This window comes from Pristiophorus japonicus, chromosome 11, assembly GCF_044704955.1.
Source record: "Pristiophorus japonicus isolate sPriJap1 chromosome 11, sPriJap1.hap1, whole genome shotgun sequence".
Lineage (NCBI taxonomy): Eukaryota > Metazoa > Chordata > Chondrichthyes > Pristiophoridae > Pristiophorus > Pristiophorus japonicus.
Genome location: NC_091987.1, coordinates 15,026,364 through 15,098,452, shown reverse-complemented (window position 1 = coordinate 15,098,452; position 72,089 = coordinate 15,026,364). Strand labels below are relative to the sequence as shown.

General features: G+C 46.1%; 1 protein-coding gene and 1 pseudogene across 1 annotated transcript; one reads left to right on the top strand and one right to left on the bottom strand.

The window, feature by feature from the left end:
• Positions 1–24,583: 24,583 nt before the first annotated feature.
• On the top strand, positions 24,584–24,702 carry LOC139276527 (5S ribosomal RNA; annotated as a pseudogene).
• A 19,703-nt stretch (positions 24,703–44,405) lies between these two features.
• LOC139275973 (lysozyme C, milk isozyme-like) lies at positions 44,406–56,085 on the bottom strand. The gene is made up of 4 exons (XM_070893248.1): positions 55,956–56,085; positions 54,215–54,391; positions 51,669–51,750; positions 44,406–44,610 (listed from the first exon to the last, which is right to left on the bottom strand). Exons 1-4 carry the CDS (start codon positions 56,083–56,085, stop codon positions 44,547–44,549), a joined length of 453 nt encoding a protein of 150 aa, XP_070749349.1. The 3' UTR covers positions 44,406–44,546.
• Positions 56,086–72,089: the final 16,004 nt, after the last annotated feature.

The following is a 72,089-nucleotide window of genomic DNA, read 5'->3' as shown; positions in this document are numbered from 1 at the left end:
TGCCCACTCACCTAACCTATCCAAGTCGCTCTGCAGCCTCATAGCATCCTCCTCACAGCTCACACTGCCACCCAACTTAGTGTCATCTGCAAATTTGCAAAATACTACATTTAATCCCCTCGTCCAAATCATTAATATACAATGTAAACAGCTGGGGCACCAGCCCAGAACATTGCGGTACCACACTAGTCACTGCCTGCCATTCTGAAAAGTACCCATTTACTCCTGCTCTTTGCTTCCTGTCTGACAACCAGTTCTCAATCTATGTCAGCACACTACCCCCAATCCCATCTGCTTTAACTTTGCACATTAATCTCTTGTGTGGGACCTTGTCGAAAGCCTTCTGAAAGTCCAAATATACCACATCAACTGGTTCTCCCTTGTCCACTCTCCTGGAAACATCCTCAAAAAATTCCAGAAGATTTGTCAGGCATGATTTCCCTTTCACAAATCCATGCTGACTTGGACCTATCATGTCACCTCTTTCCAAATGCGCTGCTGTGACATCCTTAATAATTGATTCCATCATTTTACCCACGACCGATGTCAGGCTGACCGGTCTATAATTCCCTGTTTTCTCTCCCTCCTTTTTTAAAAAGTGGGGTTACATGGCTACCCTCCACTCCATAGGAAATGATCCAGAGTCAATGGAATGTTGGAAAATGATTGTCAATGCATCCGCTATTTCCAAGGCCACCTCCTTAAGTACTCTGGGATGCAGTCCATCAGGCCTTCAATCCCATCAATTTCCCCAACACAATTTCCCGACTAATAAGGATTTCCCTCAGTTCCTCCCCTTACTAGACCCTCTGACCCCTTTTATATCCGGAAGGTTGTTAGTGTCCTCCTTAGTGAATACCGAACCAAAGTACTTGTTCAATTGGTCCGTCATTTCTTTGTTCCACATTATGACTTCCCCTGATTCTGACTGCAGGGGACCTACGTTTGTCTTTCCTAACCTTTTTCTCTTTACATATCTATAGAAACTTTTGCAATCCATCTTAATATTCCCTGCAAGCTTCTTCTCGTACTCCATTTTCCCTGCCCTGATCAAACCCTTTATCCTCCTCTGCTGAGTTCTAAATTTCTCCCAGTCTCCAGGTTCGCTGCTATTTCTGGCCAATTTGTATGCCACTACCTTGGCTTTAATACTATCCCTGATTTCCCTTGATAGCCATGGTTGAGCCACCTTCCCTTTTTTATTTTTACGCCAGACAGGAATGTACAATTGTTGTCGTTCATCCATGCAGTCTCTAAATGTCTGCCATTTCCCATCTACAGTCAACCTCTTAAGTATCATTCGCCAATCTATCCTAGCCAATTCACGCCTCATACCTTCAAAGTTAGCCTTCTTTAAGTTCTGGACCATGGTCTCTGAATTAATGGTTTCATTCTCCATCCTCATGCAGAATTCCACCATATTATGGTCACTCTTCCCCAAGGGGCCTCGCACAACGAGATTGCTAATTAATCCTCTCTCATTACACAACACCCAGTCTAAGATGGCCTCCCTCCTAGTTAGTTCCTCGACATATTGATCTAGAAAACCATCCCTTATGCACTCCAGGAAATCCTCCTCCACCGTATTGCTTCCAGTTTGGTTAGCCCAATCTATGTGCATATTAAAGTCACCCATTATAACTGCTACACCCTTATTGCATGCACCCCTAATTTCCTGTTTGATGCCCTCCCCAACATCACTGCGACTGTTTGGAGGTCTGTACACAACTCCCACTAACGTTTTTTGCCCTTTGGTGTTCTGCAGCTCTACCCATATAGATTCCACATCATCCAAGCTAATGTCCTTCCTAACTATTGCATTAATCTTCTCTTTAACCAGCAATGCTACCCCACCTCCTTTTCCTTTTATTCTATCCTTCCTGAATGTTGAATACCCCTGGATGTTGAGTTCCGAGCCCTGATCATCCTGGAGCCACGTCTCCGTAATCCCAATCACATCATATTTGTTAGCATCTATTTGCACAGTTAATTCATCCACCTTATTACGGATACTCCTTGCATTAAGACACAAAGCCTTCAGGCTTGTTTTTTTTAACACCCTTTGTCCTTTTAGAATTTTGCTGTACAGTGGCCCTTTTTCTTCTTTGCCTTGGGTTTCTCTGCCCTCCACTTTTCCTCATCACCTTTCTGCCTTTTGCTTTTGTCTCCTTTTTGTTTCCCTCTGTCTCCCTGCATTGGTTCCCGTCCCCCTGCCATATTCGTTTAACTCCTCCCCAACAGCACTAGCAAACACTCCCCCTAGGACATTGGTTCTGGTCCTGCCCAGGTGCAGACCATCTGGTTTGTACTGGTCCCACCTCTCCCAGAACCGGTTCCAATGCCCCAGGAATTTGAATCCCTCCCTGCTGCACCACTGCTGAAACCACGTATTCATCTGCGCTATCCTGCGATTCCTACTCTGACTAGCACGTGGCACTGGTAGCAATTCCGAGATTACTACTTTTGAGGTCCTACTTTTTAATTTAGCTCCTAGCTCCTTAAATTCGTTTTGTAGAAAACATCCCTTTTTTTAACCTATGTCGTTGGTACCAATGTGCACCACGACAACTGGCTGTTTTCCCTCCCTTTTTAGAATGTCCTGCACCCGTTCCGAGACATCTTTGATCCTTGCACCAGGGAGGCAACATACCATCCTGGAGTCTCGGTTGCGGCCGCAGAAACGCCTATCTATTCCCCTTACAATTGAATCCCCTATCACTATCGCTCTCCCACTCTTTTTCCTGCCCTCCTGTGCAACAGAGCCAGCCATGGTGCCATGAACTTGGCTGCTGCTGCCCTCCCCTGATGAGTCATCCCCCTCAACAGTACTCAAAGCAGTGTATCTGTTTTGCAGGGAGATGACCACAGGGGACCCATGCACTACCTTCCTTGCACTGCTCTTCATGCTGGTCTTCCATTCCCTATCTGGCTGTGGACCATTCACCTGCGATAAGACCAACTCGCTACACTTGCTACTCAAGTCATTCTCAGCATCGTGGATGCTCCAGAGTGAATCCACCCTCAGCTCCAACTCCGCAACGCGGTCCGTCAGGAGCTGGAGGCAGATACACTTCCCACACACGTAGTCGTCAGGGACACTGGAGTTCCCACATGGTACAGGAGGAATATAACACGTGACCGAGCTGTCCTGCCATGACTTAACCCTGAGATAGGCAGCAACAATGCTAAAGTTTACACACTGTTTAGAAGAGAAAAAAGAAAAACTACTCACCAATCACCAGCCAATCACTTATCCCCTTAGCTGTGACGTCACCTTTCTGTTTCTTTCTACTTCTTTTTTGCCTTCTCCCTGTAGCTACACAAGTACGCCTCACCAACGAACTCCCGACGCCTCTCGCCGACGCTGGGCCCAGGACTCCCTGCTGTGCCTTTTATAGGCCTCACCAACGAACTCCCGACGCCTCTCCACGCACCTCTCGCCGATGCTGGATCCCGGTACTGTGAGACTGTATTAAATGCCCAATATCCCCATACTGTGAGACTGCACTAAATGCTCAATATCCCCAGTGTGAGACTGTACTAAATGCTCAGTGTGCCCATACAGTGAGACTGTATTAAATGCTCAATATCCCCATACAGTGAGACTGTATTCAATGCTCAATATCCCCATAGTGTGAGACTGTATTAAATGCTCAATATCCCCATACTGTGAGACTGTACTAAATGCTCAATATCCCCATACAGTGAGACTGTATTCAATGCTCAATATCCCCATAGTGTGAGACTGTATTAAATGCTCAATATCCCCATACTGAGACTGTACTAAATGCTCAATATCCCCATACTGTGAGACTGTACTAAATACTCAATATACCTATACAGTGAGACTGTACTAAATGCTCAATATCCCCATAGTGTGAGACTGTACTAAATGCTCAATATCCCTATACAGTGAGACACTACTAAATGCTCAATATCCCCATAGTGTGAGACTGTACTAAATGCTCAATATCCCTATACAGTGAGACTGTACTAAATACTCAATATCCCCATAGTGTGTGACTGTACTAAATGCTCAATATCCCCATAGTGTGAGACTGTACTAAATGCTCAATATCCCCATACTGTGAGACTGTACTAAATGCTCAATATCCCTATACAGTGAGACTGTACTAAATGCTCAATATCCCCATAGTGGGACTGTACTAAATGCTCAATATCCCCATAGTGTGAGACTGTACTAAATGCTCAATATCCCCATACAGTGAGACTGTACTAAATGCCCAATATCCCCATACAGTGAGACTGTACTAAATGCTCAATATCCCCATACAGTGAGACTGTACTAAATGCCCAATATCCCCATAGTGTGTGACAGTATTAAATGCTCAATTACCTGCTGTCCTTACCTGGTCTGGCTTTTATGTGATCAAAATGTGACTCCAGACCGCAGCAATGTGGTCGACTCTCTACTGCCCTCCGAAGCCACTCAGTTGTAACAGACATGCCACAGAAAACAATAACAAGAATAAAACCAGAGAGACCACCCAGCATTGACCTTGGCACTTACTTTGGACACGACAATGGCATACCCAGCCCAGTCGACCCTGCAAAGTCCTGCTCACCTGGGGATTTATTTCAAAATTGGAAGAGCTGTCACACCGACACGTCAAGCAATAGTCTGACATTGTCATACTCACAGAATCATACCTTTCATCCAATGTCCCACACTTCTTATTAACCATCTCTGGGTATGTCCTGTCCCATTGTCAGGACAATCCCTGCAGAGGTGGCAGCACAGTGGTATAGAGTCGGTAGGAATGGCACTGGCCATCCTCAGCATTGCCTCCAGAACCCATGAAGTGTCATGGCTTCCGGTCAAGCAGTCAAGGAAGTCTCCTGCTGATAACATAGAAAATAGGTGCAGGAGTAGGCCATTCGGCCCTTCGAGCCTGCACCACCATTCAGTGAGTTCATGGCTGAACATGCAACTTCAGTACCCCATTCCTGCTTTCTCGCCATACCCCTTGATCCCCCTAGTAGTAAGGACGAAGAAGTAGTAAAAGAGAATATTATTTGAATGGGGAGAAATTACAATATGCTGCGGTGCAGAGGGACCTGGGGATGAATCCCAAAAAGTTAGTTTGCAGGTGCAGCAGGTAATCAGGAAGGCGAATGGAATGTTGGCCTTCATTGTGAGAGGGATGGAGTACAAAAGCAGGGAGGTCTTGTTGCAACTGTACAGGGTATTGGTGAGGCCGCACCCAGAGTACTGTGTGCAGTTTTGGTCACCTTACTTTAGGAAGATATACTCGCATTGGAGGGGGTACAGAGACGATTCACTAGGCTGATTCCGGAGATGAGGGGGTTACCTTATGATGATAGATTGAGTAGACTGGGTCTTTACTCGTTGGAGTTCAGAAGGATGAGGGGTGATCTTATAGAAACATTTAAAATAATAAAAGGGATAGACAAGATAGAGGCAGAGAAGTTGTTTCCACTGGTCGGGGAGACTAGAACGAGGGGGCATAGCCTCAAAATACGGGGGAGCCAATTTAAAACTGAGTTGAGAAGGAATTTCTTCTCCCAGAGGGTTGTGAATCTGTGGAATTCTCTGCCCAAGGAAGCAGTTAAGGCTAGCTCATTGAATGTATTCAAATCACAGATAGATAGATTTTTAACCAATAAGGGAATTAAGGGTTACGGGGAGCGGGCGGGTAAGTGGACCTGAGTCCACGGCCAGATCAGCCATGATCTTGTTGAATGGCGGAGCAGGCTCGAGGGGCTAGATGGCCTACTCCTGTTCCTAATTCTTATGTTCTTATGTATTATGTTCTTATGACTACATTTAACTCCATTTTGAATATATTTAGTGAATTGGCCTCAACAACTTTCTGTGGTAGAGAATTCCACAGGTTCACCACTCTCTGGGTGAAGAAGTTTCTCCTCATCTCGGTCCTAAATGGCTTACCCCTTATCCTTAGATTGTGACCCCTGGTTCTGGACTTCCCCAACATTGGGAACTTTCTTCCTGCATCTAACCTGTCTAAACCCGTCAGAATTTTAAACGTTTCTATGAGATCCCCTCTCATTCTTCTGAAATCCAGTGAATACAAGCCCAATTGATCCAGTCTTTCTTGATATGTCAGTCCCGCCATCCTGGGAATCAGTCTGGTGAACGTTCGCTGCACTCCCTCAATAGCAAGAATGTCCTTCCTCAAGTTAGGAGACCAAAACTGTACACTATACTCCAGGTGTGGCCTCACCAAGGCCCTGTACCAGTGTAGTAACACCTCCCTGCCCCTGTACTCAAATCCCCTCGCTACAAAGGCCAACATGCCATTTGCTTTCTTAACCGCCTGCTGTACCTGCATGCCAACCTTCAATGACTGATGTACCATGACACCCAGGTCTCGTTGCACCACCCTTTTCCTAATCTACCGCCCTCCCTCAGCTGATGAATCAGTACACCTCCATGATGAAAACCACTTGGAAGAAACACTGAGGGTAGCAAGGGCACAGAATGTACTCTGGGTGCGGGACTTCAATGTCCATCACCAACAGTGGCTCAGTATCATCTCTAATGGGAGTCCTGAAGCTACAAGACTGAGAGAACTACCACGAGGGAAAAACCTACCTGACCTCGTCCTCACTAGATGCATCTGTCCATGACAGCATTGGTAGCAGTGACCACCTTGTGGAGAGGAAGTCCCATCTCCACACTGAGAACACCCTCCATTGTATTGTGTGGCACTAATACCGTGCTAGATGATATAGATACAGAACAAATCTAGCAGCTCAAAACTGGGCTTCCATGAGGCGCTGTGGGCCAACAGCAGCACCAGAATTATATTCCACGACAATGTGCAACATAGAAACATAGAAAATAGTTGCAGGAGTGGGCCATTCGGCCCTTCGAGCCTGCACCACCATTCAATAAGATCATGGCTGATCATTCACCTCAGTACCCCTTTCTTGCTTTATTTCCATACCCCTTGATCCCTTTAGCAGTAAGGGCCATATCTAACTCCCTCTTGAACTGGCATCAACAACTCTCTGCGGCAGGGAATTCCACAGGGTTAACAACTCTCTGAGTGAAGAAGTTTCTCCTCATCTCAGTCCTAAATGGCCTACCCCGTATCCTAAGACTGTGTCCCCTGGTTCTGGGCTTCCCCAACATCGGGAACATTCTTCCCGCATCTAACCTGTCCCGTCCCGTCAGAATCTTATTCGTTTCTTTGAGATCCCCTCTCATCCTTCTAAACTCCAGTGTATAAAGTCCCAGTTGATCCAGTCCCTTCTCATATGTCAGTCCAGCCATCCCTGGAATCAGTCTGGTGAACCTTCGTTGCACTCCCTCAATAGCAAGAACATCCTTCCTCAGATTAGGAAACCAAAACTGAACACAATAATCCAGGTGAGGCCTCACCAAGGCCCTGTACCAATGCAACAAGACTCCCCTGCTCCTATACTCAAATCCCCTAGCTTTGAAGGCCAACATACCATTTGCCTTCATCACCACCTGCTGTACCTGCATGCCAACTTTCAATGACTGGTGAACCATGACACCCAGGCCCCGTTGCACCTCCCCTTTTCCTAATCTGCCGCCATTCAGATAATATTTTGCCTTTGTGTTTTTGCCACCAAAATGGATAACCTCACAGTTATCCACATTATACTGCATCTGCCATGCATTTGCCAACTCACTTAACCTGTCCAAATCACCCTGCAGCCTCTTAACAGCCTCCTTACAGCTCACACCGCCACCCAGTTTAGTGTCATCTGCAAACTTGGAGATATTACACTCAGTTCCTTCATCCGAATCATTAATGTATAATGTAAAGAGCTGGGGTCCCAGCACTGAGCCCTGCGGCACTCCACTAGTCACTGGCTCCCATTCCAAAAAGGACCCGTTTATCCCGACTCTCTGCTTCCTGTCTGCCAACCAATTCTCTATCCACGCCAATACATTACCCCCAATACCACGTACTTTGATTTTGCACACCAATCTCTTATGTGGAACCTTGTCAAAGGCCATTTGAAAGTCCAAATACACCACATCCACTGGTTCTCCCTTGTCCAGTCTACTAGTTACATCCTCAAAAAATTCCAGAAGATTTGTCAAGCATGATTTCCCTTTCATAAATCCATGCTGACTTGGACCAATCCTGTCACTGCTTTCCAAATGCGTTGCTATTTCATCCTTAATAATTGATTCCAACATTTTCCCCACCACTGATGTCAGGCTAACCAGTCTACAATTACCCATTTTTTCTCTCATCTCCTTTTTTAAAAAGTGGTGTTACATTAGCTACCCTCCAGTCCATAGAAACTGATCCACAGTCGATAGACTGTTGGAAAATTATCACCAATGCATCCACTATTTCTAGAGCCACTTCCTCAAGTACTCTGGGATGCAGACAATGCCGGGGATTTATCGGCCTTCAATCCCATCAATTTCCCCAACACAATTTGCCGCCTAATCAGGATATCCTTCAGTTCCTCTTCCCACTCGACCCTCGGTCCCTAGTACATCCAGAAGGTTATTTGTGTCCTCCTTCGTGAAGACAGAACCAAAGTATTTGTTCAATTGGTCTGCCATTTCTTTGTTCCCCATTATAAATTCACCTGAGTCTGACTGCAAGGGACCTACGTTTGTCTTCACTAATCTTTTTCTCTTCACATATCTATAGAAGCTTTTGCAGTCAGTTTTTATGATCCCGGCAAGCTTCCTCTCGTACTCCATTTTCCGCCCTCCTAATTAAACCCTTTGTCCTCCTGTGCTGAATTCTAAATTTCTCCCAGTCCTCAGGTTTGCTGCTTTTTCTGGCCAATTTATATACCTCTTCCTTGGATCTAACACTATCCTTAATTGCCTTGTTAGCCACGGTTGAGCCACCTTCCCTGTTTTATTTTTACTCCAGACAGGGATGTACAATTGTTGAAGTTCATCCATGTGATCTTTAAATGTTTGCCATTGTCAGTCCACTGTCAACCCTTTAAGTATCATTTGCCAGTCTATTCTAGCCAATTCACAACTCATGCCGTCAAAGTTAGCTTTCCTTAAGTTCAGGACCCTAGTTTCCGAATTAACTGTGTCACTCTCCATCTTAATAAAGAATTCTACCATATTATGGTCACTCTTCCCCAAGGGGCCTCACGCAACAAGATTGCTAATTAGTCCCTTCTCATTACACATCACCCAGTCTAGGATGGCCAGCTCTCTAGTTGGTTCCTCAACATATTGGTCAAAAAACCATCCCTAATACAGTCCAGGAAATCCTCCTGCACCGCATTGCTACCAGTTTGGTTAGCCCAATCTATATGTAAATGAAAGTCGCCCATGATAACTGCTGTACCTTTATTGCACACATCCCTTATTTCTTATTTAATGCTGTCCCCAACCTCACTACTACTGTTTGTTGGTCTGTACACAACTCCCACCAACTTTTTCTACCCTTTGGTATTCCGTTGCTCCACCCATACCGATTCCACATCATCCAAGCCAATGTCCTTCCTTACTATTGCATTAATTTCCTCTTTAACTAGCAACGCCACCCCGCCTCCTTTTCCTTTCTGTCTATCCTTCCTAAATGTTGAATACCACTGGATGTTGAGTTCCCAGCCTGGGTCACCCGGGAGCTATGTATCTGCGATGCCAATTACATCATATCCATTAACTGCTATCTGCACAGTTAATTTGTCCACCTTATTCCGAACATTGCTCGCATTGAGGCACAGAGCCTTCAGGCTTGTCTTTTTAACACACTTTGCCCCTTTAGAATTTTGCTGTAATGTGGCCCTTTTTGTTTTTTGCCTTGGGTTTATCTGCCCACCACTTTTACTATTCTCCTTTCTATCTTTTGCCTCTGTCTCCCTTTTATTTCCCTCTGTCTCCCTGCATAGGTTCCCATCCTCCTACCATATTAGTTTAACTCCTCCCCAACAGCACAAGCAAACACTCCTCCTGGGACATTGGTTCCGGTCCTGCCCAGGTGCAGACCGTCCAGCTCCCCCAGAACCTGTTCCAATGCCCCAGGAATTTGAATCCCTCCCTTCAGCACCACTCCTCAAGCCACGTATTTATCTGAGCTATCCTGCGATTCCTACTCTGACTCGCACGTGACACTGGTAGCAATCCTGAGATTACTAATTTTGAGATCCTACATTTTAATTTAGTTCCTAACTCCCTAAATTCGTCTCGTAGGACCTCATCCCATTTTTTACCTACATCGTTGGCACCTATATGCACCACGACAACGGGCTGTTCACCCTCCCTTTTCAGAATGTCCTGCACCCGCTCCGAGACATCCTTGACCATTGCACCAGGGAGGCAACATACCATCCTGGAGTCTCGGTTGCGGCCGCAGAAACGCCTATCTATTCCCTTACAATTGAATCCCTTATTACTATCGTTCTCGCACTCTTCGGGATCGACGACAGGCCTACAAAAGGTCGCGAGAGGCGTCGGGAGGTGCGGGGAGAGATGTGAGTCCAGGTTCGGCGAGAGGCCTACAAAAGGCCGCGAGAGGCGTCGGAAGGTGCATGGAGAGACGTGAGTCCGGGGTCGGCGAGAGGCCTACAAAAGGCCGTGAGAGGCGTCGGGAGGTGCGTGGAGAGACGTGAGTCCGGGGTCGGTGAGAGGCCTCCAAAAGGCGTGCCGGTGCAGCTACAGGGAGAGGGCAAAAAAGAAGTAGAAAGAAACAGAAAGGTGACGTCACAGCCAAGCGGGTAAGTGATTGGCTGTTGATTGGTAAGTAGTTTTTCTTTTTTCTCTTCTATAACAGTGAGTAAACTTTAGCATTGTTGTTGCCAATTTAAGTTAATCTAAGGATTAAGTCATGACAGGAGAGCTCGGTCATGTGATATGCTCCTCCTGTACCATGTGGGAACTCAGGGACACTTCCGGTGTCCCTGACGACTATGTGTGCGAGAAGTGTATCCGCCTCCGTCTCCTGACAGACCGCGTTGCGGAGTTGGAGCTGAGGGTGGATTTACTCTGGAGCATCCACGAAGCTGAGAATGACGTGAGTAGCACGTGTAGCGAGTTGGTCTTACCGCAGGTGAAGGGTCCACAGCCAGCTAGGGAATGGAAGACCAGCAGGAAGAGCAATGCAAGGAAGGTAGTGCAGGGGTCCCCTGCAGTCATTCCCCTGCAAAACAGATACACCGCTTTGGGTACTGTTGAGGAGGATGACTCATCAGGGGAGGGCAGCAGCAGCCAAGTTCATGGCACCGTGGCTGGCACTGCTGCACAGAAGGGTGGGAGAAAGAGTGGGAGAGCTATAGTGAGAGGGGACTCTATTGTAAGGGGAATAGATAGGAGTTTCTGCGGCCGCAACCGAGACTCCAGGATGGTATGTTGCCTCCCTCGTGCAAGGGTCAAGGATGTCTCGGAGCGGCTGCAGAGCATTCTGGAGAGGGAGGTTGAACAGCCAGTTGTCATGGTAGATGTAGGTACCAATGCTATAGGTAAGAAGCGGGAAGAGGTCCTACAAGCTGAATTTAGGGAGCTAGGAGTTAAATTAAAAAGTAGGACCTCAAAGGTAGTAATCTCTGGATTGCTACCAGTGCCACATGCTAATCAGAGTAGAGGGAGCAGGATAGTTAGAATAAATACGTGGCTTGAGCAGTGGTGCAAGAGGGAGGAATTCAAATTCCTGGGACATTGGAACCAGTTCTGGGGAAAGTGGGACCTGTACAAAAGGGACGGTCTGCACTTGGGCAGGACTGGAACTGATGTCCGAGGGGTAACATTTGCTAATGCAGTCAGGAGTGTTTAAACTAATATGGCAGGGGGATGGGAACCTATGCAGCGAGATAGGGCGAAGTAATATGGAGTCAGAAACAGATGGTAGAAAGGTAAAAAGCAATAGTAGAAGGCCGAGTAAACGAAGGCAAGAAACAATAAAGGCCACACTACATCATAATTCTAAAAGGACAAAGGGTGTTAAAAAAACAAGCCTAAAGGCTTTGTATCTTAATGCAAGGAGTATCCATAATAAGGTGGATGAATTAACTGTGCAAATAGATGTTAACGGATATGATGTGATTGGGATTACGGAGACGTGGCCCCAGGATGATCAGGGCTGGGAACTCAACATCCATGGGTATTCAACATTCAGGAAGGATAGAATAAAAGGAAAAGGAGGTGGGGTAGCATTGCTGGTTAAAGAGGAGATTAATGCAGTAGTTAGGAAGGACATTAGCTTGGATGATGTGGAATCTATATGGGTAGAGCTGCAGAACACCAAGGGGCAAAAAACATTTGTGGGAGTTGTGTACAGATCTCCAAAACAGTAGTAGTGATGTTGGGGAGGGCATCAAACAGGAAATTAGGGGTGCATGCAATAAAGGTGCAGCAGTTATCATGGGTGACTTTAGTATGCATATAGATTGGGCTAACCAAACTGGAAGCAATACGGTGGACGAGGATTTCCTGGAGTGCATAAGGGATGGTTTTCTAGACCAATATGTCGAGGAACCAACTAGGGGTGAGGCCATCTTAGACTGGGTGTTGTGTAATGAGAGAGGATTAATTAGCAATCTCGTTGTGCGAGGCCCCTTGGGGAAGAGTGACCATAATATGGTGGAATTCTACATTAGGATGAAGAATGAAACAGTTAATTAAGAGACCATGGTCCAGAACTTAAAGAAGGGTAACTTTGAAGGTATGAGGCGTGAATTGGCTAGGATAGATTGGCGAATGATACTTAAGGGGTTGACAGTGGATGGGCAATGGCAGACATTTAGAGACCGCATGGATGAACTGCAACAATTGTACATCCCTGTCTGTCGTAAAAATAAAAAAGGGAAGGTGGCTCAACCATGGCTATCAAGGGAAATCAGGGATAGTATTAAAGCCAAGGAAGTGGCATACAACTTGGCCAGAAATAGCAGTGAACCTGGGGACTGGGAGAAATTTAGAACTCAGCAGAGGAGGACAAAGGATTTGATTAGGGCAGGGAAAATAGAGTACGAGAGGAAGCTTGCAGGGAACATCAAGACGGATTGCAAAAGTTTCTATAGATATGTAAAGAGAAAAAGGTTAGTAAAGACAAACGTAGGTCCCCTGCAGTCAGAATCAGGGGAAGTCATAATGTGGAACAAAGAAATGGCAGACCAATTGAACAAGTACTTTGGTTCGGTATTCACTAAGGAGGACACAAACAACCTTCCGGATATAAAAGGGGTCAGAGGGTCTAGTAAAAAGGAGGAACTGAGGGAAATCCTTATTAGTCGGGAAATTGTGTTGGGGAAATTGATGGGATTGAAGGCCGATAAATCCCCAGGGCCTGATGGACTGCATCCCAGAGTACTTAAGGAGGTAGCCTTGGAAATAGCGGATGCATTGACAGTCATTTTCCAACATTCCATTGACTCTGGATCAGTTCCTATGGAGTGGAGGGTAGCCAATGTAACCCCACTTTTTAAAAAAGGAGGGAGAGAGAAAACAGGGAATTATAGACCGGTCAGCCTGACCTCAGTAGTGGGTAAAATGATGGAATCAATTATTAAGGATGTCACAGCAGCGCATTTGGAAAGAGGTGACATGATAGGTCCAAGTCAGCATGGATTTGTGAAAGGGAAATCATGCTTGACAAATCTTCTGGAATTTTTTGAGGATGTTTCCAGTAGAGTGGACAAGGGAGAACCAGTTGATGTGGTATTTAGACTTTCAGAAGGCTTTCGACAAAGTCCCACACAAGAGATTAATGTGCAAAGTTAAAGCACATGGGATTGGGGGTAGTGTGCTGACATGGATTGAGAACTGGTTGTCAGACAGGAAGCAAAGAGTAGGAGTAAATGGGTACATTTCAGAATGGCAGGCAGTGACTAGTGGGGTATCTCAAGGTTCTGTGCTGGGGCCCCAGCTGTTTACATTGTTCATTAATGATTTGGATGAGGGGATTAAATGAAGTATCTCCAAATTTGTAGGTGACACTAAGTTGGGTGGCAGTGTGAGCTGCGAGGAGGATGCTATGAAGCTGCAGAGTGACTTGGATAGGTTACGTGAATGGGCATATGCATGGCAGATGAAGTATAATGTGGATAAATGTGAGGTTATCCACTTTGGTGGTAAAAACAGAGAGACAGACTATTATCGGAATGGTGACAGATTAGGAAAAGGGGAGGTGCAACGAGACCTGGGTGTCATGGTACATCAGTCATTGATGGTTGGTATGCAGGTACAGCAGGCGGTTAAGAAAGCAAATGGCATGTTGGCCTTCATAGCGAGGGGATTTGAGTACAGGGCCTTGGTGAGGCCACACATGAAGTATTTGTACAGTTTTGGTCTCCTAACTTGAGGAAGGACATTCTTGCTATTGAGGGAGTGCAGCGAAAGTTCACCAGACTGATTCCCGGGATGGCGGGACTGACATATCAAGAAAGACTGGATCAACTGGGCTTGTATTCACTGGAGTTCAGAAGAATGAGAGGAGATCTCATAGACTGGTTTAAAATTCTGATGGGTTTAGACAGGTTAGATGCAGGAAGAATGTTCCCAATGTTGGGGAAGTCCAGAACCAGGGGTCACAGTCTAAGGATAAGGGGTAAGCCTTTTAGGACCGAGATGAGGAGAAACTTCTTCACCCAGAGAGTGGTGAACCTGTGGAATTCTCTATCACAGAAAGTTGTTGAGGCTAATTCACTAAATATATTCAAAAAGGCGTTAGATGTAGTCCTTACTACTAGGTGTATGGCGAGAAAGCAGGAATGGGGTACTCAGGTTGCATGTTCAGCCATGTACTCATTGAATGGCGGTGCAGGCTCGAAGGGCCGAAAGGCCTACTCCTGCACCTATTTTCTATGTTTCTATGTTTCCTGCTGTCGAGGAAATTTCTAAGTTAAAGTAACTCAAGCGGAGATTTCAGAGTCTTGCTTCAAGAGATTCTTTAATAGTATAGGCGAGATATCTCGGAGAGCTGCTTGGTCGTTACCAAGGCAATACTCTGAATTCTACAGAAAACTTGTTCCATCTTTATACAGAAACAAAGGAATTTTATCTCTTACAATTGATAACCTCATTATTCAGGAACATCACTAATTCTAAACAGGGCACAAAGGTCAGTTTACAAAGCCTAACAGTATCTTGTCACATCATTATTCAATCTTTTCGAGGGTCAGCAAGATCATCACTAAAAGCCCCTCTTATCTGTTTTCGCATACCAGAGGAATCAGTTTGTCTCCAGGCACTGGGGGTATCTTAACATATACAAATACCAGATGTACAGCCTTCATGTTATCTGTTCTTTTCTAACAAAGAAGAGACATCAAGTATTTTCTGGCCTTGCAGGATTCTGCAGTCTCAGCATAGAATTAAATTTACTGCAGAAGAGAAATTTAACCCCTTCCTATATCGTGAACTAAAATTTCTTCCACACCTGCCCTCCTGTGCAGCAGAGCCACCCATGGTGCCATGAACTTGACTGCTGCTGCCTTCCCTGATGAGTCATACCCCTCAACAGTACCCAAAGCGGTGTATCTGTTTTGCAGGGGGATAACCGCAGGGGACCCCTGCACTACCTTCCTTGCACTGGTCTTTCTGTTGGTCACACGTTCCCTATCTGGCTGTGTACCCTTTGCCTGCGGTGTGACAAACTCGCTGAACGTGCTATTCATGTCATTCTCAGCATCATGGATGCTCCAGAGTTCATCCACCCACAGCTCCAGTGCCGCAATGCGGTCTGTCAGGATGCACTTCCCACACACATAGTCGTCAGGGACACCGGAAGCGTCCCTGAGCTCCCACATAGTACAGGAGGAGCATAACACATGTCTGAGCTCTCCTGCCATGACCTAACCCTTAGATTAACTTAATTGGGCAACAACAATGTTAAAAGGTTACTGATTGATAAAGAAAGAAAAAGAAAAACTACTTACCAATCACCAGCCAATCGCTTACCCCCTTGGCTGTGACGTCACCTTTCGATTTCTTTCTACTTCTTTTTTGCCTTCTCCCTGTAGCTGCACAAGCTAACCTCTCCGACCACGAACTCCCGACGACTCACGGACGCTGGGCCTTTTTATAGGCCTCTCCACGCACATCCCGAACCTCTCGCCTCTCCGACCAGACCTCATGGCCTGACATATCCCTCACTCTACAATTACCATCAAGCAGGGGACCAACCTTGGTTCAATGAGGAGCACAGAAGAGCATGCCAGAAGCAGCACCAGGCATAAAAATGAGGTGCCAACCTGGGGAAGCTGCAACACGGACTACATGCATGCTAACAGCGACAGCAGCATGATATAGGCAGAGCTAAGTGATCACACAACTGACAGACAGATCAAAGCTCTGTCCCTGGACATCGCTGCAGCAGTTCCTCAGGACAGTGTCCTCGGCCCAACCATCTTCAGCTGCTTCATCAATGACCTTCCCTCCATCATAAAATCAGAAATGGGGATGTTCACTGATGATGGCACTGTGTGCAGTTCCATTCCCAACTCCTCAGATAATGGAGCAGTCCATGCCCGCATGCAGCAAGACCTGGACGACATTCAGGCTTGGGATGATAATTGGCAAGTAACATTCGTGCAACACAAGTGCCAGGGAATGACGATATCAAACAGGACAGGGTGTGGAAATTTGATCGTGCCTCATTTGGGGTGGGAACACCTTGTAAAAGTTTGTGCCCTCCGTCCAGAAATTTTTCAGAATTGGGCAATGAGCTAACATGGTGGCTAAATCAGCCATTGCACACCAGAGCTGGGGGGCCATAAGAAAGTTTGGTCGGTACATTTGGCGGACCCATTGCGCATGTGCAGAACTCCGAGTCAGACCCTGGGAACTGCTGAGTCTTAAAGGCACGGCATAGTAATGCGCCCATTAAAGTTTTCAAAATCACTTATTGTCAAGCTGAACTCTTATTGCTGTCCACCGCTGCAAACTCAAAGGCTCACGGACCGTGCTGTGTGTAAATGTTGCTCATCGAGGGAAACACTTCCTCATCCCGTTAAATAGCAAGCAGTTAACAACTCTGCAAGCATGTACCGACTGTTTTTGGCAGCCGCTAAATAAGATGGCACACACTGCAGCCACGGTGCGCTGTTGGTGGAGGGAGTGAATGTTTAAGGTGGTGGATGCAGTGCAGATCAAGTGGGCTGCTTTGTCCTGGATGGTGTCGAGCTTCTTGAGTGTTGTTGGAACTGCACTCATCCAGGCAAGTGGAGAGTATTCCATCACACTCCTCACTTGTGCATTGTAGACGGTGGAAAGTCTTTTGGGAGTCAGCAAGTGAGACTCTTGCAGCAGAATACGCAACCTCTGGCGTGCTTGAGTAAGCACACTATTTATGTGTCTGGTCCAGTTATGTTTCTGGTCAATGTGACCCCAGGGATGTTGATGGTGGGGGATTCAGTGATGGTACTGCTGTTGAAAGACATTCGGCAGCGGTTAGACTCTCTCTTGGATATAGTTATTGCCTGGCCTGGTCCCTGAATTTGGTCTCTCAGTGCCAGTGGTCTCTGGATTTGGTCTCTCGGTGCCAGTGATCCCTGGATTTGGTCTCTCGGTGTCAGTGATCCCTGGATTTGGTCTCTCGGTGCCAGTGATCCCTAGATTTGGTCTCTCGGTGTCAGTGATCCCTGGATTTGGTCTCTCGGTGCCAGTGATCCCTGGATTTGGTATCTCGGTGTCAGTGGTCTCTGGATTTGGTCTCTCGGTGCCAGTGATCCCTACATTTGGTCTCTCGGTGTCAGTGATCCCTGGATTTGGTCTCTCGGTGCCAGTGATCCCTGGATTTGGTATCTCGGTGTCAGTGGTCTCTGGATTTGGTCTCTCGGTGTCAGTGGTCCCTGGATTTGGTCTCTCGGTGTCAGTGGTCCCTGGATTTGGTCTCTCGGTGCCAGTGGTCTCTGGATTTGGTCTCTCGGTGTCAGTGGTCCCTGGATTTGGTCTCTTGGTGTCAGTGGTCTCTGGATTTGGTCTCTTGGTGTCAGTGGTCTCTGGATTTGGTCTCCTGGTGTCAGTGGTCCATGGATTTGGTCTCTCGGGGGAGCACGGTTGAGTAAAGCGATGATTGGTGGTTTAGCGATCACGAGGGTGAGCGTGAGGGCGGGGAGAGATGCTGGTGATTCAAACCCAACGGGGAAAGCGCGAGCGGCCGGCGAGAGAGCGGGATAAAAGCCAGGCTGTGATTAGAGGTGCAGCGAGCGACGGAAAGAGCGGGATAAAGGCGGAGTGGTGATTGGGTGAGCGGGAGGCGAGCAAGCACGAAGAGCCGGCGGGCCGTCTCGGAGTTTTTTTTTTCCAGACTAGCCTGCGATACTCCCAGGTTGGTGCGCTAGCCCGCTGCGCCACGGGAGCCGCGCACTCCGGGGAGCGGGCCGCCTCAGAGCTCAGACTCAGCCGCCGAGCTTTATGGCGGAGGGGAAATGTCCCGATGGCCAACCCGCCTCTCAGGGGAAGTCAGCGGGGCCGGTTGAAGCTGTGGGACGGCCGGCTTGCGGCCTGTTTTTATTGAAGAGCCGGCGCCCCGCCCCAGGGCAAGATGTGATGCGACGGCACGCTCAGGGTAGTCGGGGGGAAGGGGGAAATCCCCCAAAGGCCGCAACTTGGTGAAGGGTTAAACCGGGCCGCTCGGGGCCGTTGTCTCTCTCACCTGCGGAGACATAAATTATTGATCATCAGCAAAACATGCCTCAAAACTCGAAGCATCTCGGACAACGAAAACACACAGCGCTCCTGAATGTTAATAACCAGAAATAGAAATCAGCCGCATCTGAGACAAAAGACAACTTGATATTTGGCAGTGACCCTCCATCATCAGAAGTGACCACAAGGCACGGATCTCCAGCTGCGATTACAGGGAGGGGAGAGAGAGAGCCTTGATCATAGATGGTTACAGCACGGAAGGCGGCCATTCGGCCCGTCAAGCCCGAACCGGCTCTCTGCAAGCGCACTTCAGCTAATCTCACTCCCCAGCCCCTTCATCGTCGCCCTGTTTTCCTTCAGGTCCTTATCCAATTCCCTGTTGAAAGCCGTTATTGAGTCTGCCTCCACCACACTTTCACCTAGTGCATTCCAAGTTTTGGATTATGTCGCCTTTGGTTCTTTTGCCAGTGACCTTTAAATCTGTGCCCTCTGATTCTCGACCCTTCTGCCGATGGGAACAGTTTCTCTCTACTACTCTGTCCAGACCCCTCATCATTTTGAACACCTCTGTCAAATCTCTCATTCTTCTCTGCTATAAGGAGAAGAACCCCCAACTTCTCTGGTCTATCCACGTAACTGAAGTCCCTCCTCCCTGGAATCCTAAATCTTTTCTGCATGCTCTCAAAGGCCTTCACTTTCCAAGTGCAGAACTGGATACGATACTCCAGTTGAGGCCAAACCAGTATTTTATACCGACCGGTTCAACATAATTTTGCCTTGGTCTCTCTGTTCATGCATCCCCTTTAGGATTGTACCATTTAGTTTATATTTCCTCTCCTCATTCCTCCAATTGTTTGCCCCTTGTTATCAGGAAGGAGATGTACTGGACCCTTCTCCTGTATAGTGCATCTGTGACCTGCCAGATGCACTGATGTATCGTGTATTGTGAGATGCTGCCAATGTCTGCAGTGGCAGACTGGAAAGACCCCATGGCATATAAATTCAAGGTGATAGTGACCTTGGTGTCCCTGGTGAGGGCGGTCCTGAGCTGCCTTTTGAGGCTGCAGATCTTTTGCAGGACCGTGCAGAGCTCCCTGAGTACTCCTTTCTGAAATCGTAGCCTTCGCAGGCATTGCTCATTACTGAATTGAAGTAAGGAGAACTGAAGTCTGTAGACCCTTTGAGGGTATGGCCTCCTTCCCCCAAGTATGCATTGACTACCTCCCCAAGCAGCTGCCATCTCCTTGGTCCTCCTCATTATCGGTATCCTCTGGAGGCTCTTCCTGCAAAGGCTCCTTGCCCAGTATTTGAAGGAGGGTCAACATCCCTCACCCTCCTCCTGATGCCATCTCTCTCCTGGTCCCCCTCCAGCTGCAGGTCTGCATACATCTGCAAGGCCTTCTTTGTTGTGCAGCAATAGCTGCTGCCTCCCTTGCCCGCTGCCCCTCTGCATGGTGCTGATGGTGATACCTTATTCTGTGTGCCGCCCTGCTTCTGACCAGGTGTCGCCCTCCCAACACTCCTCCCATCGTCAGGATGAACCCTGCCAAGCAGGTCTCTGCAGCCCACAATGAGGTCTACAGGCGTCCACTGAAGACTCAACTGAAAGTTGTGCAAACGTCTGTGAAAACCTCTGAGCAGGATTAATGGAGCCAAAACAATTAATAAATATTGCACTTTTAATTAACATTAAAATTTAATAAAACTATTTTCCTATGAAACGGCCCCGATCGTGGCAAAACTCCAGTGGTGTCGCATTCGTGCACCAACTGGAAAGCCTCATGGGGGTACTGCCTGAAGAAGACCTCAGTTTTTGTAGCTGAAAATCGCGGGCATGGCCGTCTCCAGGGGCCCGCCCTCGGATTACCTCACCGTGCCACCAACTCCTTTAGTGTGGCTGCATCCCAATGATTCCGGCAGAAGTGCGCTCAAAGATTGGGGGTAGTGTGCTCACGTGGATTGAGAACTGGTTGTCAGACAGGAAGCAAAGAGTAGGAGTAAACGGGTACTTTTCAGAATGGCAGGCAGTGACTAGTGGGGTGCTGCAAGGTTCTGTGCTGGGGCCCCAGCTGTTTACATTGTACATTAATGATTTAGATGAGGGGATTAAATGCAGTATCTCCAAATTTGCGGATGACACTAAGTTGGGTGGCAGTGTGAGCTGCGAGGAGGATGCTATTAGGCTGCAGAGTGACTTGGATAGGTTAGGTGAGTGGGCAAATGCATGGCAGATGAAGTATAATGTGGATATCCACTTTGGTGGTAAAAACAGAGAGACAGACTATTATCTGAATGGTGACAGATTAGGAAAAGGGAAGGTGCAACGAGACCTGGGTGTCATGGTACATCAGTCATTGAAGGTTAGCATGCAGGTACAGCAGGCGGTTAAGAAAACAAATGGCATGTTGGCCTTCATAGCGAGGGGATTTGAATACAGGGGCAGGGAGGTGTTGCTACAGTTGTACAGGGCCTTGGTGAGGCCACACCTGGAGTATTGTGTACAGTTTTGGTCTCCTAACTTGAGGAAGGACATTCTTGCTATTGAGGGAGTGCAGCGAAGATTCACCAGACTGATTCCCGGGATGGCGGGACTGATCTATCAAGAAAGACTGGATCAACTGGGCTTGTATTCACTGGAGTTCAGAAGAATGAGAGGGGACCTCATAGAAACGTTTAAAATTCTGACGGGTTTAGACAGGTTAGATGCAAGAAGAATGTTCCCAATGTTGGGGAAGTCCAGAACCAGGGGTCACAGTCTGAGAATAAGGGGTAAGCCATTTAGGACCGAGATGAGGAAAAACTTCTTCACCCAGAGAGTGGTGAACCTGTGGAATTCTCTACCACAGAAAGTAGTTGAGGCCAATTCACTAAATATATTCAAAAGGGAGTTAGATGAAGTCCTTACTACTCTGGGGAATCAAGGGTTATGGCGAGAAAGCAGGAAGGGGGTACTGAAGTTTCATGTTCAGCCATGAACTCATTGAATGGCGGTGCAGGCTAGAAGGGCTGAATGGCCTGCTCCTGCACATATTTTCTATGTTTTTAAATTCCGCCCCCCCCCCCCCCACCTGCTGATATGAATATGGCTTAGGCAGGGAAAAACATCCTTACCACGGCGACCGATCGGCCGCGCAAATTCCGCGGTAGCCGTCCCTTCACGGTCGGTGAATTTTGGCTCCTGTTGGCACTGACAACATCCTGGCTATAGTGCTGAAGACTTTGCTCCAGAACTAGCAGCGCCTCTAGCTAGCCAGTACAGCTACAATTCTAGGATTTATCCGGCAATGTGGAAAAATACCCAGATATGCCCAATCGGCGAAAAAAAAGACAAATCCAATCCGGCCAATTACCAGACACCGAGCCACATAAGTAGAAAAAGCTTGGTAAAAGAGGTGTGTTTTCAGGAGTGTCTTGAAGGAGGACAGAGAGGCGGAGAGGTTTAGGCAGGGATATCCAGAGTTTGGGGCACGGCCACACGATTACAACCAGGAGGGCAAAATTAAAGGAGTGCAGATATCTTTGGGGGGGGGTGGTGTGTTGCGGGGTTGGAGGACATGGGGAGGGGAAAAGCCATGGAGGGATTTAAAAATAAGGATGAGAATTTTGAAATCGAGGCTTTGCTTAACCGGAAGCCAATGTAGGTCAGCGAGCACAGGGGTGATGGGTGAGCGAAACTTGATTTGAACTAAGACATGTGCAGCAAGTTTTGGACCACCTCTAATTTTACATAGGGTGGAATGTGGGATGCCAGCCAGGAGTGTTTTGGAATAGTCAAGTCGAGAGGTACAAACCGGACGGTCTGCACCTGGGCAGGACTGGAACCAATGTCCTCGGGGGAGTGTTTGCTAGTGATGTGGGGAAGGAGTTAAACTAATATGGCAGGGGGACGGAAACCTATACAGGGAGGCAGAGGGAAACAAGAGGGAGACAGAGGTAAAAGATAGAAGGGAGAATAGTAACAGTGGAGGACAGAGAATCCCAAGGCAAAAAACAAAAAGGGACATATTACAGCAAAATTCTAAAGGGGTAAGGTGTGTTAAAAAGACAAGCCTGAAGGCTCTGTGCCTCAATGCGAGGAGTATCTGTAATAAGGTGGATGAATTAACTGTGCAAATAGATGTTAACAGATATGATGTAATTGGGATTACAGAGATGTGGCTCCAGGATGATCAGGACTGGGAACTCAACATCCAAGGGTATTCAACATTCAGGAAGGGTAGACGAAAAGGAAAAGGAGGTGGGGTAGCATTGCTGGTTAAAGAGGAGATTAATGCAATAGTTAGGATGGACATTAGCTTGGATGATGTGGAATCTATATGGGTAGAGCTGCAGAACACCAAGGGGCAAAAAACATTCGTGGGAGTTGTGTACAGACCTCCAAACAGTAGTGGTGATGTTGGGGAGGGCATCAAACAGGAAATTAGGGGTGCATGCAATAAAGGTGCAGCAGTTATAATGGGTGACTTTAATATGCATATAGATTGGGCTAACCAAACTGGAAGCAATACGGTGGAGAAGGATTTCCTGGAGTGCATGAGGGATGGTTTTCTAGACCAGTATGTCGAGGAACCAACTAGGGGTGAGGCCATCTTAGACTGGGTGTTGTGTAATGAGAGGATTAATTAGCAATCTCATTGTGCGAGGCTTCGTGGGGAAGAATGACCATAATATGGTGGAATTCTACATTAGGATGGAGAATGAAACCGTTAATTCAGAGACCATGGTCCAGAACTTAAAGAAGGCTAACTTTGAAGGTATGAGGCGTGAATTGGCTAGGATAGATTGGCAAATGATACTTAAGGGGTTGACAGTGGATGGGCAATGGCAGACAATTAGAGATCGCATGGATGAACTACAACAATTGTACATCCTGTCTGGCGTAAAAATAAAAAAGGGAAGGTGCCTCAACCGTGGCTATCAAGGGAAATCAGGGATAGTATTAAAGCCAATGAAGTAGCATACAAATTGCCCAGAAATAGCAATGTACCCGGGGACTGGGAGAAATTTAGACCTCAGCAGAGGAGGACATAGAAACATAGAAAATAGGTGCAGGGGTAGGCCATTCGGCCCTTCGAGCCTGCACCGCCATTCAATGAGTTCATGCCTGAACATGCAACCTCAGTACCCCATTCCTGCTTTCTCGCCATAAACCCCGATTCCCCCCCAGTAGCAAGGACAACATCTAACTTCCCCCCCCCCCACCCCGCCCCCGCCCGAACACATCCAGTGAATTGGCCTCAATAACTTTCTGTGGCAGAGAATTCCACTGGTTCACCACTTTCTCGGCGAAGAAGCTTCTCCTCATCTCGGTCCCAAATGGCCCACCCCCCATCCCCAGACTGTGACTCCTGGTTCTGGACCTCCCCAACATTAATAAGAATAGAAGAACATAGAATTAGGAACAGGAGTAGGCCATCTAGCCCCTCGAGCCTGCTCCGCCACCCAACAAGATCACGGCTGATCTGACCATGGACTCAGCTCCACTATCTATCTGTGATTTGAATATATTCAATGAGCTAGCCTCAACTGCTTCCTTGGGCAGAGAATGCCACAGATTCACAACCCCCTGGGAGAAGAAATTCCTTCTCAACTCGGTTTTAAATTGGCTCCCCAGTATTTTGAGGCTGTGCCCCCTAGTTCTAGTCTCCCCGACCAGTGGAAACAACCTCTCTGCTTCTATCCTGTCTATCCCCTTCATTATTTTAAATGTTTCTATAAGATCACCCCTCATCCTTCTGAACTCCAACGATTAAAGACCCAGTCTACTCAATCTATCATCATAAGGTAACCCCCTCATCTCCGGAATCAGCCTAGTGAATCGTCTCTGTACCCCTTCCAAAGCTAGTATATCCTTCCTTGAGTAAGGTGACCAAAACTGCACGCAGTACTCCAGGTGCGGCCTCACCAATACCCTGTACAGTTGCAGCAGGAACTCCCTGCTTTTGTACTCCATCCCTCTCGCAATGAAGACCAACATTCCATTCGCCTTTCTGATTACCTGCTGCACCTGCAAACTAACTTTTTGGGATCAGCCACACTAGTCTGAAAATGCCCGATCTCGTCTGATCTTGGAAACTAAGCAGAGTCAGGCCTGGTTAGTACTTGGATGGGAGACTGCCTGGGAATACCATGTGCAGTAGGCTTGTCAGTTCCTTGTTAGTATAGTGGTGAGTATCCCCACCTGTCACGCAGGAGACCGGGGTTCAATTCCCCGACGGGGAGGCAGTTGTTTCAAAATGGAGAATTTTTTCCTAAAAGAGTTTCATGCACAAGGACCCCCAGGTCCCTCTGCATGCAGCATGTTGTTATTTTTCCCCATTCAAATAATATTCCCTTTTACTGGTTTTTTTCCCAAGGTGGATGACCTCACATTTTCCGACATTGTATTCCATCTGCCAAACCTTAGCCCATTCGCTTAACCGATCTAAATCTATTTGCAGCCTCTCTATGTCCTCTACACAACCCGCTTTCCCACTAATCTTTGTGTCATCTGCAAATTTTGTTACACTACACTCTGTCCCCTCTTCCAGGTCATCTATATATATTGTAAACAGTTGTGGTCCCAGCACCGATCCCTGTGGCACACCACTAACCACTGATTTCCAACCCGAAAAGGATCCATTTATCCTGAATCTCTGCTTTCTGTTAGCCAGCCAATTCTCGATCCATGCTAATACATTTCTTCCGACTCCGCGTACCTTTATCTTCTGCAGTAACCTTTTGTGTGGCATCTTTTCGAATGTCTTGGAAATCTAAATACACCACATCCATCGGTACACCTCTATCCACCATGCTCATTATATCCTCAAAGAATTCCAGTAAATTAGTTAAACATGATTTCCACTTCATGAATCCATGTTGGATCTGCTTGATTGCACTATTCCTATCTAGATGCCCCGCTATTTCTTCCTTAATGATAGCTTCAAGCATTTTCCCCACTACAGATGTTAAAGTAACCGGCCTATAGTTACCTGCCTTTTGTCTGCCCCCTTTTTTAAACAGAGGTGTTACATTAGCTGCTTTCCAATCCGATGGCACCTCCCCAGAGTACAGAGAATTTTGGTAGATTATAATGAATGCATCTGCTATAACTTCCGCCATATCTTTTAATACCCTGGGATGCATTTCATCAGGACCATGGGACTTGTCTACCTTGAGTCCCATTAGCCTGTCCAATACTACCCTCCCCGCCCCCCCCCCCCCACCCCCGAGTGATAGTTATTGTCTCAAGGTCCTCCCTTCCCACATTCCCGTGCCCAGCAATTTTTGGCATGGATTTTGTGTCTTCCACTGTGAAGACCGAAACAAAATAATTGTTTTTAAGGTCTCAGCCATTTCCACATTTCGCATTATTAAATCTCCTTTCTCATCTTCAAAGGGACCAACATTTACTTTAGTCACTCTTTTCCGTTTTATATATCGGTAAAAGCTTTTACTATCTGTTTTTATGTTTTGCGCAAGTTTACATTCGTAATCTATCTTCTCCTTTATTGCTTTCTTAGTCATTCTTTGCTGTCGTTTAAAATTTTCCCAATCTTCTAGTTTCCCACTAACCTTGGCCACCTGATACGCATTGGTTTTTAATTTGATACTCTCCTTTATTTCCTTGGTTATCCACGGCTGGTTATCCCTTCTCTTACCGCCCTCCTTTTTCACTGGAATATATTTTTGTTGAGCACTATGAAAGTGCTCCTTAAAAGTCCTCCACTGTTCCTCAGTTGTTCCACCGTTTAGTCTGTGTTCCCAGTCTACTTTAGCCAATTCTGCCCTCATCAGACTGTAGTCCCCTTTGTTTAAACATAGTACACTCGTTTGAGACACTACTTCCTCACCCTCAATCTGTATTACAAATTCAACCATACTGTGATCACTCATTCCGAGAGGATCTTTTACTAGGATATCGTTTATTATTTGTGTCTCATTACACAGGACCAGATCTAAGATAGCTTGCTCTCTTGTAGGTTCTGTAACCTCAGAAACAATCCCGTATGCATTCTATGAATTCCTCCTCAAGGCTACCCCATGCGATTTGATTTGACCAATCGATATGTAGGTTAAAATCCCCAATGATTTCTGCCGTTCCTTTTTCACATGCCTCCATTATCCCCTTGATTATTGTCCGCCCTACCGTGAAGTTATTATTTGGGGGCCTATAAACTACGCCCACCAGTGACTTTTTCCCCTTACTATCTCTAATCTTCACCTACAATGATTCAACATTTTGTTCATTAGAGCCAATATCGTCTCTCACAACTGCCCTGATATCATCCTTTATTAACAGAGCTACCCCACCTCCCATCCCTTCTTGTCTATCTTTCCGAATTGTCAGATATCCCTGTAATGTTTAATTCCCAGTCTTGGCCACCCTGCAACCATGTTTCTGTAATGGCCACCAAATCTTACCCATTTGTAATGATTTGTGCCGTCAACTCATTTACTTTATTTCGAATGCTGCGTGCGTTTAGGTAGAGTGTTTTAATACTAGTTTTTAAACCATGATTTTTAGTTTTGACCCCTCCTGCAGCCCCTTTATATTCATACATATTGTCCCTTCCTATCACCTTGTGATTTACACTTACCCCAGTGCTACTCTGCTCTGTTGCCTCCTGCCTTTTGCATTCTTTCTTGGGGTTCTGTTCATCTGAGCTCTCACCCACTCTAACTAGCTCAGAGTCCTCTCCTGGGTTCCCATCCCCCTGCCAAGCTAGTTTAAAGCTCGGACAAAGGGTTTGATTCGGACAGGGAAAATTGAGTACGAGAGGAAGCTTGCAGGGAACATTAAAACGGACTGCAAAAGCTTCTATAGATATGTAAAGAGAAAAAGGTTAGTAAAGACAAATGTAGGTCCCCTGCAGTCAGAATCAGGGGAAATCATAACTGGAAACGAAGAAATGGCAGACCAATTGAACAAGTACTTTGGTTCGGTATTCACTAAGGAGGACACAAACAACCTTCCAGATATAAATGGCATCAGAGGGTCTAGTAAGAAGGAGGAACTGAGGGAAATCCTTATTAGTTGGGAAATTGTGTTGGGGAAATTGATGGGATTGAAGGCCGATAAATCCCCAGGGCCTGATGGACTGCATCCCAGAGTACTTAAGGAGGTAGCCTTGGAAATAGCGGATGCATTGACAGTCATTTTCCAACATTCCATTGACTCTGGATCAGTTCCTATGGAGTGGAGGGTAGCCAATGTAACCCCACTTTTTAAAAAAGGAGGGAGAGAGAAAACAGAATTATGGACCGGTCAGCCTGACATCGGTAATGGGTAAATTGATGGAATCAATTATTAAGGATGTCATAGGAGTGCATTTGGAAAGAGGTGACATGATAGGTCCAAGTCAGCATGGATTTGTGAAAGGGAAATCACGCTTGACAAATCTTCTGGAATATTTTGAGGATGTTTCCAGTAGAGTGGACAAGGGAGAACCAGTTGATGTGTTGTATTTGGACTTTCAGCAGGCTTTCGACGAAGTCCCACACAAGAGATTAATGTGCAAAGTTAAAGCACATGGGATTGGGGGTAGTGTGCTGACGTGGATTGAGAACTGGTTGGCAGACAGGAAGCAAAGAGTAGGAGTAAATGGGTACTTTTCAGAATGGCAGGTAGTGACTAGTGGGGTGCCGCAAGGTTCTGTGCTGGGGCCCCAGCTGTTTACATTGTACATTAATGATTTAGACGAGGGGATTAAATGTAGTATCTCCAAATTTGCTGATGACACTAAGTTGGGTGGCAGTGTGAGCTGCGAGGAGGATGCTTTGAGTCTGCAGAGTGACTTGGATAGGTTAGGTGAGTGGGCAAATGCATGGTAGAAAGTATAATGTGGATAAATGTGAGGTTATCCACGTTGGTTGTAAAAACAGAGAGACAGACTATTATCTGAATGGTGACAGATTAGGAAAAGGGGAGGCGCAACGAGACCTGGGTGTCATGGTACAGCAGTCATTGAAAGTTGGCATGCAGGTACAACAGGCGGTTAAGAAAGCAAATGGCATGTTGGCCTTCATAGCGAGGGGATTTGAGTACAGGGGCAGGGAGGTGTTACTACAGTTGTACAGGACCTTGGTGAGGCCACACCTGGAGTATTGTGTACAGTTTTGGTCTCCTAACTTGAGGAAGGACATTCTTTCTATTGAGGGAGTGCAGCGAAGGTTCACCAGACTGATTCCCGGGATGGCGGGACTGACATATCAAGAAAGACTGGTTCAACTGGGCTTGTATTCACTGGAGTTCAGAAGATGAGAGGGGATCTCGTAGAAATGTTTAAAATTCTGACGGGTTTAGACAGGTTAGATGCAGGAAGAATGTTCCCAATGTTGGGGAAGTCCAGAACCAGGGGTCACAGTCTAAGGATAAGGGGTAAGCCATTTAGGACCGAGATAAGGAGAAACTTCTTATCTCTACCACAGAAAGTTGTTGAGGCCAATTCATTAAATATATTCAAAAAGGAGTTAGATGTAGTCCTTACTACTCGGGGGATCAAGGGGTATGGCGAGAAAGCAGGAGTGGGGTACTGAAGTTGCATGTTCAGCCATGAACTCATTGAATGGCGGTGCAGGCTCAAAGGGCTGAATGGCCTACTCTTGCACCTATTTTCTATGTTTCTAAAGGCATGGATGAGAGTTTCAACAGCGGATGAGCTGTGCCAAGGGCGGAGACGTTGATGTTACGGAGGTCGAAATAGGCGGTCTTAGTTATGCTGCGAATGTGTGGTCGAAAGCTCGCTGCAGGGTCAAATATGACACCAAAGTTGCAAACAGTCTGGCTCAGCCTCAGACAGAAGTTGGGGAAAGTGCTGGAGACGGTGTCTAGAAAACATAGTTTGTGGCGGGGACTGAAAAGAATGGCTTCGGTCTTCCCAATATTCTATTTCAGAATGTTTCTGCTCATCCAGAACTGGATGTTGGGCAAGCAGTTTGACAATTTTAGAGACTCTGTCGGGATTGGGAGAAGTGGCAGTGAAGTAGAGCTGGATGTCATCAACGTACATGTGGAAACTGACACTGTTTCCAAATAATGTCGCCAAGGAGCAACATGTAGATGAGAAAAAGGAGGGTATGCTCTGTTATCAGAGCGAAGTGATGGAAGGTGTCATCAACAGTGCTATCAAGCGGTACTTACTCATGAATAACTTGCTCACCAATGGCCAGTTTGGTCTCCGCCAGGACCACTCGGCTCCAGACCTAGTTACAGCCTTTGTTCAAACTTGGACAAAAGAGCTGAATTCCAGAGGTGAGGTGAGAGTGACTGCCCTTGACATCAAGACAGCATTTGACCGAGTGTGGCATCAAGAATTCCCCACCATCAACATTCTGGGTGTCACTATTGAGCATAAACTTAACTGGACTAGCCACATAAATACTGTGGCAACAAGAACAGGTGAGCGACTGGGTATTCTGCAGCATGTGTCTCACCTCTTCACTCCCCAAAGCTTTTCCACCATCTACAAGGCACAAATCAGGAGTGTGATGGAATACACTCCACTTGCTTGGGTGCGTGCAGCTCCAACAACACTCCAAAAGCTCAACACCATCTAGGACAAAGCAGCCCATTTGATCGGCAGCCATCCATCACCTTAATTATTCACTCCCACTATTATCTGCGTACCATGTCTGCAGTCGCACTGTAGCAACTCGCCAAGGCTTCTTCAGTAGCTCATCCCAAACCTGTGACCTCTACCACAAAGAAGGATAAGGGCAGCTGGCACATAGGAACACCTTCACCACCACATACCCCTCCAAGTCACACACCATCCTGACTTGGAAATATATCGGCATCATCGTCACTGGATCAAAATCATTGTACTCCCTCCCTAACATCACTTGGGGGTACCTTCACCACATGGACTGTAGCAGTTCAAGGCGGCTCACCACCATTTTCTCAAGGGCAATTAGGGATGGGCAATAAATGCTGGTCATGCCAGTGGTGCCCACATCCCATGAATGAATTTTTAAAAAAAATTACCTTTCCACCAGTCCTCTGGCACTAGTCCCTTTCCTAATTAAATTAAGGACATGGGAACGAGGTGCAGGAGTAGGCCATATGGTGCCTTGAGCCTGCTGCACCATACAGTGAGATCATGACTGATCATCGACCTTAACTCCACTTTCCCGCCCGATCTCCATTAATTCCCCTCGAGTCCTAGGGCATGATTTTCGGTTGTCTAGCGGTTAATGGGAGCGTAAGAGGTTAGCGCCCCAACTGAAAATTCATTCGCGCATTTCGGGGGCGCAAACCCGTAGCGCCTGTCTGCTGATGATTACGCCGATCATGACGTATTCCTGGTGCAATGCCCACACGTGCCCCGGTCAGAAAATTAGGTGCGGCCACTTCATTCAACGGCCACCAGGAACAAAGTCTGGAAAAACAATCGGTACAGGTATGCAGAGTTGTTAACTGGTGGCTACTTAAAGGGATGAGGAAGCACTTCCCTCGGAGGTTACAGTCAGTACAATGTTTACACAGCACGGTGCGTGAACCTCCGACTTTGCAGCAGCAGATAATAGTACAGGTTGACAAGTGATTTTGAAAACTTTAATGGTTGCATTTGGCTGTTCCCGAAGCCTGACTCGGAGTTCTGTGAATGTGCAATGGGTCCACCAATCTTTCGTTATCGACCCTCATCTCTGGTGTGCAACGTCTGATTTATCGCTCCTGTCAGCTCCTCAGCCGATTTTGATGAATCTCTGTGTGAAGGCCACAAACATTTTCACGGCGCTAAAATTACCGCTGCGCCTGGGTTACCACCCCAAATGAGTCGCAACCGAATTTCTCCCCCCTAAAATGTGTCTATCTCAGCTTTGAATATACTCAGATAATTAGCATCCTCAGCTCTCTGGAACAGAGAATTCCAAAGTTTCACATTCCTGAGTGAAGAAATTCCTCCTCCTCTCTGTCTCAAATGGCTGACCCCTTATCTTGGGTTTATGGGTCTAGCTCTAGACACAATGGAAATAACCGCTCAGCATGAACCCTGTCAATCCCATTCAGATTCCTGTATGTTTCAATGAGATCACTTCTCACTTTTCTAAACTGCAGAGAGTATAGGCCCATTCTACACAATCTTGCATCGTAGGACAGCCCTCTCATCACAGGAATCAAAGGAGGGAGAGAGTAAACGGGTAATTATAGACCGGTTAGTCTGACATCAGTAGTGGGGAAATTGTTGGAGTCAATTATTAAGGATGAAATAGCAGCGCATTTGGAGAGCAGTGATAGGATCGGTCCAAATCAGCATGGATTTGTGAAAGGGAAATCATGCTTGATAAATCTTCTAGAATTTTTTGAGGATGTAACGAGTAGAGTGGACAAGGGGGAACGAGTGGATGTGGTGTATTTGGACTTTCAAAAGGCATTTGACAAGGTCCCACATAAGAGATTGGTGTGCAAAATCAAAGCACATGGTATTGGGGGTAATGTACTGGTGTGGATAGAGAATTGGTTGGCAGACAGGAAGCAGAGAGTGGGGAAAAATGGGTCCTTTTCGGAATGGGAGGCAATGACTAGTGGAGTGCCACAGGGCTCAGTCCTGGGACCCCAGCTCTTTACATTATCCATTAATGATTTGGATGAAGGAATTGAGTAGAATATCTCCAAGTTTGCAGATGACACTAAACTGCGTGGTGGTGTGAGCTGTGCGGAGGATGCTAAGAGGCTGCAGGATGATTTGGACAGGTTGGGTGAGTGGGCAAATGCATGGCAGATGCAGTATAATGTGGATAAATGTGAGGTTATCCACTTTGGTGGCAGAAACACGAGGGCAGAGTATTATCTGAATGTTGGCAGATTAGGAAAAGGGAAGGTGCAACGAGACCTGGTTGTCATGGTTCATCAGTCATTGAAAGTTGGCATGCAGGTGCAGCAGGCGGTGAAGAAGACAAATGGCATGTTGGCCTTCATAGCTAGGGGATTTGAGTATAGGAGCAGGGAGGTCTTATTGCAATTGTACAGGGCATTGGTGAGGCCTCACCTGGAAAATTATATTCAGTTTTGGTCTCCTAATCTGAGAAAGGATGTTCTTGCTATTGAGGGAGTGCAGTGAAGGCTCACCAGACTGATTCCAGGGATGGCTGGACTGACATATGAGGAGAGACTGGATCAACTGGGCCTTTAGACAATGGAGTTTATAAAGGATGAGAGAGGATCTCATAGAAACGTACAAGATTCTGACGGGACGGGACAGGTTAGATGCGGGAAGAATGTTCCCGATGTTGGGGAAGTCCAGAACCAGGGGACACAGTCTTAGAATACGGGATAGGCCATTTAGGACTGAGCTGAGGAGGAACTTCTTCACTCAGAGAGTTGTTCACCTATGAAATTCCCTACCGCAGAGAGTCGTTGATGCCAATTCATTGGATGTATTCAAGAGGGAGTTAGATATAGCCCTTGGATAAAGGGATCAAGGGGTATGGAGAGAAAGCGGGAAAGGGGTGCTGAGGTGAATGATCATATTGAATGGTGGTGCAGGCTCGAAGGGCCGAATGGCCTACTCCTGCACCTATTTTCTATGTTTCATGCCACCGCCTCCAAGGCAAGTATATCCTTCCTTGGATAAGGAGACCAAAATTGCACAGTACTCCATGTGTGGTCTCACCAAATCCCTGTACAATTGTAGCAAGACTTCCTTACTCTTGTACTCCAACACCCTTGCAATAAAGGCCAACATGCCATTTGCCTTCCTATTGCTTGCTATGCCTGCATGCTAGCTTTCTGTGCTTCTTGCAAGAGGTCAACCAAATCTCTCTGGACACCAACATTTAAAAATTTCTCACCATTTTAAAAAAATATATATATATTTTTCTATTCTATCTTCCAAAGAGAATAACATCACATTATAATCCGTCTGCCACCTTACTGCCCACTCACTTAGTCTATCTATATCTATTTGCAGACTCTTTGTGATCTCCTCACAGCTTACTGTCCACCTAGCTTTGAATCGCCAGCAAACTTGAATACAATACACTCGGCCCCGTCATGTATGATCATGAGTATAGATGGTAAATAGCCGAGGCCCCACTAGTTACAGCCTGCCAACCTGAAAAAGATAATTAATCCCTACTTTTTGTTTTCTGTCCATTAACCAATCCTCTAATCATGCCACTCTATTATCCCCAACACCATGAGCCCTTACCTTGAGTAATATCTTTTTATTTGGCACATTATCGAATGCCTTTTGGAAATCCATATGTACTACATCCACTGGTTCCCCTTTATCTACCCTGCGAGTTACATCCTCAAAAAACTAATACATTTGTCAAACACAATTTCCCTTTCATAAAAACATGTTCACTCTAGCTAATCATATTATAATTTTCTAAGTGCCCTGATATCACTTCCTGAACAATGGATTCCAGCATTTTCTTGACCACTGATGTCTGGATAACTGGCCTGTAGTTCCCTGTTTTCTCTCCCTTCTTTCTTGAAGAGTGGTGTTACATTTGCAATCTTCCAATCCACTAGGACCGTTCTAGAATCCAGGGAATTTTGGAAGATCACAACCAATGCATCTATGATCGAAGCCATTATCTTTGGTCCCCACCACAAACTGCATTCCCTAACCACTGACTCCATCCCACTCCCCAGCATCAATCTGAGGGTGAACAAGAGTGTTCGCAAGCTAGGGTATCATACTTGACCCTGAAGTGAGTTTCCAGCCACATATCCGTGGCAGAACTAAAACCACCTTTTTCCAACTCCTTATCTTTGCCTGCCTCCACCCCTGCCTCAGCTCTTCTGCTGCTGGAACCCTCATTCATGCCTTTGTTACCTTTTAGACATGATTACTTCAACTCACTCCTGGCTGGCCTCCAACATTCTACACTACATAAACTTGAGGTCATCCAAAACTCGCACCATGTCACCATCACCCCTCTGCTTTCTGACCTACATTGGCTCCCGGTTAAAAAATGCTCAATTTTAAAATTCGCATTCTTGTTTACAAATCACTCCATGGCCTTTCCCCTCATTTCTTTTTAATCTTTTTCAACCTCACAACCCCACAAGATGTCTGCGCTCCTCAAATTCTGGCCTCTTGAACATCCCTCATAACTGCTCAACCATCATTGGCCTAGTCTTTAGCTGTTTGGGCCCTAACCTCTGGAATCCTCTCACTAAACCTCCTAACCTCTCTTTCCTCCTTTTAGACATTCCTTAAAACCTACCTCTTTATATGAACTTTTGGTCATCTGCCTTAATTTAATCTTTTGTGGATCAGTGTCAAATTTATCTGTTTTGTCTTGTAACACTGTCGTGAAGGGCCTTGGGACATTTTAACAAGTTAAAGGTGGCATATAAATAAGTTATTATTATTTACTATTTCATTTCGAACCCTAGGCTGTAAGCCGGCAGGTCCAGGGAATTTGTCAGCTTTTAGTCCGAGTAGTTTCTCAAATACTTTTTCTCCAATTAAATTAATTACATTAAGTTCCTCATCCTCATTAGACCTTTGGTTCCCCATGATTTTTATACATATGTACACTGCCTATGCTATCTCTTCCCTAACTTCTTTTAATATGCTTGGATGCAATCCATCTGGACCAGGAGTTTTGTCCTCCCTAAGTTGATTAGTTTAACAATTATCTCCCCCCATTTCAATCTTAAATATCTCTCTATCTTTTTCAACAAGTTCTTCTAACGTCATGTCCATTGTTGTGTATCTATAAAGCATGTACTCCCATGTTGCGCCACCGGGGAGCTCATCCCCTGAAGTCCCAAGGGATCCCAGCATCTCTTGGGAGCACTGTATATAAGCCGGCCCTTAAGGCCTGTTCCTCACTCCGGAGTATCTTATTAAAGACTGGGGTCACTGTTAATTTAATCTCCCTGTGTGCAGCCTCATCTGTGTTAGGAACACAATAACTGGCGACGAGAATACGAATCCAACGCAAAGATGCAGCAAACTGTGGGCATCCTGGTGAAGTTCTCACAGGGTGAGGACTGGGAAGCCTATGTTGAACGGCTAGACCAGTACTTTGTAGCCAATGAACTGGACGGAGAAGGAAGCGCTGCAAAAAGGAGAGCAGTCCTCCTCATGGTCTGCGGGGCACCGACCTACAACCTCATGAAGAGTCTTCTGGCTCCGGTGAAACCCACAGATAAGTCATATGAGGAGCTGTGTACACTGGTTCGGGTGCATCTTAACCCGAGGGAGAGCGTGCTGATGGCGAGGTATCGGTTCTACACGTGCCAGCGATCTGAAGGTCAGGACGTGGCGAGCTACGTCGCCAAGCTAAGGTGACTTGTAGGACAATGTGAGTTTGATGGCTACCTGGAGCAAATGCTCAGAGACTTTTTTGTACTGGGCATTGGCCATGAGACCACCCTATGAAAACTTTTGACTGTAGAGACACCAAACCTCAGTAATGCCATTGCGATAGCACAGGCGTTTATGTCCACCAGTGATAACACCGAACAAATCTCTCAGCACACAAGTGCTAGCAATGTTCATAAATTAACTGGAACTGTTTGCGAGCAGAAATGTACAGGGCAGAACCCATGAGTCTGCAACTGCCAGCAGACCTGAGCTGCCTCCAGTTGTGGAGGCTTCCATTCAGCCTATTTATGCCGTTTCAAAGGGTATGTTATGGATCTATGGAACAATGGGGCACCTCCAACGAGCTTGCAGAGGAGCTGCAAGCTCTGCAAAACCTGCTAACCACCATGTGGCAGAGGAAGATTGGTCCATGGTGGATCAAAGCAATTTCAAGCCTCAGAGAGGAGGCAGATGCTGAAGTACACGGGGTGCACACATTTTTGACAAACTGTCCACCTATAATGCTAAAAGTCAAATTGAATGGCTTACCCGTAGCCATGGAACTGGACACTGGTGCTAGTCAATCCATCCTGAGTAAAAAGATGTTTGAGAGACTGTGGTGCAACAAGGCATTCAGACCAACCCTGAGCCTCATCCACACGAAACTGAGAACGTACACCAAAGAGCTTATCACTGTCCTGGGCAGCGCCATGGTCAAGGTGACCTACGAGGGCATGGTGCACGAACTGCCACTCTGGATTGTCCTGGGTGATGGCCCCACACTGCTTGGAAGGAGCTGGCTGGGAAAAATCCGCTGGAATTGGGATGGCATCCGAGTGCTATCACATGTCGATGAGGCCTCATGTACCCAGGTTCTTAACAAATTTCCTTCCCTCTTTCAGCCAGCCATTGGAAACTTTTCCGGGGTGAAGGTGCGGATCCACTTGGTCCCAGAGGCACGACCCATTCACCACAAGGCGCGAGCGGTACCTCCCATGATGAGAGAGAGAGTGGAAATCGAGCTGGACAGACTGCAACGCGAGGGCATCATCTCCCCAGTGGAATTCAGCGAGTGGGCCAGCCCGATTGTTCCAGTACTCAAAATTGATGACACGGTCAGGGTTTGCAGCGATTATAAAGTAACTATTAATCGTTTCTCGCTACAGGACCAATACCCGCTACCTAAGGCAGATGATCTATTTGCGATGCTGGCAGGAGGCAAGATGTTCACCTAGCTCGACCTGACTTCGGCCTACATGACGCAGGAGCTGGAGGATTCTTCGAAGGGCCACACCTGCATCAACACGCACAAAGGACTGTTCATCTACAACAGATGCCTGTTTGGAATTCGGTCGGCTGCAGCGATCTTCCAGAGAAACATGGAGAGCCTACTCAAGTCGGTATCACACACACTGGTCTTTCAGGACGATATATTGGTCACGGGTCGGGACACCGCCGAGCACCTACAATACCTGGAGGAGGTCCTCCAACGACTGGATCGCTTAGGGCTGCGGCTGAAGAGATCGAAATGCGTCTTCATCGTAACAGAAGTGGAGTTTTTGGGGAGAAAGATCGTGGCGGACGGCATTCGGCCCACAGATGCCAAGACAGAGGCTATCAGGAACGTGCCCAGGCCACACAACGTCACGGACGTGAAATCATTCCTGGGACTCCTCAATTATTTTGGTAACTTCCTACCGTGGTTAAGCACCCTTTTGGAGCTCATATGTGTTAATGCCAAAGGTGAGAACTGGGTATGGGGAAAAAACCAAGTAATTGCTTTTGAGAAAGCCAGAAACATTTTATGCTCCAACAAGCTGCTTGTATTGTATAAACCGTGTAAAAGACATGTGCTACATGTGACGCGTCGTCGTACGGAGTCGGGTGTGTATTATAACAAGCTAACGTTGCGGGGAAGTTGCAACATGTCGCCTATGCTTCCAGGACCTTGTCTAGGGCCGAGAGGGCCTACAGCATGATTGAGAAATTGGCATTAGCGTGTATGTTCGGGGTAAAGAAAATGCATCAGTACCTGTTTGGCCTCAAATTTGAGCTGGAAACCGATCACAAGCCCCTCACATCCCTGTTCGCTGAAAACAAGAAGATAAATACTAATGCCTCAGCCAGCCTACAAAGGTGGGCACTCGCGCTATCAGCATATAACTATAACCATCTGCCACAGGCCAGGCACCGAGAACTGTGCGGATGCTCTCAGTCGGCTACCATTGCCCACCACGGGGGTGGAAATGGTGCAACCTGCAAACTTGTTGATGGTGGCGCAGCCCGCAGACTTGTTGATGGTCATGGAAGCGTTTGAAAATGATAAATCTCCTGTCACAGCCTGCCAGATTAGGACTTGGATCAGCCAAGATCCTCTGCTGTCCCTAGTAAAGAAACTGTGTACTGCATGCGAGCTGGGCCAGCATCCCCATGGAAATGCAAGAGCCAATCAAGCCGTTCCAGCAGCGAGAGGACGAGCTGTCCATTCAGGCAGACTGCCTGTTGTGGGGTAACCGCATAGTGCTACAAAAAAAGAGCAAGGAGACGTTCATCTCGGATCTCCACACCCGGGTATAGTAATGATGAAAGCGATAACCAGATCCCACGTGTGATGGCCCGGTATCGACTCGAACTTGGAGTCCTGTGTACGGCAAAGCGTATGTGCTCAGTTGAGCAACGCGCCCAGAGAGACACCACTAAGTTTGTGGTCCTGGCCCTCCAGACCATGGTCGAGGATCCATGTCAACTATGCGGGCCCGTTTCTCGGTAAAATATTCCTGGTGGTGGTGGTGGATGCTTTTTCAAAATGGATTGAATGTGAAATAATATCGGGAAGCACCGCCATCGCCGCCATTGAAAGCCTGAGGGCCATGTTTGCCACCCACAGCCTGCCTGACATACTGGTCAGTGACAACGGACCATGTTTCACCAGTGCCAAATTTAAAGATTCATGACCCGCAATGGGATCAAACATGTCACCTCAGCCCCGTTTAAACCAGCCTCCAATTGGCAGGAAGAGCGGGCAGTACAAACCATCAAACAGAGCCTTAAACGAGTCACAGAAGGCCCACTCCAAACCCGCCTGTCCCGAGTACTGCTCAGCTACTGCACGAGACCCCACTCGCTCACAGGGGTACTCCCAGCTGAGCTACTCATGAAAAGGACACTTAAAACCAGACTCTCGCTGGTTCACCCCAACCTGCATATTCAGGTTGAGAGCAGGCGGCAGCAACAAAATGTAAATGATGGTTGTGCCACTGTGTCATGTGAAATTGATCTGAATGACCCTGTGTACGTGCTAAACTATGGACATGGTCCCAAGTGGATCGCGGGCACGGTAATCGCTAAAGAAGGGAATAGGGTGTTTGTAGTCAAACTAGACAATGGACAAATTTGCAGAAAGCACCTCAACCAAACGAGGCTGCAGTTCACAGACTGCCCTGAACAACACACACCCAGAGGATCAACGACACCACGCCTGACCAGGAAATTGAACCCATCACACCCAACAGCCCAGCAGGGCTAGGCTCACCTAGCAGCCCTGCAGGGCCAACAACACGCACCAGAACAGACATTTGTATCGAGGCGGTCAACCAGGGAAAGAAAAGCTCCCGACCGCCTCACCTTGTAAATAGTTTTGACTTTGGAGGGGGAGTGATGTTGTTGTGTATCTGTAAAGCATGCACTCCCATGTTCCGCCACCAGGGAGCTTATCCCCTGAAGTCCCAAGGGATCCCAGCATCCCTTGGGAGCACTGTATATAAGCCGGCCCCGAAGGCCTGTTCCTCATTTTGGAGTGTCTTATTAAAGACTGAGGTCACTGTTACTTTAACCTCCCTGTGTACAATCTCATCTGTGTTCGGAACACAATATCCACCATGATAGACTGCCAGGTATATATCTAGGCAATGTAATTATTCAATAGTCGGGAAGCTGCGGCCGGAGGAAGAGCAGCGGTGGCCTATAAAGGCCCACTGGCAGTTTGGTGTCGGCGGCAGTCAGGGAGCAGCGGCCAGAGGAGGAGCAGCGGTGGCCTATAAAGGCCCAGCGGCAGTCTCGGGGCAGCGGCCGCTGCAGCAGCGTCAAAAGTAAGAAAGAAGTAAAAACTTAATCAAAGTGTGATGTCACAGCCAAGAGGGTAAGTGATTGACTGGTTGAGTGGTGAGTACATTTTGCTGCTTTTTCTTTTCCTCTTTTTTTCTTTTTCTTTTTTCTTTTTCTTAGCAGTAAGAAACCTTGTCATTGTTGCCAAATTAAGTAATTTAAGGGTTAAGTCATGGCAGAAGAGCCCAGACCTGTGTTATGCTCCTGCTGTGCAACATGGGAAATCAGGGACTCTTCCAGTGTCCCTGACTATTATGTGTGCACGAAGTTTATCCAGCTGCAGCTGCTGACGGACCGCAATGCGGCACCGGAGCTGCGCATGGATTCACTCTGGAGCATCTGCGATGCTGAGGCTGTCGTGAATAGTACGTTTAGTGAGTTGGTCACACCGCAGGTAAAGGTTATACAGGCAGATAGGGAATGGGTGACCATCAGGAAGAGTAGTGGAAAGAAGATAGTGCAGGGGTCCCCTGCGGTCATCTCCCTCCAAAACAGATATACCACCTTGGGTACTGTTGGGGGAGATGGCTCATCAGGGGAGGGCAGCAACAGCCAAGTTCATGGCACCATGGGTGGCTCTGCTGCGCAGGAGGGCAGGAAAAAGTGTGGTAGGGGTTTCTATTGTAAGGGGAGTAGATAGATGTTTTTGCGGCCATAAACGAGACTCCAGGATGATATGTTGCCTCCCTGGTGCAAGGGTCAAGGATTACGCGGAGTGGCTGCAGGGCATTCTGGAGGGCGAAGGAGAACAGCCAGTTGTCGTGGTCCATATAGGTACCAATGATATAGGTGAAAAATGGGATTACGTCCTACAAGCTGAATTTAGGGAGCTAGGAGTATAATTAAAAAGTAAGATTTCAAAGATAGTAATCTCAGGGTTACTACCAGTGCCACGTGCTAGTCAGAGTAGAAATAGCAGGATAGTTAGGATGAATATATGGCTTGAGGAATAGTGCAAGAGGGAGGGATTACAATTCCTGGGACATTGGAACCGGATCTGGGGGAGGTGAGACCAGTACAAACCACACGGTCTGCACTTGTGCAGGACTAAAACCGATGTCTTGGAAGTGTTTGCTAGTGCTATTGGGGAGGATTTAAGGGCAGGGGAATAGGAACCTATGCAAGGGGCACAGAGGGAAGTAAAATGGGGTCAGAAGCAAAAGGTATGAAGGAGAAAAGTAGAAGTGGAGGGCAGAAAAATCAAAGGCAAAAATCAAAAAGTGACACCTTACACCATAATTCTAAAAAGACAAAGAGTGTTAAAAAAACAAGCCTGAAGGCTCTATGTCTCAGTGCAAGGAGCATTCATAATAAGCTGTATGAATTAACTGCGCAGATAGCTGTTAACGGATATGATGTAATTAGGATTACAGAGACATGGCTCCACGGTGACCGAGGCTGGGAACTCAACATCCAAGGGTATTCAATATACAGGAAAGATAGACTGAAAGGAAAAGGAGTTGGGGTAGTGTTGCTGGTTAAAGAGGAGATTAACGGAATTAAAAGGAAGGACATTAGCGTGGATGAGGTGGAATCTATATATGTAGAACTGCGGAATACCAAAGGGCAGAAAACGCTAGTGGGAGTTGTGTACAGACCACCAGTCACAATGAGGATGGGGATGGCATCAAACAGGAAATTAGGGATGCGTGCAATAAATGTACAGCAATTATCGTGGGTGACTTTAATCTACATATAGATTGGGCTAAACAAACTGGTAGCAATACGGTGGAGGAGGATTTCCTGGAGTGTATAAGGGATGGTTTTCTAGACCGATATGTCGTGGAACCAACTAGAGAGCTGGCCATTCTAGACTGGGTGTTGTGTAATGAGAGAGGATTAATTCGCAATCTTGTGCGAGGCCCCTTGGGGAAGAGTGACCATAATATAGTAGAATTTTTCATTAAGATAGAGAGTGATACAGTTAATTCAGAGACTAGAGTCCTGAACTTAAAGAAAGGTAACTTTGACGGTATGAGACATGAATTGGCAAAGATAGACTGGCGAATGATACTTAAAGATTTGATGGTGCATATGCAATGGCAGACATTTAAAGATCACATGGATGAACTTCAACAATTGTACATCCCTGTCTGACGTAAAAATAAAATGGGGAAGGTGGCTTAACCGTGGCTTACAAGGGAAATTAGGGAACGTGTTAGATCCAAGGAAGAGGCATATAAATTGGCAAAAAAAAGCAGCAAACCTGAGGACTGGATGAAATTTAGAATTCAGCAGAGGAGGACAAAGGGTTTAATTAGGAGGGGGAAATAGAATAGGAGAGTAAGCTTGCAGGGAACATAAAAACTGACTGCAAAAGCTTCTATACGTGAAGAGAAAAAGATGAGTAAAGACAAATGTGGATCCCTTACAGTCAGAATCAGGTGAATTTATAATGGGGAACAAAGAAATGGTAGATCAATTGAACAAATAATTTGGTTCTGTCTTCACTAAGGAAAACACAAATAACCTGCCAGAAATACTAGCGACCGAGGGTCTAGCAAGAAGGAGAAACCAAAGGAAATCCTTATTAGTCAACAAATTGTGTTAGGAAAATTGATGGGATTGAAGGCTGATAAATCCCCAGGGCATGGCAGTCTGCATCGCAGAGTACTTAACGAAGTGGCCTTAGAAATAATGGATGCATTGGTGGTCATTTTCCAACATTGCATAGACTCTGGATGGGTAGCTAATGTAACCCCACTTTTTAAAAAAGGAGGGAGAGAAAACAGGCAATTATAGACTGTTCAGCCTGACATCGGTGCTGGGGAAAATGTTGGAATCAATTATTAAAGGTGTAATAGCAGCGCATTTGGAAAGCTGTGACAGGATTGGTCCAAGTCAGCATGGATTTATGAATGGGAAATCGTGCTTAACAAATCTTCTAGAATTTTTTGAGGATGTAACTAGTAGAGTGGACAAGGGGGAGCCAGTGGATGTGGTGTATTTAGACTTTCAAAAGGCTTTTGACAATGTGCCACACAAGAGATTAGTGTGCAAAATTAAGGCACATGGTATTGTGGGTAATGTATTGACGTGGATGGAGAACTGGTTGGCAGACAGGAAGCAAAGAGTAGGAATAAACGAATCCTTTTCAGAATGGCAGGCAGTGACTAGTGGGGTACCGCAGGGCTCAGTGCTGGGACCCCAGCTATTTACAATATACATTAATGATTTGGATGAGGGAATTGAGTGTAATATCTCCAAGTTTGCAGATGACATGAAGCTGGGTGGCAGTGTGAGCTGGGTGGAGGATGCTAAGAGGCTGCAGGGTGACTTGGGACAGGTTAGGTGAGTGGGCAAATACATGGCAGATGTGGTATAATGTAGATAAATGTGAGGTTATCCATTTTGGTGGTAAAAACAGGAAGGCAGATCTGAATGGTGATAGATTAGTAAAAGGGGAAGTGCAATGAGACCTGGGTATCATGGTACATTAGCCATTGAAAGTTGGCATACAGGTACAGCAGGTGGTGAAGAAGGCAAATGGCATGTTGGCCTTCATAGCAAGAGGATTTCAGTATAGGAGCAGGGAGGTCGTTGTACAGGACCTTGTTGAGGCCATCCGTTGAATATTGTGTACAGTTTGATCGCCTAATCTGAGGAAGGACATTGTTGCTATTGAGGGAGTGCAGCGAAGGTTCACCACACCAGACTGATTCCCGTGATGACAGGACTGACATGAGAAGAAAGACTGGATCGACTAGGCTTATATTCAATGGAATTTAGAAGAATGAGAGGGGATCTCATAGAAACATATAAAATTCTGATGGGATTGGCCAGGTTAGATGCAGAAAGAATGTTCCCGATTTGGGGAGGTCCAGAACCAGGGGTCACGGTCTAAGAATAAGAGGTAAGCCATTTAAGACCAAGATGAGGAGAAACTTATTCAGTCAGAGAATTGTGAACCTGTGGAATTCTCTACCAGAAAACGTTGTTGAGGCCAGTTCGTTAGATATATTCAAAAGGGAGTTAGATGTGGCCCTTACGGCTAAAGGGAACAAGGGGTATGGAGAAAAAGCAGGAATGGGGTACTGAAGTGCATGATCAGCCCTGATCATATTGAATGGTGGTGTAGGCTCGAAGAGCCGAGTGGCCTAATCCTGCACCTATTTTCTATGTTTCTATTTCGTTGTTGTTACCTGTGAGTTTACTCTGTGTCTCCCTGAGCGGCCCTTTCCCTATTCTGATTCCTCTTTTTTTATTTGTCTGCCTGTGGAATACGTCACTATTTCTTTTATATTCCTAGATAATTTAATTTTGTGGGGTTTTTTTTTGCTTTCCTAATTGTTTTTTTGACTTCTTCCCTCACCTTTTCACATTCCCTTTATCTTTTCGTCCTTTGTTGTCCATGTACTTTGTGTACGTCTTTTTATTTATTTCAATTTTCCTTCTCACAGGCCTTGACTTACAATTAACAGGCCCATTGTTTTATCTCGATTGCTCGATAGGAATGAAACACTCGAGGTTTGATATTTGCTTGCGTTTATTTTTAATGAGCTGTGACAGAGAGCTGGTCCCTCCATTACTGGGTTTCCAGCAGTCTTAGCAATGCAGAGCTAGCTAATGATAGCGTTGCATGATGGGTCTGAAGCAAGCGGGTCTCATCAACAGGATCTCCTCCATCTTTCTCAGAAGCACAAGTATGTGTAATAACCGATCCATTTCCCCTTGCAGTTCTCCACCCAGCTGGTCCTGCAAAACAAGAACATCAGATACAAGCGATCAGTCAGAGAGAATCACGAGCTTAATTAACATATAATTTAATGTGAGGAATTAAGGTCAATGCATGCCCCCATTTCTCTCCATGTTTCCTCCCCTCCTCTCCTGAAGGTGCTGACTCTTATTAGGATTCAGCACCTCCACTTTCCCCACCCAGGGGCCATTCCCCATGTGTGCACCTCTTACAAATTTTTGACCGACTAATTCCCCTGTATTGGGTTTCACCAGACTCCCTCCAATCGTAAAATGAACACAACAGTGGCCAAACTCGGGGAACAATGTCCTGGGCCACGGAGGCCTGAAACACATCCGGCCCGATATTGGATAGGTCCAATATTCAGGTTTCACTGGCAGCTGCCTGAAGTAAATGATGTTGGTAAAGTGCCCCATGGTGTCTCTTTACTTGAGTAGTCATGAAAATAGTTGCTGCTTCAGGTTCAATACCTTTATTTCTTCTTTCAGCATGAAAAGTAAGTTACAGGTGGAGTAGATTGTCAGATGTATTACTATAAATGTAATAATGAATCCTAACATTTTACTAAACCTTAAAACACAAATGTCTGTTTTTATATAATTCTGTGCCTGTAGTGAACTCGAATCTGACTCTGTTCCCTTGATTGGATTGTATCCGTCACCTGACTTATCATAGCCACTCACTCCAGTACATTTCCATTTCCATTTCAGCCAGCCGCGCCCAAAGATTAAGGGGCTGAAATTGCCCCTTTTTTTCAAAGAGCCATTACCGCCTCAAAGAGGTGGTAACGGGGCAGTAAGGAGCTACCGCTCAGTGGGGGCAGAGGTGCTGACATTTTGGAAATTGTCCTCCCATTTTGTAATGGGGTAGGTTACAGCTCCGCTCGTGGTTCTGCCCCATTGGCCATGCAGCGACCCCTTACTGAACGGCCATGACCCCTTTCGCCCCGAGTGGTAAATTGTCCCGTGTGGGCTACCATTGGAAAGGCTGCCATTCTGTGCCCCCATTAGCTTTCCGCAGCGGGAAGCTGCTAATGACCCCACCGTGGCCAGCATTTTATTATAATTTATGTGTGGGCTGCTGGCCTGGCTGCAGCCCTAACTGAAGGGGAGGGACGCTGTGACATGTTAGCATCACACTGACATGCTCAGGACACTGTCTGACTTCCACTCGGCTCTCAACTGACTTCCACCCCGCCGCCACCACCCGAAACACCAGCCCGTCAATTAACAAGCACCAACGAGGGCAAATACTTGCCAAGCACCACCCCATCGATTGGGGCAGTAAAACAACAAAAACAACAGTAGGGGTGCCCTGTTTGGGGTGGAGGGCAATTTTAGCCCCTAAGATTCATGACATCTAACATGTCCTTTATCTCATCTGCTCAAAACTCCTAATTGACCTATCTAACTATCTAAACAGCCCTTCTGTGGCATGTTTATTTTTTCAGGTACAATGCCTTTTTTTCATTTAACTGTTGCTCATAAGATTACACACAACTGTGAGGTAGAAATTTGGGTACTTTGAGACTCCTGGCACAAAAAATGTTCTGCCTATGCGCAACGCCGCTGTTACTGGTAGCATTCCGCTCCGCTGCACTGGCGATGATGCACCAAACCAGCTTTAATGAAGGGGAGGGCCCTGTATGTCCCACTGCTATTTGTCCCACCATGTAGCGATGCGAACATCTCACGGCTTTGCGCCCCACTCCCGTCCCCGAGAGGAAGTGCAGCACGATATTTTGCGCTGCACATCCTCTCGGGGGCAGTAACCCAAATACAGGTCGCGGGGCATGGCTTTCGTGCCTGGTACAGGAACCCTTGGTCACGGTTGTTACCGCCTCGAATTTCTCCCCCACTATCTCTGGATTACTCCGATCGTGGACTATTGTGCCTAGCGCTATCAGTTAGGCAGAAACTTCTCATATCTTGAATAAAGAAAACTTCTACGAAACCAACAGTTAATGGAGACCTTGAAACTAATGACTATTCAAGCTCCAAGCTTTTTGCCTCATTAGCTAAGCTAGCCTTAATTTCCTACCAACCACCCTGCCTCTTCCTTCTCCATGTTCAAACATGTTTCATGTTCCAATATTGCCTAAAACTGCCGTTAGGCCCTTAAATACCTAATTTATACTAAAGAGGATTTAAATCAGCTGTAAAATCCTTCAACTCATCCCTCACTGTAATATACTGTATAAAACACCCTCTTGATGTAATACACTGTAGAACACACCCTCTCACTGTAATACACTGTCCAACACACCCTCTCACTATAATACACTGTATGCCAAATCTTGTCCCTATAATACACTGTATGACACATCCTGTCCCTGTTATATATTGTATAACACATCCCTCACTGTAATGCATTATATAACACACCCCTCACTTTAACACACTGTATAACACCAGCCTCACTAATACATAGAAACATAGAAAATAGGTGCAGGAGTAAGCCATTCAGCCCTTCGAGCCTGCACAACCATTCAGTAAGATCATGGCTGATCATTCACCTCAGTACCCCTTTCCTGCTTTCTCTCCATACTCCTTGATCCCTTTAGCCGTAAGGGCCATATCCAAAATCCCTCTTGAATATATCTAACGAACTGGCATCAACAACTCCCTGCGGAAGAGAAATCCACAGGTTAACAACTCTCTGAGTGAAGAATTTTCTCCTCATCTCGGTCCTAAATGGCTTACCCCTTCTCCTTAGACTGTGACCCCTGGTTCTGGACTCCCCTAACATCGGGAACATTCTTCCTGCATCTAACCTGTCCAGTCCCGTCAGAATTTTATATGTTTCAATGTGATCCCCTCTCATTCTTCTAAACTCCAGTGAATACAGGCCCAGTCTATCTAGTCTCTCCTCATATGTCAGTCCTGCCATCCCGGGAATCAGTATAACACACCGTCTCGCTGTAATACACTGTATAACATACCTTCCCACTGTAATAGACTTTATAACACACCCTCTCTCTGTAATACACTATATATAACCCAAACTCTAATTCCAATACACTGTACAATGCACCCTCTCTGTAATATACAGTATAACACATCCTCTCCCTGCAATAAACTGTATAACACACCCTCTCTTTGTAAAAACTGCATAACACACCATCTCACTGGTTAGCACACCCCTCACTGTAATACATTGGATTGCACACCCCTCACTGTAATACACTATATAACACACCCTCTCACTGCAGTATACAGTATATCACGTACTCTCACTGCAATATACTGTATTACGCACCCCTTACTGTAATATGCTGTATACTTCCAGCCCCTCCATAGATTCTGTTATTTTTAAAGGGACGAAATAAGGCCTTGTTTTTCTATAGCATCATTCACAACCTCAGGACATTCCGATGCACTTGATAGTCAATGTATTCTTATTGAAGTGTGAGAACACCAGTGGCAGGTCGGGGCCATAAAAGGAGCAGCAATGAGCGGACTGGGAGCATTCTGGCAGCATATTACTTCAGGGAGCAGTGCAAGCTGGTACAGGAGGGCGACGGCAGTGAAGAGGGAGACTGGATTGGACATCACCAATGTCCAGGTCAGTGATTGGAGCAAGGGCAGGTACAGCAGGAGCTCCGAGGTTGGGGCGAAGGAGCGGTGAGTGATCATGGAGTGACATAATCGGGACCTAGGAGAGGCTTGAATCTGGGGCCCAGCAGAGGCGAGGGCCCAGGGGCAGCATAGGCCAGCCCACACTGCGATATGTGTTGACACTGGGTCCATGCAGCAGATCTGATCTCCAGTCTTGCTTGATCCTGCAATAGTGAGAAACGATATTGGTTCAAATGATCAGCATGTTGAAACAGTTTGAGTGGAGATAAGAAATAATAAGGGGAAAAAGACAATGGAGGGTATAGTCTAACCACCCACTAACAGTAGCAAATCTGTTGGTCAGAATATAAACCAAGAAATAGCGGGGGCTTGTAAAAAGGAACAGCAATAATCATATGTGATTTTAACCTCCATATTAATTGGACAAATCAAATTGGTTAAGGTAGTCTTGAGGAAGAGTTCACCGAGTGCATAAGGGACAGGTTCCTTAAGCAGTATGTAACGGAACCAACCATTGGCAGGCTATCTTAGGTCTGTGTAATGAGACAGGATTAACAAATAATCTCCTAGTAAAGGATCCCCTTGGAATGAGTGATCATAGCATGGTTGAATTTCAAATTCAGAAGGAGTGTGAGAAAGTTGGATCTCAAACCAGCATACTAAGCTTAAATAAAGGAGACTATGTAGGTATGAGGGTAGAGTTTGCTAAAGTGGACTAGGAAAGTAGATTAAAGTGTAGGACGCTTGATGAACAGTGGCATACATTTAAGGAGATATTTCACAACTCTCAAGAAAAATATATTCCAGTGAGGAGGAAAGGGTGTAAAAGAAAGATAGACATCCGTGGCTAACTAAAGAAATAAAGGATGGTATCCAATTAAAAACAAGAATATACAAAGTGGCCAAAAATTAGTGGGAGGACAGAACATTGGGGAGCTTTTAAAAGCCAGCACAGAATGACTAAAAAAATGATTAAGAAAGGGAAGACAGACGATGAAAATAAACTTGCATGAAATATAAAAACAGATAGAAAGAGTTTCTACAGGTATATAAAAAGGAAAAGAGTGGCTAAAGTAAATGTTGGTCCCTTAGAGGACGACACTGGAGAATTAGTGATGGGGAACGTGTCGACGGCAGAAACTCTGAACAAATATTTTGTATCAGTCTTTATGGAAGAGGACACTAAAAATATCCCAACAGTGGATAGTCAAGGGGCTATAGGGGGAAAGGAACGGAACACAATCACAATCACTAAGGAGGTGGTACTCAGTAAGATAATGAGACGAAAGGCGGATAAATCCCCTGGACCTGATGGCTTGAACCCTAGGCTCTTAAAAGAAGTAGCGGCAGGGATAGTGGATGCATTGGTTGTAATTTACCAAAATTCCCTAGATTCTGGGGAGGTCCCAGCAGATTGGAAAACTGCAAATGTAACGCGCCTATTTTAAAAAGGAGGCAGACAAAAACCAGGAAACTATCAACCAGTTAACCTGACATGTGGTTGGGTAAATGTTGGAGTCCATTATTAAAGAAGCAGTAACAGGACAGTTGGAAAAGCATAATCCAGTCAGGCAGAGTCAGCATGGATTTATGAAGATGAAGTCATGTTTGACAAATTTGCTGGAATTTTTTGAGGATGTAATGAACAGGGTGGATAAAGGGGAACCTCCAGAAGGCATTTGATAAGGTGCTACATAAAAGGTTACTGCACAAGATAAAAGTTCACAGGTTTGGGGGTAATATATTAGCATGGATAGAGGATTTGCTAACTAACTGAAAACAGAGTCAGGATAAATGATTCATTCTCGGGTTGGCAATCCGTAACTAGTGGAGAGCCGCAGGGATCAGTGCTGGGACCCCAACTATTTACCATCTATATTAACGACTTGGATGAAAGGACCGAGTGTAATGTAGCCATGTTTGCTGATGATACAAATATGGGAGGAAAAGCAATGTGTGAGGAGGACACACAAATCCTGCAAAATGACAGACAGGCTAAGTGAGTTGGGCAAAAATTTGGCAGATGGAGTATAATGTTGGAAAGTGTGAGGTTATGGACTTTGGCAGAAAAAAATCAAAGAGCAAGTTATTTAAATGGAGAAAAATTGCAAACTGCTGCAGTACAGTGGGACCTGGGGGTCCTGGTGCATGAAATACAAAAGGTTAGTATGCATGCACAGCAAGGGATCAGGAAGGCCAATAGAATCTTGGCATTTATTGCAAAGGGAATGGAGTATAAAAGCAGGGAAGTCTTGCTACAGTTATACAGGGTATTGGTGAGGCCACACCTAGAATACTGCATGCAGTTTTGGTTTCCATATTTAAGAAAGGATATACATGCTTTAGAAGCAGTTCAGAGAAGGTTCACTAGGTTAATTCCGGAGATGAGGGAGTTGACAGGCAGAAAGGTTCAGTAGGTTGCGCCTCTACTCATTGGAATTCAGAAGAATGAGAGGTGGTCTTTTATAGAAACGTATATGAGGGGGCTTGACAAGGTGGATGCAGAGAGGATGTTTCCATTGCTAGGGGAGACTAGAACAAGGGGGCATAATCTTAGAATAAGGGGCCACCCATTAAAAACTGAGATGAGGAGGAATTTCTTCTCTGAGGGTTGTAAATCTGGAATTCACTGCCTCAGAGAGCTGTGAATTTAAGGCAGAGATAGACAGTTTATTAACCAATAAGGGAATAAGGGGTTATGGGCAGCAGGCAGGGAAGTGGACCCATGATTGGAAAAGCCATGATGGTATTAAATGGTGGAGCAGGCTCGAGGAGCAGTATGGCCTACTCCTGCTCCTATTTCTTATGTTTGCCACTGGACCAAGACCTAGCTCTGTCAAGCCTGTGTGGTGGCTGGTGTGCAACAGCCATCACATTAAAAAAATCCACACACAGGCATCCTCCACACTTCAACATGTAGTTCGGGACCTGGAATATCAGGTCCATCATTGAAACAACTGTAAACGCATCCCTTTCTGGCGTGGAAGCAAGTCAGCGGTGATACGAGGGACCGCCTAAGAAGAAGACGACACTGTATAACAAACCCTCTCACTGTGATATACTATATAACACCCTCTCACTGTAATACACTGTATAACACACCCGCTCACTAATACACTGTATAAACATAGTCTCGCTATAATACTCAGGATAACACACAGCCTCATTGTAATACACTGTATAATATTCCCTCTAAGTCTAATAATCTGCCTAACACATCCACTCACTATAATACACTGTATTACATACTCTCTCACTGTAATACACTGTATAACATACCCTCTCACTGTAGTACACTGTATAACATACCCCTCCCTGATCGCTGAAATGCCTGTTTATTGCGAGATGTTTGTGTGGGCCCACTCCGTCATTGCGGCATTTGTAACCTGCATAAAGAGACCAGCAGCACTTCATCACTCAATTACAAACTCAATGTTTAAATTCACAATGACGGGGACAAGGTCGCTGCATCAACATACCAGGCATCCATTCCTTTTTGTTTCACAATTATTGCTGCACACTCAATGTCCCGTGTCAAATTATCGCCATTGGTCAGAAAATCTACGGTAATAAAAGGAATGTGATATTAGAATCAATAATCATATTTGGAGTGTGTTCCATGACAGTTATAAAAGTCTAGGATGAGAAGTCCCAAGGGTGCTTGTGGCATTAGAGTCCTTGGGTTCATCATCTGAGCTTGCAGGGTGGCATTGATATGTGTAGAAAATGAGGGAGCAAGCCTGTAGGAGAGAAGCATAATATTAATCTGCAGCATAAAGAAAGGGGCAGCACCTCCTTTAGACGAACCTAAGGAATGCCACAGGCAGTGAATGCACTGTAAATTACACCACCTTAGATTTTTAAAATCTAATTGAGCCAATGGAAAAGGATATTGGACAAGGTGTAAAATCATCTTTCCGATTGACTAGCACCCATGCTTGGCCTGCTGACTAAAGTGAAGATTTCCTCCCAGGAAAATGCCACACTCTTCTTCAAATGGTAACATGGGCATTTTAACATCCCCCTGAACAAGCTCATCCAAAGGACAGAAGCTCTTACACTGTGAAACTTGCTCAGTACTGTACTGAATCGTATGGCAAGATTGTGTGCTCAAGTCCTGGCGAGCCCCTTTCACCTTCTGATGCAGAAACAAAAGGCGTTGTCAATTGAGCCAAATTGATATTTGACACAAACAGAAGAGTGAGACCAGTCACAGCCTGTCGTATCCTCCAGGAATGTGAACACCAGTGGACAGGGGATATTACATAGTTACATAGAATATCCAGCACACCAACAGACCATTCGGCCCAACCAGTCCATGCCACTGTTTATGCTCCACTCGCATCTCCTCCTGTCTTTCCTTATCTAACTATCAGCATAGCCTCTATTCCCGTCTCCCTCATATGCTTATCTAGCTTCCTCTTAAATGCATTTATACTATTTGCCTCAACCACTCCCTGTGGTAGGGAGTTCCACATTCTCACCTTTCTCTGGGTAAAGAAGTTTCTCTATTGGATTTCTTGGTGACTATCTTATATTGATGGCGTCTAGTTAAACTCCTCCCTAAAGTGGAAACACACTCTCTGTGGCTATTTGTTCAAAGTCTTTAATAATTTTAGAGACCTTTATTAGGTCCTCTCTCAGCCTTCTCTTTTCAAGAGATAAGAGTCCCAGTCTGTTCACCCTGTTCTGGTATCACCCTTGTGAATTTTTTTGCACCCTCTCCAGTGCCCCGCTATCCTTTTTATAACATGGCGGCCAGAACTGTACACTATACGTCAAGTGCGACGGCTGACTGCAGTGCAGGCAGGTACAGCAGGAGTGACAAGGTCGGGGCGAAGGAGTGGCAAGACTTCGTAGAGGGATGAGATCAGGGCCCAGGAGAGGCAAGAGTTTGGGGCCCAGGGGAAGCACGGGCCAGCCCACACTGCAATTATGTGCGTGCTCTAGGTCCGTGCAGCAGTGCTGGTCTCCGGTCGTCTTAGTTAATCCTTGCCAGTGAACCAAGACCAAGCTCTGTCAAGCCCGTGTGGTGGCTGGGGTGCAACGTCCACTGCGTTAAAAAAAATCCACACATTGGCATCTTCCACCCTTCAAGATGTAGTTTGGGATCTGGAATATTAGGTCCATCATTGAAACACCTGTATACTCATCACTTTTCAGCGTGGAAGCAAGTGCGAGCTGTGAGGAGGATGCTAAGAGGCTGCAGGAAGATTGGACAGGTTAGTTGAGTGGGCAAATGCAGTAGAACGTAGATAAATGTGAGGTTATCCACTTTGGTGGCAAAAATAGGGAGGCAGAATATCTGAATGGTGTCAGATTAGGAAAAGGGGAGGTGCAATGAGAACAGGGTGTCATGGTACATTAGTCATTGAAAGTTGGCATGCAGGTACAGCAGACGGTGAAGAAGTCAAATGGCATGTTGGCCTTCATAGCGAGAGGATTTGAGTACAGGAGCGGGGAGTTGTACAGGGCCTTGGTGAGGCCACACCTTGAATATTGTGTACAGTTTTGGTCTCCTAATCTGAGGAAGGACATTCTTGCTATTGAGGGAGTGCAGCGAAGTTTCACCAGACTGATTCCCAGGATGGCAGGACTGACATATGAAGAAAGATTGGGTCGACTAGGCGTATATTCACTGGAATTTAGAAGAATGAGAGGAGATCTCATAGAAACATATAAAGTTCTGACGGGATTGGACAGGTTAGATGCAGTGGTATTCTCTATCACAGAAAGTTGTTGAGGCCAGTTCATTGATATATTCAAAAGAGAGTTAGATGTGGCCCTTACGGTAAAGGGAGCAAAGGGTATAGAGAGAAAGCTGGAATGGGGTACTGAAGTTGTATGATCAGCCATGATCATATTGAATGATGGTGCAGGCTCAAAGGGCTGAATGGCCTACTCCTGCACCTATTTTCTATGTTGCTATCGTCGTTTCGAGGGACTGCCTATGCTGATGATGACTCCTCATATGAGAGAGCAACAAAAATTAAACTTGTGATTAATATTGTGAAGGTTCACCTACCAACACATTTCACGTTACAGGCGTTTGCACTATATGTACTCGCCCAAGAATCACACCACCATCTACTGTTGATCTGAAAGATCCCATAGTCTGCTGACCAAATATGTCCATCAGGGCCTCTCTCTTCACGGAATGCAAGTGTGTCATAATTACTCTCGTGCTTGGCCATGCAAACCCCTAGAATTAAAATGAAAAGAAGACACTGTAGTTTGGAATATGTGACAAACACAAATGTGATTCACACTGCGTCTCGCAGACTGGAGGCAGTATCTGCTGAGTATGTCCAGCATTTTCTGTTTATATTTTGGATTTCCAGCATGCACAGTATTTTGTCTTTAACACGGGTGGGATTGGTTTGGCTGTGATGCTTTCTAAGGGAGAATAGCCTTCCAACTCTAAGACTCTGGGCTCAATCAAGGTAACAGTTACAGGTGGCCATGAGTTGAACCCCAGTGAGACTCAAAACCATCAGGAGAACAGTCAGGTTTGTCTTTGCAGCAATCTTGGGGTGAATTCCCTCGACGCATCTCATTCTCCACTGCCATCACTTATACATAAAATGTGGACCAAAGTGAGAGAAAGAATGAAGGAGGGAACCAACAGCACAGAATGGGATACTGACACTTATCTGCAGTCCGTTCATGAAGGCAGTAATTATAGGAATTGGAGCAGAGTACAAAGTGAGACTTTATTTTGCTGATTGTCTCTCCTGTTCTCCGTGTTAAAGGCAGAATACGGCGCATGCCGGAAATCCGAAAAATCAACAGAGAATGCTGGAAATACTCGGCAGATGCTGCCTGACCTGCCGAGAATTTCCACCATTTTCTGCTTATATTCCACCCTTGCTAAACATCTGCACACATCTATCTGTGACAAAGATGAAACAGTTCTGTCCTGTTTTGATCCAGTAACTCTCTCTAAATCAGGCACCATGTATGCGAGTTTAAGACCATCTACACAGTCTCAGTCTGGTGTGACGTTCTCTCCCTTATTGAAGGCTAGAGGGAGATTTACTAACAGCTAGAAATAATTCCAATAGTGTAAACATCAATTGATCAGAGTTTTATATCAGTTGTCCTAGGCACATTATTAATTGTTTACCTTGCAAAGCTATTGAAGACACTCTCAAAATAATAAGGATTGGGACTCAGGAGATTGAGCTCAGATACATGAATCGAAAAATCCATGACAAGTCCCCAAAAACATGAGACAGCAGGGGTCAGAGGGCAGTGAGGACCCGGCTGATGTTCCTGCCAAATCCAGTGGTGGTCCAAACCCACCTCACGCCCACACCACCCTCACACCCAAACCACTACTTTGGAAATCCCTCTCTGACCCCTCAGGAGATCGAACTCAGTCCAGGTAATCACACGGACCGGACCGTGTGCTCTCTTCAAAGACACTGACTTTCGATATGAAGCGATCCCTGACCCAGTCAGGAACCGCTCCAACACCCTCTTGATGGCAGAGAGTCGGCACCCAGCGCACCAGTCGGCAACACACTCCACAGACTCACCACTTTCTGCGAAAGAGGAACCGCCCAAGATCCAGTCTATTCCCATCCTGGCGTAGATTAAACAAAAGATCAATTTACTTAGCCCGGACCCGGCTCAGACATTCCCCGGACCCACCAATGTAACGTGTACTTACCCACTGACACAGAACTACACGAGGAAACCACAGCCACATTCTGCAAGTATATTCGGCACAGATTAAATAGAACAGCGAAAGTGTCACTCACAATCTGCCACGGTGTATCTGGGGTCGTGGGCCAGTTCAGAATTCGCTATGGCTTTAACAACCTGACATCGCGAAAGGACTGTGGCACTGGCGACCGAGAGCAGGACACTGAGAACAATGAGAGTCTTCATCCTCTCGATAGGAGATTTGTCCGGGTCTGGTAACAGATGCCCTTTTATACAGGATCGTGCCTGTGGTTATCAGTTCCATAAAGTTATTAAAACAAGAATCTGGAAAAAACAAGGGCAAACTATTTTTGTCAGAGTGCTGCCCGCTCCTGAATGTCACGCTCTGATTTAACAAACATTGCGACAGGAGGTGGGGGATCAAACACTTTTAGGGGCGACTTCATTAATTTTAGTCCTGGAGTAGAGGTGAGGGCAAAGGGTGAGGTTTGAACGCATCAGGCATCTACAGTAACATCAGTCACGTTATAGAGTATGACCTGTCACAGGGTATTCTACAGGATAAAGCCACCACATTGGCCAGAAAAGCCCAGCAGTGAGGGCGCTGAGACAGTGTGAGAGTGAGGATTGCAGATAAGAGCAGAAGAACATAAGAAATAGGAGCAGGAGTCGGCCTTATGGCTCCTCGAGACTGTTCTGCCATTTAATACGATCATGGCTGATCCGATCATGGACTCAGGTCCACTTCCCTGCCCGCTCCCCATAACCTCGTATTCCCTTATCGGTTAAGGAACTGTCTATTTCTGTCTTAAATGTATTCCAGCTTCCACAGCTCTCTGAGGCAGCGAATTCCACAGATTTACAATCCTCTGAGAAAATAAATTTCTCCTCATCTCAGTTTTAAATGGGCGGCCTCTTATTCTAAGATTACGCCCCCTAGTTCTGGTCTCTCCTATCAGTGAAAACATCGTCTCTGCATCCACCTTGTTAAGCCCCCTCATAATCTTATAGGTTTCGGTAAGATCAGCTATTATTCTTCTGAATTCCAATGAGTAGAGGCCCAACATACTCAACCTTTCCTCATAAGTCAACCCCCTCATCTCTGGAATCAACCTCGTGAACCTTTTCTGAACTGCCTCAAAAGCAAGTATATCCTTTTGTTAATATAGAAACCAAAACTGTACGCAGTATTCCAAGTGTGGCCTCACCAGTGCCCTGTATAACTGTAGCAAGACTTACCTGCTTTTCTACTCCATCCTCTTTGCAATAAAGGCCAAGATTTCATTTGCCTTCCTGATCACTTGCTGTACCTGCATACTAACCTTTTGTATTTCATGCATAAGTACCCCTCGGTCCCGCTGTACTGCGGCACTTTGAAATTTTTCTCCATTTAAATAATAACTTGCTCTTTGATTTTTTTTCTGCCCAAGTGCATAACCTCACACTTTCCAACATTATGCTCCATCTGCCAAATTTTGCCCACTCACTTAGCCTGTCTACTAAGGTTGAATGATCAGCCATGATCTTATTGAATGGCAGTGCAGGCTCGAAGGGCCGAATGGCCTGCTCCTGTACCCAATTTTTATGTTTCAATGTCATTTTGCTGATTTTTTGTGTCCTCCTTACACATTGCTTTTCCTCCCATCTTTGTATCATCAGCAAACTTGGCTACATTACACTTGGTCCTTTCTTCCAAGTTGTTAATATAGATTGTAAATAGTTGGGTTCCCAGCACAGATCCCTGTGGCACCCCACTAGTTACTGATTGTCAACTCGAGAATGAACCATTTATCCCGACTCTCTGTTTTCTGTTAGTTAGCAAATCCTCTATCCATGCTAATATATTATCCCCAACCCGATGAACTTTTATCTTGTGCAGTAACCTTTTATGTGGCACCTTGTCAAATGCCTTCTGGAAGTCTAAATAGACCACATCCACTGGTTCCCCTTTATCCACCCTGCTTGTTACATCCTTAAAGATTTCCAGAAGATCCCGATCAGCTGAATCACTGGGACAATGCAGGAGTCATTCACATTAGCAAAGGGCCCAGCATTAGTGTTGGCTTGATCAGTGGAAGAGAAATGGAGCCAGTGCTCATGTTACCACAAAGGTGATTACAGCAGAGAAGTTAGAGTTAAAAGCTTCGCGCTGCAATGGCAGGACGTCTGGAACATCGCGGCCTTGACGAAATGGCTCCTTCGCCCCGCTACTAGTGGCCGTGCCTTCAACCACCTAGCCCTTATGATCTGGAATTCTCTCCTTAACCCTCTCCACCTCCCTCTCCTCCTTTAAGACCTTCCTTAAAATCCATGGCTTTGACCAGGCTTTTGGTCAACCCCTCCGAACATCTTTCTTTAGTGCAATGTCCATTTTTCTCTGATAACGCTCCGGTGAAGCTCCTGTGGGATGTTTCCAATGTTAATCTCCTTCTGCCCCACAACCTCTCTGAGATGTCTGTGCTCCTCTAATTCTGCCCTCTTGAGATCCCTGATTATAATCGCTCAACCATTACTGGCCGTGCCTTCTGTTGCCTAGGCCCTAAGCTCTGGAATTCTCTGCCTGAACTTCTCGACCTCTCTTTGCTCATTTAAGACGCTCCTTAAAACCTACCTCTTTGACCAAGCTTTGACCAATTTCTCCTTTTTTCTGTCTCATAACACCTCTGTGAAGTGCCTTGAGGTGCTTTTCTATGTTAAAGGCACAATGTAAATACAAGTTGTTATTAGAGATACTGTATAACTCTGGTGGTTGTTGCTGGGAGAACTCGAGCCTTTGAGTCACAAGGTGGAGCGATTGTATCCAAATCTCTGGAGTGGGACATGAGCCAAGTGAAACCCCAGTGGTGGAGAGCTTTGGGAATCATAGTTGTAAAGACATCTTTTTCCAACCATGTTACACTCACCATGCGTCATGTCTCAAATTATTCATATACTGTCCCAAAATGTTATTTTCGTAAAGAAATCTAGTGACCATCTTCTGAATACATAAGAACATAAGAAATAGGAACAGGAGTCGGCCATACAGCCCCTCGAGCCTGCTCTGCCATTCAATATGATCATGGCTGTTCTGATCATGGACTCAGCTCCACTTCCCCGCCCGCTCCCCATAATCCCTTATCCCCTTATAGTTTAAGAAACTGTCTATTTCTGTCTTAAATTTATTCAATGTCCCTGCTTCCACAGCTCTCTGAGGCAGTGAAATCCACAGATTTATAACCCTCTGAGAGAAGAAATTTCTCCTCATCTCTGTTTTAAATGGGCGACCACTTATTCTAAGACCATGCCCTCTAGTTCTAGTCTCCCCCATCAGTGGAAACATCCTCTCTGCATCCACCTTGTCAAGCCCCTTCATAATCTTACATTTTCGAAAAGATCGCCTCTCATTCTTCTGACGCCAACGAGTAGAGGCCCAATCTACTCAATCTTTCCTCATAAGTCAACCCCCTCATCCCTGGATCAACCTAATGAATCTTCTCTGAACTTCCTCCAAAGCAAGTATATTCTTTCATAAATATGGAGACCAAAACGGCCCACAGTATTCTTGATTTGATCTCACCAAAACCTTGTATAGCTGTAGCAAGACTTCCCTGCTTTTATACTCCATCCCCTTTGCAATAAAGGCCAAGATACCATTGGCATTCCTGATCACTTGCTGTACCTACATACTATCCTTTTGCGTTTCATGCACAAGTACCCCCTGGTTCCACTGTACTGCGGCACTTTACAATCTTTCTCCATTTATATAATTTGCTTTTTGATTTTTTTCTGCCAAAGTACATGACCTCACACTTTCCAACATTATACTCCATCTGCCAAATTTCCAATGTCCAAGCAGCTTTGCTGAAAATTATTACCTCCCGACACTAACAGGAGTGTGGATGGCAAGACTGGCACAGAGAGACTGCCAGGACAGGTAAAATTTAAACACATGATTTACTTCTCTGCTGGAGTGAGACACCACAGTTTCATTGGTCCCTTTATGGGCTACCATGCTTGAGTGTCATGTGAGGACCATGAGCAGGGTTCTCTAACAGGATTTTCGACAACATAAATGATCAGCTTTTAATGGCTGTGGCTGGAATAATTTCAATAATATCATAAACTGAGCAGTTTCATGATAGACATTAAGTTCAATTGGGAGCCTCACAGTGAGAAGGGACCTTTATCAGCTTTAGCGAGGCTATTGGTGCAAATCAACCAGCAATTGGCAGTGAATCAGATTTGGTAGTTTATCTCTTTTACTCCGCAAATTGCTGGATTTATTTAACAAATGAATAACAGTGAGTGCCGTTAATGCTCCATTCCAATGATGCAAGGTCCCAGCAATTTCTGGCCCCATACAGGAAAAGGGGCAAGAGGTGAATTTAGGGCGGTGCGGGAGAGATACTTCTCGTGACAGAAATAGAATTTCATGGAATTCATATAAGCTCATGTGACTTAAGAATTAGGAACAGGAGTAGGCCATCTAGCCCCTCGAGCCTGCTCCACCATTCAATAAGATCATGGCTGATCTGGCCGTGGACTCAGCTCCACTTACCCGCCCGCTCCCTGTAACCCTTAATTCCCTTATTGGTTAAAAATCTATCTATCTGTGACTTGAATACATTCAATGAGCTTTCCTCAACTGCTTCCTTGGGCAGAGAATTCCACAGATTCACAACCCTCTGGGAGAAGAAATTCCTTCTCAACTCGATTTTAAATTGGCTCCCCTGTATTTTGAGGCTGTGCCCCCTAGTTCTAGTCTCCCTCACCAGTGGAAACAACCTCTCTGCCTCTATCTTGTCTATCTCTTTCATGATTTTAAATATTTCGATAAGATCACCCCTCATCCTTCTGAACTCCGAGTAAAGACCCAGTCTACTCAATCTATCATCATAAGGTAACCCCCTCATCTTCGGAATCAGCCGAGTGAATCGTCTCTGCGCCCCCTCCAAAGCCAGTATATCCTTCCTTAAGTAAGGTGACCAAAACTGCACGCAGTACTCCAGGTGCGGCCTTACCAATACCCTATACAGTTGCAGCAGGACCTCCCTACTTTTGTACTCCATCCCTCTCGCAATGAAGGCCAACATTCCATTCGCCTGCCTGATTACCTGCTGCACCTGCAAACTAACTTTTTGGGATTCATGCACAACTGAATTAAGACTGAAGCTGGAGTGCATCCAGTGCTGGATGGGACTCTGTCCTTCAGATGAGACATTGAACTGATGCTCTGTCAGACATTTTCAGGAGCATATAAAAGATTGCATAGAACTATTTGAAGTACAGCAGGAAGTCCTTGAGCCAGGATTTATCCCTCAATCATCACAGATTCATAATCATTGCTATCGATCCGATAATATATCCACTCCATCAGCAAGATCGCCTACTTCCACCTCAGTAACTTTGCGTTTTTTTAGCCCTGTCTCAGCTCATCTGCTGCTGAAACCATCATCCCCACCTCTGTTGCCTCCAAACTTGACTATTGCAATGGTCTCCTGGTCGGCTTCCAATCTTCCACCCTCCATAAACTTGAAAACCAGGATATGCTGTTGGAAGCTCAGCTCAGTGTTAAATAAGACACCAAGGTTAAGGACCATCTGGTTCAGCCTCAGACAGTGGCCATGGATAAGAATTGAGTCACTGGTTAGGGAATGGAGTTTGTGGTGGGAATTCAAGACAATTGTGGTGTATGGAGAAAGAGTCAGACTGAACACTGTGAACTCAAAGTAAAGTGTGACCATAGTCTTTTATTGCAGGTCTCCAGAGTGCCTCTCCAACCTGCAAAGCCTTCTTAAGTACCTGTGCACCCAAGAGATTAAGGGATCCCTTGAAACTCCGGGGGGTGAGCCCTCTCGTGGCTGTACAGAGTAAATACAAGTCCACATATATAACAACATCCCCCCCAAAGTCAATAGTGTAACTATTTACAATGTGAGTCAATCTGCGGCCATTCTTGCCCTGGTTGATCGTCTCAGCGTCAAAGTTGGTGTTGTTGAATCAATTGTTGAGCCCTCATTGGGCTGCTGTGCAGCTGGCCTTGCTGGACTGCCTTGTGTGTTGAGCCCTGCAGGGCTGCTGTGGATGATGGGTTCTGCTTCATGGTCAACCGTTTGCCGGTTGTCACTGGTGTGCATGTTCGAGGATCAAAAAAGATGGGGTTAAAGGTGGGTTGCTCAGAATAGTCCGTAAATCTGAGTTTGATTTGGTCCTAGTGTTTCCGGTGAATGAGTCCATTTGAAAGTTTGACCCGAAACACCCTGCTCCCCTCTTCAGTCATGACAGTGCCGGGAAGCCACTTGCGACCTTGTCCATAATCTAATACAAATACAGGATCATTGACTTCAATCTTATTTGACACATTTGCGCTATCATGGTATGAACTTTGTTGAAGCCGCCTGCTCTCTACCTGTTCATGTCAATCAGAGTGAACTAATGAGAGCCTTGACTTAAAGTGCTCTTTTCATGAGCAGTTCAGCAGGTGGGATTCAGTGAATGAATGGGGTCTCGTGTGGTAGCTAAGCAGGACTCGGGATAGGCGAGTCTGCAGTGAGCCTTCAGTTATCCTCTTCAAGCCTTGCTTGATGGTTCGCACTGCTATCTCTGCCTGACCATTGGACGCTGGTTTGAACGGGGCAGATGTGACATATTTGATCCCGTTACGGGTCATGAATTCTGTGAACTCAGCACTGTAAAACATGGCCCATTATTGCTCATCAGCCTGACCAAAGCTGGGAACTCAACATCCAGGGGTATTCAACATTCAGGAATGATAGACAGAAAGGAAAAGGAGGTGGGGTAGAGTTGCTGGTTAAAGAGGAAATTAACGCAATAGTAAGGAAGGACATTAGTTTGGAAGATGTGGAATCTATATGGGTGGAGCTGTGGAATACCAAAGGGCAGAAAACATTAGTGGGAGTTGTGTACAGACCACCAAACCGTAGTAGTGATGTTGGGGACAGCATCAAGCAAGAAATTAGGGACGTGTGCAATAAAGGTACAGCAGTTATCATGGGCAAATTTAATCTACATATAGATTGGGCTAACCAAACTGGTAGCAATACGATGGAGGAGGATTTCCTGGAGTGTATTAGGGATGGTTTTCTGGACCAATATGTCGAGGAAACAACTAGAGGGCTGGCCATCCTAGACTGGGTGATGTGTAATGAGAAAGGACGAATTAGCAATCTTGTTGTGCGAGGCCCCTTGGGGAAGAGTGACCATAATATGGTAGAATTCTTTATTAAGATGGAGAGTGACGCGGTTAATTCAGAGACTAGGGTCCTGATCTTAAGGAAAGGCAACTTCGATGGTATGAGGCGTGAATTGGCTAGAATAGACTGACAAATGATACTTAAAGGGTTGACAGTGGATAAGCAATGGCAAACATTTAAAGATCAAATGGATGAACTTCAACAATTGTACATCCCTGTCTGGAGTAAAAATAAAACGAGGAAGATGGCTCAACCATGGCTAAGAAGAGAAATTAAGGAATGTGTTAAATCCAAGGAAGCGGCATATAAATTGGCCAGAAAAAGCAGCTAACCTGAGGACTGGGAGAAATTTAGAATTCAGCAGAGGAGGACAAAGGGGTTAATTAGGAGGGGGGAAATAGAGAATGAGAGGAAGCTTGCCAGGAACATAAAAACTGACTGCAAAAGTTTTTATAGATATGTGAGAGAAAAAGATTCGTGAAGACAAACGTAGGTCCCTTGCAGTCAGATTCAGGTGAATTTATAATGGGGAACAAAGAAATGGCAGACCAGTTGAACAAATACTTTGGTTCTGTCTTCACAAAGGAAGACACAAATAAACTTCCGGAAGTACTAGGGGACCGAGGGGCTAGTGAGAAGGAGGAACTGAAGGATATCCTTATTAGGCGGGAAATTATGTTCGGGAAATTGATGGGATTGAAGGCCGATAAATCCCCGGGGCTTGATGGTTTGCATCACAGAGTACTTAAGGAAGTGGCCCTAGAAATAGTGGATGCATTGGTGATCATTTTTCAACAGTCTATCAACTCTGGATCAGTTCCTATGGACCTGAGGATAGCGAATGTAACACCAGTTTTTAAAAAAGGAGGGAGAGAAAATGGGTAATTATAGACCGGTTAGCCTGACATCAATAGCAGAGAAAATGCTGGAATCAGTTATTAAAGGTGAAATAACAGGGCATTTGGAAAGCAGTGACAGAATTGGTCCAAGTCAGCATGGATTTATGAAAGGGAAATCATGCTTGACAAATCTTCTGGAATTTTTTGATGATGTAACTAGCAGAGTGGACAAGAGAGAACCAGTGGACGTGGTGTATTTGGACTTTCAAAAGGTTTTTGACAAGGTCCCACACAAGAGATTGGTATGCAAAATTAAAGCACATGGTATTGGGGGTAATGTATTGACGTGGATAGACAACTGGTTGGCAGATAGGAAGCAGAGAGTTGGGATAAATGGGTCCTTTTCAGAATGGCAGGCAGTGACTGATGGGGTGCAGCAGGGCTCGGTGTTGGGACTCAAGCTATTTACAATACACATTAATGATTTGGATGAAGGAATTGAGTAGAATATCTCCAAGTTTGCAGATGACACTAAACTGGCTGGTGGTGTGAGCTGTGAGGAGGACGCTAAGAGGCTGCAGGGTGACTTGGACAGGTTAGGTGAATGGGCAAATGCATGGCAGATGCAGTATAATGTGGATAAATATGAGGTTATCCACATTTGGGGCAGAAACACAAAGGCAATATATTATCTGAATGGCGGCAGATTCGGAAAAGGGGAGGTGCAATGAGACATTGGTGTCATGGTACATCAGTCATTGAAAGTTGGCATGCAGGTACAGCAGGCGGTGTAGAAGGCAAATGGTATGTTGGCCTTCATGGCTAGAGAATTTGAGTATAGGAGCAGGGAGATCTTACTTCAGTTGTACAGGGCCTTGGTGAGCCCTCACCTGGAATATTGTGTTCAGTTTTGATCTCCTAATCTGAGAAAGAACGTTCTTGCTATTGAGGGAGTGCAGCGAAGGTTCACCAGACTGATTCCCAGGATGGCTGGACTGACATATGAGGAGAGACTGGATCGGCTGGGTCTTTATTCACTGGAGTTTCGAAGGATGAGAGGGGATCTTATAGAAACATATAAAATTCTGATGGGACTGGACAGGTTAGATGCAGGAAGAATGTTCCCGATGTTGGGGAAGTCCAGAACAAGGGGAAACAGTCTAAGGATAAGGGTTAAGCCATTTAGGACGGAGATGAGAAGAAAATTCTTCACTCAGGGAGTTGTTAACCTGTGGAATTCCTTACGCAGAGAGTTGTTGATGCCAGTTCATTGTATACATTCAAGAGGGGGGTTAGATATGGCCCTTACTGTTAAAGGGATCAAGGGGTATGAAGAGAAAGCAGGAAAGGGGTACTGAGGTGAATGATCAGCCATGATCTTATTGAATGATGGTGCAAGCTCGAAGGGCCAAATGGCCTACTCCTGCACCTATTTTCTATGTTTCTAGGACATCGGGTAAGGCATGTGTGGCAAACATGGCCCACAGGCTTTCAGTAGTGGCAGCGGACGTGCTAGTCGACATTATCTCACATTCAATCCACTTGGAGTACATGTCTACAACCACAAGGAACATTTTACCCAAGAACGGGCCTGCACAGTCGACGTATACCCTAGACCATGGTTTGGTGGGCCAACACCATAAACTTAGCAGCGCCTCCCTGGGTACATTGCTTAACTGCGAGGATGTATTACATCTGTGAACACAGGACTCTTAAGTCCACATCAATACCGGGCCACCACAAGTGGGATCTGGCTATCGCTTTCATCATTACGATGCCTGGCTGGGTACTGTGGAGGTCATTGATGAAGGTGCCTCTGCCCTTCTTGGGGACCACTACTCGATTGCCCCACAGAAGGCAGTCTGCCTGTATAGACATTTCATCTTTGCGCCGCTGGAACGGCTTTATCTCTTCCTGCATTTCCACTGGGACACTGGACCAGCTTCTGTGAAGCACACATCTTTTGACTCGAGATAATAAGTGGTCCTGGCTTGTCCCGGTTTTGATCTGCCGGGCAGTGACGGGTGATTGCTCACTCTCAAATGCTTCCATAACCATGGCTAGATCTGCGGGCTGCGCCATTTCCACCCCCGTGGTGGGCAATGGCAGCCTACTGAAAACATCGGCGCAGTTTTCTGTGCCTGGCCTGTGGCAGATGGTGTAGTTGTATGCGGACAACATGAGTGCCCATCTCTGGATGCAGGCCGATGCATTGGTTTTGATCCCTTTATTCTCGGAAAACAGGGATATAAGTGGTTTATGGTCAGTTTCCAATTCGAATTTTAGCCCGAACAGGTATTGATGCATTTTCTTTACCCCATAGACACATGCTAATGCTTCTTTTTCAATCATGCTGTAGGCTCTCTCAGACTTAGATCGACACCTGGATGCATAAGCAACTGGTTGCAGTTTCCCGAAATCATTAGCTTGTTGCAATACACACCCAACGCCATATGATGACGCATCACATGCTAGTACCAAACGCTTATATGGATCATACAACACAAGCAATTTGTTTGAGCATAACAATTTTCTCGCTTTTACAAAGGCATTTACTTGGCTTTTGCCCCAAACCTATTCGGCCCCTTTTCGTAGTAAGACACGTAGTGGTTCTATCAGGGTGCTGAGACCCAGTAAGAAGTAACCAAAGTAGTTCAAGAGTCCCAGAAACGACCGCAGCTCCATCATATTCTGTGGCCTCAGTGCGTTCTCGACTGTCTCCGTCTTTGCTTTGGTGGGCCTGATGCCGTCCGCCGCAATCCTCCTTCCCAGGAACTCCACTTCAGGTGACAGGAAAATGCACTTCAATCATTTTAACCTGAGCCCCACGCAGTTGAGTCGACTAAGAACCTCCTCCAGGTTCTGCAGTTTCTCAACTGTGTTCCGACCTGTGACCAAGATGTCATTCCGGAAGACCACGGTGTGCGGAACCGACTTCAGTAAACTTTCCACGTTTCTTTGGAATATCGCCACTGCTGATCGGATTCCAAATGGGCATCTGTTATAAACAAAAAGATTTTGTGCGTGTTGATGCAGGTGAGGACCTTCGATGATTCTTCCAGATCCTGCACCATGTCGGCTGAAGTCAGATCCAGCTTCGTGAACATCTTTCCTTCCGCCAAAGAGGTAGTCGGCTTTTGGTGGTAGGTATTGGTCCTGCAGGGAGAAACGATTGATAGTTACTTTGTAATCGCCACAGATTCTGATGGTGCCGTCTCCCTTGAGGACTGGGACAATAGGATTGGCCCACTCACCGAACTCGATCGGTGAAATGATGGCCTCGCTTTGTAGCCGGTCTAGTTTGATCTCTACCCTTTCTCTCATCATGTACAATACTGCTCTCACCTTGTGATGAATTGGTCGCACCCTCGGAATTAGGTGGATCTGCACTTTTGCTCCTTGGAATTTTTTGATGCCGGGTTCGAACAGCAAAGGAAATTTGATAAAACCTGGGCACACGAAGTGTCGTCAGCAGGCCATAGTGCTCGGATGTCGTCTCACTTCCAGCGTATCTTTCCCAGCCAGCTCCTGCTGAGCAGTGTGGGACCATCGCGTGGTACCACCCAGAGTAGTAGTTCTATCATAGGAGACCTTTACGGTAGCACTGCCGATTACAGGAATCAGTTCTTTTTTGTAAGTTCTTCGTTTCGTGCAAATTGGAGTTAAGACTGGCCTTGAAGCCTTGTTGAACCACAACCTTTCGAAAGTCTTTTTGTCCATGATGGACTGGCTTGCGCCCGTGTCCAGCTCCATTGACACCGGGAGTCCATTTAGTTTAACATTCAGCATTATCGGGGGACAATTCGTGGTGAATGTTTGTACCCCATGTACCTCTGCCTCCTCTATGAGGCTCTGTTTCATCGTGATCCCCCTCTGCAACAGGGTGGGTTGCAGGTTTAACAGGCTTAGCAGCTCACCTGCACACTCATTGGAGGTGTCCCATTGTTCCACAGCCCTTGCAAACGTATCGGCATGAAATGATGATCACTCCCGCAGCACTAACAAGGTGTTAATGGTCTTGCATTCACCACCCTTGATGGTGAACTCAGAGACAGCTGCAGACGTGCAGCTGCAGGTATGTGTGACCTGCCCTGTAAGCTACGATTCGAAAACAACATCACTTTAATCACAGTACTTGTAGCAACACTTGTGTGCTGATAGATTTTCTTCGTATTGTCACTGGTGGCAATGAACGCCTGGGCTATCGCTATGGCCTTACTCAATGTTGGGGTCTCTACAGTCAAAAGTTTGCGAAGTATGGTTTAGTGGCTCTGAAAAAGACTCTGAACATGTGCTCCAAATGTCCTTCAAATTCACAATCTCTTGCAAGGTGTCTTAGCTCGGCGACATAACTCGCCACTTCCTGGCCTTCAGATCTTTTGTAGGTGTAGAACCAGTACCTCGCCATCAGAACGCTTTCCTTCAGGTTCAAATGCTCTTGGACCATTGTGCACAAATCGTCGTACGATTTCCCGTGGCTTTCATTGGAGTGCGCAGATTCTTCATGAGGCCATACGTTGGTGCCCCACAGACGGTGAGGAGGATTGCTCTACATTTGTCAGCGCTCTCTTCCCCATCTAGCTCATTGGTCACGAAGTATTGGTCGAGTCGCTCGACAAAAATTTCCCAATCATCTCCCTACGAAAATTTCTCTAGGATGCCCACTGTTCTCTGCATCTTTGGGTTCGCTATCTGTATCTCATCGCCAGTTGTAGTGTATGGAGAAAGAGTCAGACTGAACACTGTGAGCTCAAAGTAAAGTGTGACCGTAGTCTTTTATTGCAGATCTCCAACGTGCCTCTCATCCTGTGAAGCCTTCTTAAGTACCTATGTTCCCAAGGGATTATGGGATTCCAGGGGGTGAGCCCTCTCGTGGCTGTACAGAGTAAATACAAGTCCACATATATAACAACAATGGCTGCAGTTTTCCCAATCTTTGATTGTAGACTTTGATGAGGACAGGATGACTGGAGATGGAAACGGATTAAATTGAGACTCGTGGAGTCCTATGAGCATTGGTAAGATTTATAAGATAGACTGAAATGAAAAAGGATGTTTTCTGAAAAAATCTAGCTAATTTGCATTTGAATGTGTGACCATCTTCTGAGTGTCGAAGCAGATCTCCTCCTGGTATACCAACCCAGTGACCTTCCCATTTCAGTATCCAGCTGTTAAATACATTCAGTGTCCTTCAGAATTGCAGGTTGATGCAAGATGCAGAAGCAGTCGAAGCACCAGGTACAGCTTATGTGTTGGCAGCCTGCTTCTGTCCCTAACCAACAGTCACACTTCAGCACTTTCCAGCGGAAATCACTGGACAGTGCGAGAGGGGAGCAGCGGGCCTTCCTAATATTAGACAGACCTCCTGGTAAGGTAACCAGTCATCAAACCAAGGCAGCGACATCATCTGTGAGCAGCCATTCCTCCCTTCATCAGATTGGAGAGGCATGGGAGGTTGAGGAATGTGTGTTAATCATGACTGAGTTTCAACCAAGATCTCCTGACGTAGAGTCCGAATGCTGTGATACTTAGGGGTCGACATTTGCTATCGCAGATTTTGAGACGGAGGCACCGGCTGAGTGCAGACTTTAACGCCAGGCGGCATTTTCCGCCTTGAACCGCGAAATTCTGTTTTACCGTCTGAAAAGTGGATTGCAGCATTAAATTATGGTGTTGCATGCTGCTCTGGAGATGGTAAACAGCGGTAAGTGGGGCAGCAACATCCAAGCGTTAATCAGCATTTGGAGCTGCACCACAGGCATACCGGCACCACCTGGATTCAATTGAGGTGCAGATTGGGTGCCTCACCGCCTCGTGGTTATGTTCTCTGCCTATGCACTCAATCAGATGGTGAAGATGGCAGATGCAGCAGCAGCATGCCAGCACACTCACTGCTTCTCAGATGCCACCGTCAAGGCACTCTTGATGCCCTGGAGGGGCGTCAGGAGCTACTGAGGACAGAGACTGGGAGGAGGCCACTGCCACAGGTCTTTCGACGCCTATGGAGGGAAGTGAGTGAAAGAGTGTCAGCGAGTGACACAGTGCACAGGACAGCCACTCAATGCCGTACGAAGTGGAACGACATGACACGGCTGCTGAGGGTGAGTATCTTTAACATTAACCGGACCATGGCATGCTGTCAGGTCAATGTGCAGTCTATCCTCAATGTGAATGTGTCTGACCCCATGCTCAATGTGGGTGAAGCCATATACACCATTCGCATTTGCAGCTTCACGCACTCTAAGGGCCTGTAGGTGCAGGGAACCTTCCTCATACATTCTTCACACTCATCCCTCATCTTGTTGCCTCCTCACTCTTCATATACATGTGGAAGACAGTAGCCTCACCATTACTGTTCGGTCCTGGACCCAGTGGCCTGCAGCAATGCAACGGGGGAGGGGAAGCCCGGGGGCCAGCTCCCCTGAGGGTGAGTGCACGCCTGAGTGATGCTCAGCAGCACTCTGATGATGAAGCCGAATTACAGGTTGTCACAAGACATTCCCTGCGGTTGCACAGCGATCTGTTATGTGCATTGGCAACGGTGCCTGAGAGTCTCGACGCACTAGCTGTGAGGATCGAGGAGTCCACCTCAACTACTGCAAATATTAGCAATCCACCGAGCCCACCCTTGCTAGATACTAATGGATTTCGATGCAACAAGTGACCATGGGGTCCCAGACATGGCGGCACAAGCTACGGCTGATATTGCAGTAGTCATTGAGCACCAGGCTGATGCTATTGTAGGCCTGCATAATGTAATGTCGTCAGTGCATGCTGGCATTAATCAGCTCTGTGGTGTGCCACAGTCGCAGTCTATGTTAATGCAGAGGCAACTTGATGCCACAGACGCACTGACCACTGCCATCATGTCTGGGGCTCCATCAGTTCAACGGCGACCTAACATTGCCAAAGCAGTGCAACAATATGTGCTCACCCAGATTGCTCCAGATGCTGAGGCTCTGCCTCAGGGGAATGGCAGCATGTTAGGCCTGTTGGAAGATGATGTCCCCTCTGAGGATAACATAATTGTCTTTGTACCTGCCGCTCTCTGCAACTCATCCACACCAGAGTGCTGCCGCCCATGCTGAGATAATCCAGTCCATAGCTCGGCCTTCCAGGGCCTGAGCTGGTCGGGGATGTCCTGTTAGGACATCATGTGTGGCAGCGGTGCCAACAGAGCAATCTTTTACCAGCCTTGTTGCAGGCGCTGAGACCCTATTGAGGAGGAGCAATAGGCGTGGGAAGGGGGAGAAGGGAAGGGGTGGTAAAGCACTGAGCAATACCCATTAAAAAACTGGGGGATGGTGGCCACAGATGCTGACCTTGTTAGAATGTGAACTCATGTAAATAGTTGTACTTGGATGACGCAACAAAAAATTGTTGAATAGTTTCCAGAGATGTTGACCTTGTTAGAAAATGAACTCATGTAAATAGTTGCATTTGGATCTGGGTGAGAATATTTCAAGAGGTTTTGTTCACATTATAATTTGCTGTGGATGATGGTGTTCTGTTCTGCATCTTCACAGCACACAATAGTTTTTGTGTTGAATAAAAATGATGTTAATTTTTCACATTATTGTATTGCGACTTATACACACAGAAGCTTAGAGCATGTCTTCAGCAGTTCACCAGGTGAATGGGCTGGCCATTCGCACGTCTTCAGTAATTCACTGGAATCCATGTGAGATGAGTTTCTAATGAGCAGCCCTTCCAGCTGCAGCAGTGTCAGCCTGCCTGCTCCTTGGCTGAACCTCCTTGTCATCCTCCTGAGGTGGGTCATCCATCCCTGGTGGTAGTGGCTGTCTACTCATGATAACAAGGTTGTGCAGCATGCAGCACACAATGGTGAACATGGAGACTCTCTCAGGTGAGCGCTAGGATGCTGCTATGTTAGCACCAGACCTTCAGTAGTGCTATCAGCTTAGTGCCTAAAAGAAGTGTGAAACATTTCCCTTCGCACTTCACTCCACTCTTAGGGTGCTAAAAATCAATATCGATACCCGCCGCTAAGTATCGCCCAGCACTAAAATTAACGCTCAGGCAATGTTAGCACCTCAAAATGGTTGATACTCACTTTTTCCCCCTAACATGTTGCATCATTATTTAAACTTATCTAATGGTTTGTAAAGGTCATTTAGCTCCCTGGTGTGATTTAGATGCTGGATGTTTTGGCATTTACCATTATTCTCTGCAGTAT

Bases quoted from the DNA above. Each gene is read 5' to 3' on its own strand.
- LOC139275973 (XM_070893248.1), bottom strand. From the start codon at position 56,085: ATGAAGACTCTCATTGTTCTCAGTGTCCTGCTCTCGGTCGCCAGTGCC. The intron at 54,392-55,955 runs GTGAGTGACACT...TTTTAATTCTAG, and splicing joins CAGATACACCGTGGCAGATT to GGGTTTGCATGGCCAAGCAC. The intron at 51,751-54,214 runs GTAGGTGAACCT...TTATTACCGTAG, and splicing joins CTGTAACGTGAAATGTGTTG to ATTTTCTGACCAATGGCGAT.